General features: G+C 46.7%; 1 long non-coding RNA gene and 1 pseudogene across 2 annotated transcripts; both read left to right on the top strand.

Annotated features, from left to right (window-relative positions):
• Positions 1 to 16177: 16177 nt before the first annotated feature.
• On the top strand, positions 16178 to 39896 carry LOC115104543 (eukaryotic translation elongation factor 1 epsilon-1-like; annotated as a pseudogene).
• A 13163-nt stretch (positions 39897 to 53059) lies between these two features.
• LOC115104542 (uncharacterized) lies at positions 53060 to 56878 on the top strand. Of its 2 annotated transcripts, XR_003859767.2 has the most exons (5): positions 53060 to 53337; positions 54932 to 55010; positions 55097 to 55226; positions 55414 to 55780; positions 56479 to 56878. It is a non-coding gene; the product is annotated as an uncharacterized LOC115104542 (long non-coding RNA). The 2 variants fall into 2 exon arrangements; XR_003859766.2 differs by having other exon boundaries at positions 53064 to 53337; positions 55414 to 56878.
• The last annotated feature ends 15211 nt before the right edge of the window (positions 56879 to 72089 follow it).

Genomic DNA, 72089 nt, shown 5'->3' with positions numbered 1-72089 from the left:
GTCTTCTCAGAATGAATTCCCTTCCTCTCCCTCATTTACTGCTGTTGTTAGTCTCTGCTGTTTCTTGTCCTCCCCATAAGGCCCTCAGCACATTACACTTCAAAGGCGGCCCAGAATAAATCAAGACCACTCAAGATTAACAGTGGCAAATTATTCATGAACCCGAGGTCTCAGGACTGGAATAGCACAGCAGCACGGCTCGGCGCCAGCATCATGTCATCAAGTATCGCAACTAGTGCACACACACCCTAGTCTCTACTGCTGCTGCTAGGTCAACGTCGTTGCCACCACCACAGCAACCACTGCCGTTCCTCTCTCTGATTCAAATATTCATCTGTTTCTACCCCCATCCTGGTGCAGACAGAGTGGAGGGAGGAGAGGAAGAGGAGGGAGGAGGGGATGAGAGGAGGAGAGATGAGAAGAGGGAGGAGGGGATGAGAGGAGGGAGGAGGGAGGAGAGGAAGAGGAGGGATGAGAGGAGGGATGAGAGGAGGGAGGAGAGGAAGAGGAGGGATGAGAGGAGGAGGGATGAAAGGAGGGAGGAGGGAGGAGGGGATGAGAGGAGGAGAGATGAGAAGAGGGAGGAGGGGATGAGAGGAGGGAGGAGGAAGGAGAGGAAGAGGAGGGATGAGAGGAGGGAGGAGGGAGGAGAGGAAAAGGTGGGATGAGAGGAGGAGGGATGAGAGGAGGAGGGATGAGAGGAGGGAGGAGGGAGGAGAGGAAGAGGAGGGAGGAGGGGATGAGAGGAGGGAGAAGGGAGGAGAGGAAGGAGGAGGGGATGAGAGGAGGGAGGAGGGAGGAGAGGGAGGGAGGAGGGAGGAGAGGAAGAGGAGGGATGAGGAAGAGGAGGGATGAGAGGAGGGAGGAGGGAGGAGAGGAAGAGGAGGGATGGGAGGAAGAGGAGGGAGGAGGGGATGAGAGGAGGAGGGAAGAGAGGAGGGAGGAGGGGATGAGAGAGGAGGGAGGAGGGAGGAGAGGAGGGAGGAGAGGAAGAGGAGGGATGAGAGGAGGAGGGATGAGAGGAGGGAGGAGAGGAAGAGGAGGGAGGAGGGGATGAGAGGAGGGAGGAGGGGGAGAGGAAGAGGAGGGGATTAGAGGAGGGAGGAGGGATGAGAGAAGGGAGGAGGGAGGAGAGGAGGGAGGAGGGAGGAGAGGAAGAGGAGGGATGAGAGGAGGGAGGAGGGTATGAGAGGAGGAGGGAGGAGAGGAGGGAGGAGTGAGGAGAGGAGGAGGGATGAGAGGAGGGAGGAGGGGATGAGAGGAGGGAGGAGAGGAAGAGGAGGGATGAGAGGAGGGAGGAGGGGATGAGAGGAGGAGAGATGAGAAGAGGGAGGAGGGGATGAGAGGAGGGAGGAGGAAGGAGAGGAAGAGGAGGGATGAGAGGAGGGAGGAGGGAGGAGAGGAAAAGGTGGGATGAGAGGAGGAGGGATGAGAGGAGGAGGGATGAGAGGAGGGAAGAGGGAGGAGAGGAAGAGGAGGGAGGAGGGGATGAGAGGAGGGAGGAGGGAGGAGAGGAAGTAGGAGGGGATGAGAGGAGGGAGGAGGGAGGAGAGGAGGGAGGAGGGGATGAGAGGAGGGAGGAGGAGGAGAGGAAGAGGAGGGATGAGGAAGAGGAGGGATGAGAGGAGGGAGGAGGGAGGAGAGGAAGAGGAGGGATGGGAGGAAGAGGAGGGAGGAGGGGATGAGAGGAGGAGGGAGGAGAGGAGGGAGGAGGGGATGAGAGGAGGGAGGAGGGAGGAGAGGAGGGAGGAGGGGATGAGAGGAGGGAGGAGAGGAAGAGGAGGGATGAGAGGAGGGAGGAGGGAGGAGAGGAAAAGGTGGGATGAGAGGAGGAGGGATGAGAGGAGGGAGGAGAGGAAGAGGAGGGAGGAGGGGATGAGAGGAGGGAGGAGGGAGGAGAGGAAGGAGGAGGGGATGAGAGGAGGGAGGAGGAGGAGAGGAGGGAGGAGGGGATGAGAGGAGGGAGGAGGGAGGAGAGGAAGAGGAGGGATGAGGAAGAGGAGGGATGAGAGGAGGGAGGAGGGAGGAGAGGAAGAGGAGGGATGGGAGGAAGAGGAGGGAGGAGGGGATGAGAGGAGGGAGGAGGGAGGAGAGGAGGGAGGAGGGGATGAGAGGAGGGAGGAGAGGAAGAGGAGGGATGAGAGGAGGAGGGATGAGAGGAGGGAGGAGAGGAAGAGGAGGGAGGAGGGGATGAGAGGAGGGAGGAGGGGGGAGGAAGAGGAGGGGATGAGAGGAGGGAGGAGGGATGAGAGAGGGAGGAGGGAGGGAGGAGGGAGGAGAGGAGGGAGGAGGGAGGAGAGGAAGAGGAGGGATGAGAGGAGGGAGGAGGGTATGAGAGGAGGAGGGAGGAGAGGAGGGAGGAGTGAGGAGAGGAGGAGGGATGAGAGGAGGGAGGAGGGGATGAGAGGAGGGAGGAGAGGAAGAGGAGGGATGAGAGGAGGGAGGAGGGGATGAGAGGAGGGAGGAGGGGATGAGAGGAGGGAGGAGGGAGGAGAGGAAGAGGAGGGATGAGAGGAGGGAGGAGGGGATGAGAGGAGGAGGGATGAGAGAAGGAGAGGAGGGATGGAGCGATGGAAAGAGGGAGACAGAACCCAATACAATTACACATGCATTTTACAAGTGTTACATCTGGTCACGGAAAGTCAATCCCTTTTATATAATCAATGAAACAAGTATGTTTGGAGGGGAAACGTGATTACCGGGGAGGGCTGGCTGCGGCTGCAGAAACAGGAGCCCCGATAATGCAGTCATGGGAAAGCTCGGAGGGAGTATCCGTTAGTGTTGACCAGCGCAGCCGGCGTTTATTCCTTTTTAATAGGCTTTGGGCTCGGCTCCCATCGGAGAGTTTGCTTGACAATCTGACAAAGTCATCTGAAGATAAATGAGTTATGGGTCGGTAAAGGGAAAAAACGAGGGACTCGACTTCCCATGTATTTGGTTTGACGGAGGACGTGCCCAAGAGCGGCGAGTGCTGATGGCGCCCGGGAGTCCCTGCAGGTAGATTGGTATAGCCATATCTCCACACAGACCCACTCACAATACATCAGATAGTTTCATGATAACTTGGTTAAAAGGAAGACACCAGAGACAGACAGCCTGGCCACCAGCTAGCCGTCACCTCGATCACTGGTCCAAAATGTAGATCACACCCTCTGATAAACAAGACCCACCCACATCACGCTGACCATTAAAAACAACCGTTCCAGTCAGTCACGGGAACAGAGTAGAGCGCCTATCTCCTAGGGTCTGTTTCTAATGTCCATTCTCCTGATGAACTCACTTTTTTGGAGATCCCTGTCAGTTCATGTTATCTCTACCGCGGGTGTTTCGCTTTTTCCGCTGCGGAGCGAATTAGGCTCCTATATGTCAAAATTGCTGCACTTTATGAAGTTAATTAGGCCCTATATGAGGAGACTGAGAGAGGATGAGTGAAGCCGGCCACATTACAAACATTGAGGAGCTTTGACAGGCACAGAGTTTTAGCACATATACTGTGCGCACACACACGTACACACATACACACACACAACTTTATCACTGTATATTGACTCACTAAGGCTAGACACATGGGTCCAATGGTCATGATTAGGGCCCTGTGTTTTGGTTAGTCATGTCAAATGACCTGGATTTGAACCTTTTATTTAAATATTTTTCATCAAAACTCCCCTATCTTTTCTGTTTTATGTCAGATGTTCCAGCACCCATCCTCAGACATTTGCTTTTAGTTTAGATCAAATTCTCATTTCTGGTAAAGGCTTTTTACAACCAGTGTCTAGTCATAATGCAGGAACAGACGTTTTACTATAAACTGTCTATATCCATCACGTCCAATGTACTCCTACAGTATTTGAACGTTTTCATTTCAGACACAAGGAGTCAAGTTTATGTCTGGATAATGATATGCTCAGATTTTTTTATTGTTTTTTTGCAAATTGAAATAGGATCAAAACGGTTCCTGATCAATAGCTAGCTACATGTGTGATCTGTACAAATCCATTTAAAGACTACTGTACAGACCAGGATTGGGCTTAATGGTGGTGGCCTGTCTGAACTGGAACTTACAGTATATGAAACCGTCTTTTATTCCTGGGGTATCGGAATGGCCTGAGGATATATTTTCTACTCGGAGCTCGTGCGTTGTCATGCCAATTCCCAATGATTTGCCTTGTACAACATGTTTCAAGACCTTGAAAAATGGGAAATATGCCACACAGTAAATATATTACAGGGTAGCCTAGTGGTTAGAGCGTTGGACTAGTAACCGAAAGGTTGCAAGTTTGAATCCCCGAGCTGACAAGGTACAAATCTGTCGTTCTGCCCCTGAACATGCAGTTAACCCGCTGTTCCTAGGCCATCATTGAAAATAAGAATTTGTTCTTAACTGCCTTGCCTAGTAAAATAAAGGTAAAAAAAAAAATTTGAGTGTCATAGTATAATTTAAATCACGATTCAATGTTTTTTTTTATAAAAATGTGTTTGATTCTATTGTGTATTAATCATTGTTGCAATTATATTATTATAATATAAAGGTATCGTATTGCTGTAACAATATATATAAAATTGTATAATCATAACCCCTGATTGATTGGATACAACACAAAAGTAGACTGAACAAAAATGGAAACACAACCATTTCTACGATTTTACTGAGTTACAGTTAATATAAGAAAATCAGTCCATTGAAATTAATGAATTAGGCCCTAATCTATGGATTTCACATGACTAGGCAGGGACCAGCCATTGGAGATTGGCCCACCCACTCAGAATGAGTTTTTCCCCACAAAAGTGCTTTATTACAGACAGAAATACTCCTCAGTTTTATCAGCTGTCCAGGTGGCTGGTCTCAGATGATCCCTCAAGGTGAAGAAGCCGGATGTGGAGGTCCTGGTCTGGCGTGGTTACACCTGGTCTGTGGTTGAGGAGGTCCTGGGCTGGTGTGGTTACACCTGGTCTGTGGTTGAGGAGGTCCTGGTCTGGTGTGGTTACACCTGGTCTGTGGTTGAGGAGGTCCTGGGCTGGTGTGGTTACACCTGGTCTGTGGTTGAGGAGGTCCTGGGCTGGCGTGGTTACACCTGGTCTGTGGTTGAGGAGGTCCTGGTCTGGTGTGATTACACCTGGTCTGTGGTTGAGGAGGTCCTGGGCTGGTGTGGTTACACCTGGTCTGTGGTTGAGGAGGTCCTGGGCTGGCGTGGTTACACCTGGTCTGTGGTTGAGGAGGTCCTGGTCTGGTGTGGTTACACCTGGTCTGTGGTTGAGGAGGTCCTGGGCTGGCGTGGTTACACCTGGTCTGTGGTTGAGGAGGTCCTGGTCTGGTGTGGTTACACCTGGTCTGTGGTTGAGGAGGTCCTGGGCTGGCGTGGTTACACCTGGTCTGTGGTTGAGGAGGTCCTGGGCTGGTGTGGTTACACCTGGTCTGTGGTTGAGGAGGTCCTGGGCTGGTGTGGTTACACCTGGTCTGTGGTTGAGGAGGTCCTGGGCTGGCGTGGTTACACCTGGTCTGTGGTTGAGGAGGTCCTGGGCTGGCGTGGTTACACCTGGTCTGTGGTTGTGGAGGTCCTGGTCTGGTGTGGTTACACCTGGTCTGTGGTTGTGGAGGTCCTGGGCTGGCGTGGTTACACCTGGTCTGTGGTTGAGGAGGTCCTGGGCTGGCGTGGTTACACCTGGTCTGTGGTTGAGGAGGTCCTGAGCTGGCGTGGTTACACCTGGTCTGTGGTTGTGGAGGTCCTGGTCTGGTGTGGTTACACCTGGTCTGTGGTTGTGGAGGTCCTGGTCTGGTGTGGTTACACCTGGTCTGTGGTTGAGGAGGTCCTGGGCTGGCGTGGTTACACCTGGTCTGTGGTTGAGGAGGTCCTGGGCTACACCTGGTCTGTGGTTGAGGAGGTCCTGGGCTGTGGTTACACCTGGTCTGAGTTGAGGAGGTCCTGGGCTGGCGTGGTTACACCTGGTCTGTGGTTGAGGAGGTCCTGGGCTGGTCTGTGGTTGAGGAGGTCCTGGGCTGGTGTGGTTACACCTGGTCTGTAGTTGAGGAGGTCCTGGGCTGGCGTGGTTACACCTGGTCTGCAGTTGAGGAGGTCCTGGGCTGGTGTGGTTACACCTGGTCTGTGGTTGAGGAGGTCCTGGGATGGCGTGGTTACACCTGGTCTGTGGTTGAGGAGGTCCTGGGCTGGCGTGGTCACACCTGGTCTGTGGTTGTGGAGGTCCTGGTCTGGCGTGGTTACACCTGGTCTGTGGTTGTGGAGGTCCTGGTCTGTGTGGTTACACCTGGTCTGTGGTTGTGGAGGTCCTGGTCTGGTGTGGTTACACCTGGTCTGTGGTTGTGGAGGTCCTGGGCTGGCGTGGTTACACCTGGTCTGTGGTTGTGGAGGTCCTGGTCTGGTGTGGTTACACCTGGTCTGTGGTTGTGGAGGTCCTGGTCTGGTGTGGTTACACCTGGTCTGTGGTTGAGGAGGTCCTGGGCTGGCGTGGTTACACCTGGTCTGTGGTTGTGGAGGTCCTGGTCTGGTGTGGTTACACCTGGTCTGTGGTTGAGGAGGTCCTGGGCTGGCGTGGTTACACCTGGTCTGCGGTTGTGAGGCCGGTTGGACATACTGCCAAATTCTCTAAAACAAAGTTGGAGGCGGGTTATGGTAGAGAAATTAACATTCCCTCAAAAACATCTGTGGCATCTGTGTTGTGTGACAAAACTGCACATTTTAGAGTAGACTTTTATTGTCCCCAGCACAAAGTACACCTGTGTAATGATCATGCTGTTTAATCAGCTTCTTGATACTTGTCAGGTGGATGGATTATCACAACATTTGTTTTTGCGTAGGGGAAATGTCTGGGATCTGTTATTTCAGCTTATGAAACATGGAACTAACCCTTCACATGTTGCGTTTATATTTTTGTTCCATGTAGTATTGGAAGTGAATGATACACAGTCAGATGTAAATGTCATACAAATGTGCAATACCACCTTGCCCAGAGAACCCTGCTGTGTCTGTGGATTACAGGGAAGAGACAGTATCCACAGATGCTACCTGTTTATTTATACAAGCTACATTTGCATCTCGGGTATGTAATCACAGGAGGTAAATAGTGGACTTGGGCACATTTTGTTCAGCCATTAAAACATTCTAGTGAACTATTGTAGTTTAACAGAGGATTCTAAACACATAGAGTGGGGCAAAAGAGTATTTAGTCAGCCACCAATTGTGCAAGTTCTCCCACTTAAAAAGATGAGAGAGGCCTGTAATTTTCATCATAGGTACACTTCAACTATGACAGACAAAATGAGAAAAAGAAATCCAGAAAATCAATATTGTAGGATTTTTAATGAATTTATTTGCAAATTATGGTGGAAAATAAGTATTTGGTCACCTACAAACAAGCAAGATGTCTGGCTCTCACATATTCTAAACACATATATCCAATGTGAGCTTCAGTACAGTACTGCATCTGAATCCTTACTGAAATGACACAAAATATATATATCTCTGTCCCATAATACTAGAGGTGAGCAGCTGGGCTTATATCTCCACTACAAGGACCGGTTCCAGTCATAACCCACTTGCCACTAGGGGGCCCCTGACCCCCTCAAAAAATAAATATATATTTTTTTTACAGAACATATTCAGGGTCTTACTGTTGCGAGGTAGAATAGTAGAATACACAAGGTGCAATTTAAAAATGTGGTTGTGCATCAGCAGTTTTTCTCTTGTGATGTCACTGACAGTCACTCAATTAGCCATGTCAGCTAACAACTTTTTGATTGGTCGTCATTCTAGCCAGGTATTTAAACTTGGAGTAATCATAGCTGCATACCGACCAAGCACACATGGCCCTGACCTCCATGGGACCCCCATTGATTTTGTTAGTCACTCTCACTCATATTTCATTAACATGGCATAAGTATTGGAAAAATGGGTAGAATTGCAGGAAAAGGTTAGGGCTGGTCCTGTCCACTATACACCCCACATAGCTCCACTCTAACCACTACTGAATAACAGTGGATGCATTATTCCTCTATCGTTCAGTGTGTGAGTCTCAGGTGAGACCTGGTGGATGTTACCATGGCTGCAACCCCATCTGTCCCTGGGCTGAAATTGCCAATAAAGATGGCCTCATATAGATAATGGCGGCTGGATGGGGGGCTGGAGATGTCAGCCAGAGTCAGACCATTGCCTGAGAGTAGGAGAAGGCCGAATAACACTCTCTCTCTCTCTCTCTCTCTCTCTCTCTCTCTCTGTCTCTCTCTCTCTCTCTCTCTCTCTCTCTCTCTGTCTCTCTCTCTATCTCTCTCTCTCTCTCTCTCTCTCTCTCTCTCTCTATTGGAGTGTGCTATACAGATCTCTCAGTAGGGATATACTGGACACAACCATAGGAGAGACAAGCCATGTGCCCTGTGCTTTCCCTTGGGTCCTCCAGGGCGTAGTGGATCAAAGTAATGGCCTAAAGACATGAAGATAGATGGAGAGGATAGAATGATCTGGTCCGCTGGTTCTGGCCTCACCTCCAACTCCTATATGTTACAGAGAGAGGGACACTGTGATCAATAACATGTACAGCATTCGAATAAAATGCAGTTTTTACAGTACCGTATAGATGACTATGTACACTATATATACAGCAGTATGTGGACACCCCTTCAAATGAGTGGATTTGGCTATTTTAGCCACACCTATTGCTGACAGCACACAGCCATGCAATCTCCATAGACAAACATTGGCAGTAGAATGACCAAACTGAAGAACTAAGTGACCTTCAATGTGGCACTGTCATTGAATGCCACCTTTCCAACAAGTCAGTTTGTCAAATTTCTGCCCTGCTAGAGCTGCCCCAGACAACTGTATGTGCTGTTACTGTTAAGTGGAAAAGTCTAGGAGCACTAACGGCTCAGCCGCGAATTGGTAGGCCACTCAAGCTCACAGAACGAGACCGCCAAGTGCTTAAGCACGTAAAAATCGTCTGCCCTCGGTTACAACACTCACCACTGAGTTCCAAACGGACACTGGAAGCAACGTCAGCACTAGAACTGTTCGTCGGGAGCTTAATGAAATGGGTTTCCATGACTGACCAGCCGCACACAAGCCTAAGATTACCATGTGCAATGCCAAGCGTCACGTGGAGTGGTGTAAAGCTCTCCAACATTGGACTCTGGAGTAGTGGAAACATGTTCTCTGGAGTGATGAATCACACTTCACCATCTGGCAGTCCGACGGACTAATCGGGGTTTGGCGGATGCCAGGAGAAAACTACCTGCCCCAATCCATAGTGCCAACTGTAAAGTTGGGTGCATGAGGAATAATGGTCTGGGGTTATTTTTCATGGTTCAAGCTAGGTCCCTTAGTTCTAGTGAAGGGGAATCTTAACGCTACAGCATACAATGACATTCTAGACGATTCTGTGTTTTCAACTTCGTGGCAACAGTTTGGGGAAGGCCCTTTCCTGTTTCAGCATGACAATGCCCCGTGCACAAAATGAGTTCCATACAAAAATGATTTGTCGTGATCGGTGTGGAAGAACTTGACTGGCCTGCACAGAGACCTGACCTCAACCCCATCGAACACTTTTGGGATGAATTGGAACGCAGACTGCGAGCCAGGCCTAATCACCCAACATCAGTGCCCGACCTCACCAATGCTCTTGTGGCTGAATGGAAGCAAGTCCCTGCAGCAATGTTCCAACATCTAGTGGCAAGCCTTCCCAGAAGAGACGAGGCTGTTATAGCAGCAAAGGGGGAACAGCTCCGTCCGTCTTAATGCCCATGATTTTGGAATGACATGTACAATGAGCCGGTGTCCACATACTTTTGGTCATGTAGTGTACAGTATTCCACTAAAACATAGTAATGTGAATGGTACTGTAAAGACAATGTACAGTATTCCACTAAAACATAGTAATGTGAATGGTACTGTAAAGACAATGTACAGTATTCTACTAAAACATAGTAATGTGAATGGTACTGTAAAGACAATGTACAGTATTCTACTAAAACATAGTAATGTGAATGGTACTGTAAAGACAATGTACATTATTCCACTAAAACATAATCAAAAAAAGAAACGTCCTCTCACTGTCAACTGCGTTTATTTTTAACATGTGTAAATATTTGTATGAACATAACAAGATTCAACAACTGAGACATAAAATGAACAAATTCCACAGACATGTGACGAACAGAAATGGAATATTGTGTCCCTAACAAATGGGGGCTCAAAACCAAAAGTAGCAGTCAGTATCTGGTGTGGCCACCAGCTGCATTAAGTACTGCAGTGCATCTCCTCCTCATGGACTGCACCAGATTTGCCAGTTCTTTCTGTGAGATGTTACCCCACTCTTCCACCAAGGCACCTGCAAGTTCCCGGACATTTCTGGGGGGAAAGGTCCTAGTCCTCACCCTCCGATCCAACAGTTCCCAGGCGTGCTTAATGGGATTGAGATCTGGGCTCTTCGCTGGCCACTGCAGAACACTGACATTCCTGTCTTGCAGAAAATCACGCACAGAATGAACAGTATGGCTGGTGGCATTGTCATGCTGGAGGGTAATGTCAGGATGAAGGGTACCACATGGAGGAGGATTTCTTCCCTGTAACGCAGAGCATTGAGATTGCCTGCAATGACAACAAGCTCAGTCCGATGACACACCACCCCAGACCATGATGGACCCTCCACCTCCAAATTGATCCAGCTCCAAAGTACAGGCCTTGGTGCAACACTCATTCCTTCGAGGAGTCCTGTCTGGTCCAGCGACGGTGGGTTTGTTCCCATAGGCGACATTGTTGCCGGTGATGTCTGGTGAGGACCTGCCTTACAACAGGCCTACAAGCCCTCAGTCCAGCCTCTCTCAGCCTATTGCAGACAGTCTGAGCACTGATGAAGGGATTGTGCGTTCCTGGTGTAACTCGGGCAGTTGTTGTTGCCATCCTGTACCTGTCCCGCAGGTGTGGTGTTCGAATGTACCGATCCTGTGCAGGTGTTGTTACACGTGGTCTGCCACTGCAAGGACGATCTGCTGTCCTTCCTGTCTCCCTGTAGCGCTGGGAAACAGTGTTTAAACCCTTTACAATGAAGATCTGTGAAGTTATTTGGATTTTTACAAATTATCTTTGTAAGACAGGGTCCTGAAAAAGGGACGTTTCTTTTTTTGCTGAGTTTAGTAATGTGTATGGTACTGTAAACACAATGTACAGTATTCTACTATAGCATAGTAATGTAGTAGTAACACATAGTAACACAATGAGAATCCAGCCCCACCATGAGGAAGACAGAGATGTTGAGATCAGTCACACTTGTAGAAGATCAATACAAAACTGTCTGTCCAGAAATTCCTAACCAGAAATTCTGAACAATACTTTTTTATCAGATACAACTGGTTTGTGTCTGATAATTGTGTCGGCCATTATGATTAGAATGTTCCGGTGTGTGTTGCTGCACCATCAACAGTCACACAACAGCTATTTTCTCTGATGGACTTGATTAAGCTTTGGCCTCTTAAAACGGCCATGTTCTGTGTTTGATCATGGAGGGCCTCTCAGTTTTTTTTAAAAGAACCACAGTGCTCCCTGCTGGCTGAAATAAATATCCAGCCCGGCATAAACAGCAGAGAGCCTCGCTAAACTGTACACAACACAGGTCAGATGCTGTGTGTGTGTGTGTGTGTGTGTGTGTGTGTGTGTGTGTGTGTGTGTGTGTGTGTGTGTGTGTGTGTGTGTGTGTGTGTGTGTGTGTGTGTGTAACTTACATATCCACATAGGTGTGCATAAGTGTGTGTCTGTGTGTTTTTGAAGTCCATGTGTATTGCACGTTCTCCACAACTCTACATGGGAGTCTCTGTTACCATCCTCAGGGGCATAGCTAGAGCACAACCGCAATAGTTTCCACCAATAATCTGTCTGAATCACGGAGAGAGAACCTGCGTGGCCAATGGGCAACTTCAATAAAGGCCATCTGAGTTTTCAGAAGCTATAATGATCAAAATCCTCCACTGAGGTTTATTTTTCCGAGGGGACATGGCTGAAGGTTAGATAATTCTGAATATTAATTAATACTCCTAACTGACTGTTTTTGGATGCTCTCTGGGATGTTACTATGAGCTGGTACTGTGTCCCCCAGCGTCTGGTTGGCATGGCAGCAAGGAGACGGACAAACTGTCTTTCAACTTGCTCAAACTCCTCCTTGGTTGTACCAATGCTGATCTCCTGTCACAAGTGTTAACGGAAAGACTACAAATGCCATGAAAATATCCTCGTTCCACCATGTCGTCCTCTCACCTACCCCCACCCTCAACACAGATATGTGAATGTGTAATGTGTGTGTGTGTGTGTCTTGGATATGGAAGGGGGGGGTCGCGTTCTTGCTACGCGCAGAAGGCTGGTTTGTCAGTTCCTTGGAGACCCCAAGGCAGGCCTGGAGCACTGGTGTTGTGACTCTCTTCAGTACTTCCACTGCTAGAGCCAGCAGGGCACATGTGTACACTGAAAGATTGTCACTTTTCTTAGAGGTTATTAAAGGTTTGAAATGTGTCACAGTCTGAGTTTATGGCCCTTTCAGGGGGATATAATATTTACTGAGTTGTTCCTGTATCTGCTCTTAAAAACATTGAATATTTTCTGGAGCCTCCTCACAATCTATTGCTTCTATTACATCAAGGCCAACACTGATACACAGAAATGTTATGTACCAGGTTTGTTCATCCACCAATCCTTTGTGAAAGCTGAAAGCTGTCTTGTCTCTGGTGTTGGGGAGATGTGAGACAGAGAGGATGCTGGGGTAGGATTTCAATCGATGTCTATCTCCATCCATCTCAGGCTTTTCTCAAATTGTCACACAGCCGCCCCGTGTCTGGGCCCATGTTCGTTCCAGCCCGGCAATCGGAGGTAGCACCGATACGCAATTTCAACAATCCGTGCTGACAACATGCATGTCTCTGCTCACGAACTATCCCCTCCATCTTGTGCATCTGTAGATTTAAATATCCAGACAATAACCTTACAGGTCATGAGAGGTAGCGGGGGAGACAGCTCTGCATAGGCCCTACATCCAAGCCAGACAAATCAGTGTAATGGGCAAAGAGATATCACGATTGAGGTATGCAGAAGCCTCTGGAAGCCTCACGGCTGTATGGGTGACCCCACAGTGTATTCTCTTACTAATGTGACCCGGGATTATGTATCACAATCGGCATGAGAAATACTCCCATGGGCTATGGATCGTTCCCGGCAACTGGAGATCGTTGTCCTCAACACATCTGTTTACATACAGGATGTGGCAGCTCCAAGGCATTTGGGTGAAGGAGGCGCACTTTAACGCTGCAGGCATTCATTTAGGAAATCCTTACTGGGTTAAAAGTGTACGATATTCTGCAATGCACAAACAAATGAGCAAACACATTTTCTTTTTTTATATCATACCTTGTTCTGTGGCATCTAATCATGTATAAATAATTTGGATCCTGGGACAGCTTTTTGCTCCAAATTAGTTCTAAAAAAGAACCTTTGCAATAGCAGATGAAGTGCACATGTAGTGATGGGGACAGGTTACGGTGAGGATGTGTACAATGTAATAAACGTCAACAAGAACGGTCCATCCAAGGCCCTATTTGCACTAGAACCAATCATAAGAGGCCCTCGAATGATTCTGCTACAACTAGATGAAGAATGAGATTCAATATTACAGCCCTGCCGTTTTACGTGGCACTGCATAGTGGGTTTATTTATATTGGAATATTGTTTTTATTCAACCTTTATTGTTGCTGTAACCTGATAAATTGAATCAGAACACATTCTCATTTACAGACATGACCTGGGGAAGGCTTAAAGGGGTTCATCAGTGTACTATCTGATCAATTCTATTTCATGTTATTGTGATGCGTAACGTGTCCCGTGGGGATATGGTAGAGTTCTACCACCGGCTGTAGCTTATTCTCTTTTCCTGTTCAGAGTAACTGCCCTCCACGTTACCTCAACCTGGATATTCAGATACGTGTGACCACCAGGGACGTGACTGACGGGAAGTAGTAGCATGCGACACCTCAGCGCAACAGTCACTTCCTATAATGTCATACACACACCTGGCCCTCATAGAGTTAATAAGCAGAGTTGGATTGACATCCGACATTTCATTATGGACGAGTCATAAGGAGACCGAACAAATCGAAACAGACATGACACACAACGGCAGAGCAAGGAGACACTGTGAGACAAACATGCCAGGAGACATGGGGGCAAACTTGCTGCAGGACTTAGGGAAACTAGACCTTCGCTGTCATTTTGATTTAATTTTACACAAATCTCATACAACGCATTGAGGAAACAAGCATGTTATTATAAAATGTTGGCCCCTGAATATTTCCCATGTTTTGATAGATTCATCTGTAGGAAGGGTTTGAATTAGGAAGGGTTTGAATGATAGATTCAGCTGTAGGATGGGTTTGAATTAGGAAGGGTTTGAATGATAGATTCAGCTGTAGGAATGGTTTGAATGATAGATTCAGCTGTAGGAAGGGTTTGAATGATAGATTCAGCTGTAGGAAGGGTTTGAATGATAGATTGAGCTGTAGGAAGGGTTTGAATGATAGATTCAGCTGTAGGAAGGGTTTGAATTAGGAAGGGTTTGAATGATAGATTCAGCTGTAGGAAGGGTTTGAATTAGGAAGGGTTTGAATGATAGATTCAGCTGTAGGAAGGGTTTGAATGATAGAATCAGCTGTTGGATGGGTTTGAATTAGGAAGGGTTTGAATGATAGATTCAGCTGTAGGATGGGTTTGAGTGATAGATTCAGCTGTAGGATGGGTTTGAATGATAGATTCAGCTGTAGGATGGGTTTGAATGATAGATTCAGGTTTGAATGATAGATTCAGCTGTAGGAAGGGTTTGAATGGTAGATTCAGCTGTAGGAGGGGTTTGAATGGTAGATTCAGCTGTAGGAAGGGTTTGAATGATGGATTCAGCTGTAGGAAGGGTTTAATGATAGATTCAGCTGTAGGAAGGGTTTGAATTATAGATTCAGCTGTAGGATGGGTTTGAATGGTAGATCCAGCTGTAGGATGGGTTTGAATGACAGATTCAGCTGTAGGATGGGTTTCAATTATAGATTCAGCTGTAGGAAGGGTTTGAATTATATATTCAGCTGTAGGATGGGTTTGAATTATATATTCAGCTGTAGGATGGGTTTGAATTATATATTCAGCTGTAGGATGGGTTTGAATGGTAGATTCAGCTGTAGGAAACTTTTGATTTAGGGGAGTGGCCGAAAGTGCAGAGCACTCCCGTAATAAATCGAGGCACCCCGTTAGCCTATAATATTATCATGACATAATAAGAATATTGTTGACCCATTGGTTGTATTACATCAGAAGTCCCCGCCCCCTGCCCCGTCTGCCTGTGCTTCTGCCTCCGCATGGCTTGCTCTTTTAGGCTTTTAGGCTTGGTGTCTGTAAAGCACTTTGTGACAACTGCTGATGTAAAAAAAGGGTCTTTATAAAATACATTTGATTGATTACAACTTGATTATAAGGTGGAGCCAAGACATGCTGTAAAGTGCCATGTAAAGAAAATATCTATGTCGTGCTGGCTTTGGTTGGCATGAATCAGGCTTAGTGAATTAAAATGAGACGAGTATTTTCTGTAGGATAACATAAACATCCATTACAAAATATACTTTTAATTCATTAAAACTCCTCGGTTAACAGTATACCTTATATTATTAACCAAATACCGTATGATTTGTAAACACAAGCTATCCTTCCAACAATCAAAGCTTCTCTTTAATGTTCCTCAGTGGGTTCTCTTTTTTTTTGCTATTTTATTCTCCTGAAATATTATTTTTTATTTATCAAGAAATATATCATTTTAGATATTTGAATTAAACAATTAAACATTCTCAATTTGATAATGTATGTGTAGCCTACAATAAAAAATGTAAGCATGTTTTAAAATATTCTGTAAAAAAAATATTCAGGGAGAAATTAGACCTATACTATTTTATTGTATAATTGTTTCATCGGGTCATTAAAGTTCTTGATCTGATCTGATCTGATGCAATGTAACCTAAAAAGCTAGCAGGGCCTAAAAGACAATGTAATGAAATGAAATAAAAAACACTTTTCATGTCACCATTGGCTGAATTTGTTGTCCATTTGAGTCTAGTGGGCGGCAATGACTAATCTCGACCAATCGTGTTGCCATCCCCTTCGCAATGATGGCGTTGAGAGAGCTGTCATAGCTGGAAAAATCTTTAGGATTGAAAAATCCTAACAAATACAGTACTCAGGGGGACAAGAAGGTGAATTTGCCATCTAATGGTTTCGTTCACAGTTATCTATATGTGCCAGGTATTATAGACCTTACCACATGAACAGTAGGTTAAAAAGAGTAGCGAGCACATGCTACTCTACTGTCCTTAGAAAAGCTAGATAGCTAACAAGATAATGTCCGTAGCTTTAGCAACTATTTTACCTTCTACTTTTAGCGAATGCAGGTCACTTAGGAACAATGATGTGTAATAAATATGTAATAATCATTGTTTCAGATCAAATGTGTTGTCATTAGCCAGTTAACGTTAAGCTGCTGTCTGGCCAGATAGCTAACGTTACATGCCATGTGGATTGCTTTTTGGGTTGCCAACATATCTTGCTGCTACTACTAAACGTACTATAGCTAATTTCACTGAGTGTTCAGTACTAGTTCTGCCTCAACAGCCTTCATTGCAATGCTAGAAACAAACAGACATACTGTACCACATGGGGTAGTGACAGTGCGTGTGTTGTTGTTTAGAACGCTAGCCAGCTATGCAAATGACTTGAGCTAGTATGCAACTAGTGCTTAAATAGTGTCTCTAACAGGATGTTGACAAGTGTCTAACAGGATGTTGACAAGTGTCTCTAACAGGATGTTTACACGTGTCTTAGTGTGCCCAATAATGTTTGTACCATGTTTTGTGCTGCTACCATGTTTTGTTGTTTTGCTACAATGTTATGTTATTGTATTAGGTCTCTCTTTATGTAGTGTCGTGGTGTCTCGCTTGTCGTGATGTGTGTTTTGTCCTATATTTAAATTTTAATCGCCCCGTCCCCGCATTAGGCCTTTTGGTAGGCCGTCATTGTAAATATGAATTTGTTCTTAAATGACTTGCCTAGTTAAATAAAGGTGTAAAAAAAAATGTGTAATGTGTAATGCACACACATTGTCTTTCTCTCCCACGCAGGTCCCCGTGCTCCACAGTAATAATGGCCCAGCTCTGGTCGGCTTGGTGACCATCGCCACTCACCTGGTCCAAGAGGCCAAACTGCCCGAGTTACTGGGTGGGTCAGCAGAACACAAGGCTTTAGTGCAGCAGTGGCTGGAGTACAGGCTCACCAAAGTGGATGGATGCCACAAAGACGATATCAAGACCATACTGAAGGTAGAGGCCCAAAAACAATAGTGAAGATTCTTCAGTATTAGAAAGTCAAAACATTTTAAATATCTTCCTCTTGCAAGTTAGTCAGTTTTATTGTAGTCTCTTTGTCAAATGAAAATGTGTACCGCTACCCACTGTTTTTCATGAGAAGTCCCTTCTACCCTTGTGGGATAGAGAAGCTTGGTGAGCTGTGTATGGAGAGGGTCTAACAGGGCCTTGGAGAAGCCCCTGAGCAAAACTGTCCAATGTTCTGCCAGCAGGGGCCAGACTGACAGTGTGTGTGGCTCATTAATGCGAGGCGACATGAATCAAGGCTGATGTATGGCCCTTCAGTGACATGGCCGAGACAGGCAAAGCAGTGGACAACAATAAAAGTCTTTAATGGGGGCCGCGGTGGCTGTCGACAGCGTGAAAGAGATACGAAGCCATCGATTGGCCGGACAGGCGCCTTTCGCCACTTTTAAACACAGGAGGTGTGTGTCACACGTTTTAGTTTATCTGATTATGCAGAATGTTACTCTGATACTACGGTGCTGGTATGGTGATACTATGGTGCTGGTATGGTGACACTATGGTGCTGGTATGGTGATACTATGGTGCTGGTATGGTGACACTATGGTGCTGGTATGGTGACACTATGGTGCTGGTATGGTGATACTACAGTGCTGGTATGGTGACACTATGGTGCTGGTATGGTGATACTACGGTACGGTATGGTGACACTATGGTGCTGGTATGGTGATACTATGGTGCTGGTATGGTGACACTATGGTGCTGGTATGGTGATACTATGGTGCTGGTATGGTGACACTATGGTGCCGGTATGGTGATACTATGGTGCTGGTATGGTGACACTATGGTGCTGGTATGGTGATACTATGGTGCCGGTATGGTGACACTATGGTGCTGGTATGGTGATACTATGGTGCTGGTGTGGTGACACTATGGTGCTGGTATGGTGATACTATGGTGCTGGTATGGTGACACTATGGTGCCGGTATGGTGATACTATGGTGCTGGTATGGTGACACTATGGTGCTGGTATGGTGATACTATGGTGCCGGTATGGTGACACTATGGTGCTGGTATGGTGATACTATGGTGCTGGTATGGTGATACTACAGTGCTGGTATGGTGACACTATGGTGCTGGTATGGTGATACTACGGTACGGTATGGTGACACTATGGTGCTGGTATGGTGATACTATGATACTGGTATGGTGACACTATGGTGCTGGTATGGTGATACTATGGTGCTGGTATGGGGATACTATGGTGCTGGTATGGTGATACTATGGTGCCGGTATGGGGATACTATGGTGATACTATGGTGCCGGTATGGGGATACTATGGTGCCGGTATGGAGATACTATGGTGCCGGTATGGCGACACTATGGTGCCGGTATGGTGATACTATGGTGCCGGTAGGGTGATACTATGGTGCTGGTATGGTGATACTATGGTGCCGGTATGGGGATACTATGGTGCCGGTATGGAGATACTATGGTGCTGGTATGGTGATACTACGGTGCTGGTATGGTGACACTATGGTGCTGGTATGGTGATACTACGGTACGGTATGGTGATGCTATGGTGCCGGTATGGTGATACTATGGTACCGGTATGGCGACACTATGGTGCCGGTATGGTGATACTATGGTGCCGGTATGGTGATACTATGGTGCTGGTATGGTGATACTATGGTGCTGGTATGGTGATACTATGGTGCTGGTATGGTGACACTATGGTGCCGGTATGGTGATACTATGGTGCTGGTATGGTGACACTATGGTGCTGGTATGGTGATACTATGGTGCTGGTATGGTGACACTATGGTGCTGGTATGGTGATACCACGGATGCGTTATGGTGATACTATGGTGCGGTATGATGATACTATGGTGCGGTATGGTGATACTATGGTGCCGGTATGGGGATACTATGGTGCCGGTATGGTGATACTATGGTGCGGTATGGGGATACTACGGTATGGTGATACTACGGTGCTGGTATGGTGACACTATGGTGCTGGTATGGTGACACTACGGTATGGTATGGTGATACTATGGTGCCGGTATGGCGACACTATGGTGCCGGTATGGTGATACTATGGTGCGGTATGGTGATACTATGGTGCTGGTATGGTGATACTATGGTGCGGTATGGGGATACTATGGTGCGGTATGGAGATACTATGGTGCTGGTATGGTGATACTATGGTGCGGTATGGGGATACTATGGTGCGGTATGGGGATACTATGGTGCGGTATGGGGATACTATGGTGCCTGTATGGGGATACTATGGTGCCGGTATGTTGATACTATGGTGCGGTATGGTGATACTATGGTGCGGTATGGGGATACTATGGTGCCGGTATGGGGATACTATGGTGCCTGTATGGGGATACTATGGTGCCGGTATGGTGATACTATGGTGCCGGTATGGTGATACTATGGTGCGGTATGGCGACACTATGGTGCGGTATGGTGATACTATGGTGCGGTATGGGGATACTATGGTGCCGGTATGGTGATACTATGGTGCTGGTATGGCGACACTATGGTGCCGGTATGGTGATACTATGGTGCCGGTATGGGGATACTATGGTGCGGTATGGTGATGGTGATACTATGGTGCCGGTATGGTGATACTATGGTGCCGGTATGGGGATACTATGGTGCCGGTATGGTGATACTACGGTGCTGGTATGGTGACACTATGGTGCTGGTATGGTGATACTACGGTATGGTATGGTGATACTATGGTGCCGGTATGGTGATACTACGGTATGGTGACACTATGGTGCCGGTATGGTGATACTATGGTGCTGGTATGGTGACACTATGGTGCCGGTATGGTGATACTATGGTGCCGGTATGGTGATACTATGGTGCTGGTATGGCGACACTATGGTGCCGGTATGGTGATACTATGGTGCCGGTATGGGGATACTATGGTGCCGGTATGGCGACACTATGGTGCCGGTATGGTGATACTATGGTGCCGGTATGGTGATTCTATGGTGCTGGTATGGTGATACTATGGTGCTGGTATGGTGACACTATGGTGCCGGTATGGTGATACTATGGTGCTGGTATGGTGACACTATGGTGCGGGGTATGGTGATACTATGGTGCTGGTATGGTGATACTATGGTGCTGGTATGGCGACACTATGGTGCCGGTATGGTGATACTATGGTGCCGGTATGGGGATACTGTGGTGCCGGTATGGTGATACTATGGTGCTGGTATGGCGACACTATGGTGCCGGTATGGTGATACTATGGTGCCGGTATGGGGATACTATGGTGCCTGTATGGTGCTGGTATGGTGATACTATGGTGCCGGTATGGTGATACTATGGTGCTGGTATGGTGACACTATGGTGCCGGTATGGTGATAGATACTATGGTGCCGGTATGGTGATACTATGGTGCCGGTATGGTGATGCTATGGTGCCGGTATGGTGATACTATGGTGCCGGTATGGGGATACTATGGTGCCGGTATGGTGATACTACGGTGCTGGTATGGTGACACTATGGTGCTGGTATGGTGACACTACGGTATGGTATGGTGATACTATGGTGCCGGTATGGCGACACTATGGTGCCGGTATGGTGATACTATGGTGCCGGTATGGTGATACTATGGTGCTGGTATGGTGATACTATGGTGCCGGTATGGGGATACTATGGTGCCGGTATGGAGATACTATGGTGCTGGTATGGTGATACTATGGTGCCGGTATGGGGATACTATGGTGCGGTATGGGGATACTATGGTGCCGGTATGGGGATACTATGGTGCCTGTATGGGGATACTATGGTGCGGTATGTTGATACTATGGTGCCGGTATGGTGATACTATGGTGCCGGTATGGTGATACTATGGTGCGGTATGGGGATACTATGGTGCCGGTATGGGGATACTATGGTGCCTGTATGGGGATACTATGGTGCCGGTATGGTGATACTATGGTGCGGTATGGTGATACTATGGTGCTGGTATGGCGACACTATGGTGCCGGTATGGGGATACTATGGTGCGGTATGGTGATACTATGGTGCTGGTATGGCGACACTATGGTGCCGGTATGGTGATACTATGGTGCCGGTATGGGGATACTATGGTGCGGTATGGTGCTGGTATGGTGATACTATGGTGCGGTATGGTGATACTATGGTGCTGGTATGGTGACACTATGGTGCGGTATGGTGATAGATACTATGGTGCCGGTATGGTGATACTATGGTGCGGTATGGTGATGCTATGGTGCCGGTATGGTGATACTATGGTACGGTATGGTGATACTATGGTGCTGGTATGGTGATACTATGGTGCTGGTATGGTGATACTATGGTGCCGGTATGGTGACACTATGGTGCCGGTATGGTGATACTATGGTGCTGGTATGGTGACACTATGGTGCTGGTATGGTGATACTATGGTGCCGGTATGGTGACACTATGGTGCTGGTATGGTGATACTACGGTACGTTATGGTGATACTATGGTGCTGGTATGGTGATACTATGGTGCTGGTATGGTGATACTATGGTGCTGGTATGGTGACACTATGGTGCCGGTATGGTGATACTATGGTGCTGGTATGGTGACACTATGGTGCTGGTATGGTGATACTATGGTGCTGGTATGGTGACACTATGGCGCTGGTATGGTGATACTACGGTACGTTATGGTGATACTATGGTGCCGGTATGATGATACTATGGTGCTGGTATGGTGATACTATGGTGCCGGTATGGGGATACTATGGTGCCGGTATGGTGATACTATGGTGCCGGTATGGGGATACTATGGTGCCGGTATGGTGATACTACGGTGCTGGTATGGTGACACTATGGTGCTGGTATGGTGATACTACGGTATGGTATGGTGATACTATGGTGCCGGTATGGTGATACTATGGTGCCGGTATGGTGATACTATGGTGCCGGTATGGGGATACTATGGTGCGGTATGGGGATACTATGGTGCCTGTATGGGGATACTATGGTGCGGTATGGTGATACTATGGTGCGGTATGGTGATACTATGGTGCTGGTATGGCGACACTATGGTGCGGTATGGTGATACTATGGTGCCGGTATGGTGATACTATGGTGTATGGTGATACTATGGTGCGGTATGGGGATACTATGGTGCGGTATGGTGCTGGTATGGTGATACTATGGTGCGGTATGGTGATACTATGGTGCTGGTATGGTGACACTATGGTGCCGGTATGGTGATAGATAATATGGTGCCGGTATGGTGAAACTATGGTGCCGGTATGGTGATGCTATGGCGCCGGTATGGTGATACTATGGTACCGGTATGGCGACACTATGGTGCCGGTATGGTGATACTATGGTGCCGGTATGGTGATACTATGGTGCTGGTATGGTGATACTATGGTGCTGGTATGGTGACACTATGGTGCCGGTATGGTGATACTATGGTGCTGGTATGGTGACACTATGGTGCTGGTATGGTGATACTACGGTACGTTATGGTGACACTGTGGTGCCGGTATGGTGATACTATGGTGCTGGTATGGTGACACTATGGTGCTGGTATGGTGATACTATGGTGCTGGTATGGTGACACTATGGTGCCGGTATGGTGATACTATGGTGCTGGTATGGTGATACTATGGTGCTGGTATGGTGACACTGTGGTGCCGGTATGGTGATACTATGGTGCTGGTATGGTGACACTATGGTGCTGGTATGGTGATACTATGGTGCTGGTATGGTGACACTATGGCGCTGGTATGGTGATACTACGGTACGTTATGGTGATACTATGGTGCCGGTATGATGATACTATGGTGCTGGTATGGTGATACTATGGTGCCGGTATGGGGATACTATGGTGCCGGTATGGGGATACTATGGTGCCGGTGACACTATGGTGCTGGTATGGTGACACTATGGTGCTGGTATGGTGATACTATGGTGCCGGTATGGGGATACTATGGTGCCGGTAAGGGGATACTATGGTGCCGGTATGGGGATACTATGGTGCCGGTATGGTGATACTATGGTGCCGGTATGGTGATACTATGGTGCTGGTATGGCGACACTATGGTGCCGGTATGGTGATACTATGGTGCCGGTATGGTGATACTATGGTGCCGGTATGGGGATACTATGGTGCCGGTATGGGGATACTATGGTGCCTGTATGGGATACTATGGTGCCGGTATGGTGATACTATGGTGCCGGTATGGTGATACTATGGTGCGGTATGGCGACACTATGGTGCGGTATGGTGATACTATGGTGCGGTATGGGGATACTATGGTGCCGGTATGGTGCTGGTATGGTGATACTATGGTGCGGTATGGTGATACTATGGTGCTGGTATGGTGACACTATGGTGCCGGTATGGTGATAGATACTATGGTGCGGTATGGTGATACTATGGTGCCGGTATGGTGATGCTATGATGCCGGTATGGTGATACTATGGTACGGTATGGCGACACTATGGTGCGGTATGGTGATACTATGGTGCGGTATGGTGATACGGTATGGCGACACTATGGTGCGGTATGGTGATACTATGGTGCGGTATGGTGATACTATGGTGCTGGTATGGTGATACTATGGTGCTTGTATGGTGACACTATGGTGCCGGTATGGTGATACTATGGTGCTGGTATGGTGACACTATGGCGCTGGTATGGTGATACTATGGTGCTGGTATGGTGACACTATGGTGCTGGTATGGTGATACTATGGTGCCGGTATGGGGATACTATGGTGCTGGTATGGTGATACTATGGTGCCGGTATGGGGATACTATGGTGATACTATGGTGCCGGTATGGGGATACTATGGTGCCGGTATGGAGATACTATGGTGCCGGTATGGCGACACTATGGTGCCGGTATGGTGATACTATGGTGCCGGTATGGTGATACTATGGTGCTGGTATGGTGATACTATGGTGCCGGTATGGGGATACTATGGTGCCGGTATGGAGATACTATGGTGCTGGTATGGTGATACTACGGTGCTGGTATGGTGACACTATGGTGCTGGTATGGTGATACTACGGTACGGTATGGTGATGCTATGGTGCCGGTATGGTGATACTATGGTACCGGTATGGCGACACTATGGTGCCGGTATGGTGATACTATGGTGCCGGTATGGTGATACTATGGTGCTGGTATGGTGATACTATGGTGCTGGTATGGTGACACTATGGTGCCGGTATGGTGATACTATGGTGCTGGTATGGTGACACTATGGTGCTGGTATGGTGATACTATGGTGCTGGTATGGTGACACTATGGCGCTGGTATGGTGATACTACGGTACGTTATGGTGATACTATGGTGCCGGTATGATGATACTATGGTGCTGGTATGGTGATACTATGGTGCCGGTATGGGGATACTATGGTGCCGGTATGGTGATACTATGGTGCCTGTATGGGGATACTATGGTGCCGGTATGTTGATACTATGGTGCCGGTATGGTGATACTATGGTGCCGGTATGGTGACACTACGGTATGGTATGGTGATACTATGGTGCGGTATGGCGACACTATGGTGCCGGTATGGTGATACTATGGTGCGGTATGGTGATACTATGGTGCTGGTATGGTGATACTATGGTGCCGGTATGGGGATACTATGGTGCGGTATGGAGATACTATGGTGCTGGTATGGTGATACTATGGTGCGGTATGGGGATACTATGGTGCCGGTATGGGGATACTATGGTGCCGGTATGGGGATACTATGGTGCCTGTATGGGGATACTATGGTGCGGTATGTTGATACTATGGTGCGGTATGGTGATACTATGGTGCGGTATGGTGATACTATGGTGCCGGTATGGGGATACTATGGTGCGGTATGGGGATACTATGGTGCCTGTATGGGGATACTATGGTGCGGTATGGTGATACTATGGTGCGGTATGGTGATACTATGGTGCTGGTATGGCGACACTATGGTGCCGGTATGGTGATACTATGGTGCGGTATGGGGATACTATGGTGCGGTATGGTGATACTATGGTGCTGGTATGGCGACACTATGGTGCCGGTATGGTGATACTATGGTGCGGTATGGGGATACTATGGTACTATGGTGCTGGTATGGTGATACTATGGTGCGGTATGGTGATACTATGGTGCTGGTATGGTGACACTATGGTGCTGGTATGGTGATAGATACTATGGTGCCGGTATGGTGATACTATGGTGCCGGTATGGTGATGCTATGGTGCCGGTATGGTGATACTATGGTACCGGTATGGTGATACTATGGTGCTGGTATGGTGATACTATGGTGCTGGTATGGTGATACTATGGTGCCGGTATGGTGACACTATGGTGCCGGTATGGTGATACTATGGTGCTGGTATGGTGACACTATGGTGCTGGTATGGTGATACTATGGTGCGGTATGGTGACACTATGGTGCTGGTATGGTGCTGGTGCGTTATGGTGATACTATGGTGCTGGTATGGTGATACTATGGTGCTGGTATGGTGATACTATGGTGCTGGTATGGTGACACTATGGTGCCGGTATGGTGATACTATGGTGCTGGTATGGTGACACTATGGTGCTGGTATGGTGATACTATGGTGCTGGTATGGTGACACTATGGCGCTGGTATGGTGATACTACGGTACGTTATGGTGATACTATGGTGCCGGTATGATGATACTATGGTGCTGGTATGGTGATACTATGGTGCCGGTATGGGGATACTATGGTGCCGGTATGGTGATACTATGGTGCCGGTATGGGGATACTATGGTGCCGGTATGGTGATACTACGGTGCTGGTATGGTGACACTATGGTGCTGGTATGGTGATACTACGGTATGGTATGGTGATACTATGGTGCCGGTATGGTGATACTATGGTGCCGGTATGGCGACACTATGGTGCCGGTATGGTGATACTATGGTGCCGGTATGGTGATACTATGGTGATACTATGGTGCCGGTATGGGGATACTATGGTGCCGGTATGGAGATACTATGTTGCTGGTATGGTGATACTACGGTGCTGGTATGGTGACATTATGGTGCTGGTATGGTGATACTATGGTGCGGTATGGTGATACTATGGTGCGGTATGGGGATACTATGGTGCGGTATGGTGATACTATGGTGATAGATACTACGGTGCTGGTATGGTGACACTATGGTGCTGGTATGGTGATACTATGGTGCGGTATGGGGATACTATGGTGCGGTGACACTATGGTGCTGGTATGGTGACACTATGGTGCTGGTATGGTGATACTACGGTATGGTATGGTGATACTATGGTGCCGGTATGGCGACACTATGGTGCGGTATGGTGATACTATGGTGCCGGTATGGTGATACTATGGTGCTGGTATGGTGATACTATGGTGCCGGTATGGGGATACTATGGTGCGGTATGGAGATACTATGGTGCTGGTATGGTGATACTATGGTGCGGTATGGGATACTATGGTGCCGGTATGGTGATACTATGGTGATAGATACTACGGTGCTGGTATGGTGACACTATGGTGCTGGTATGGTGATACTATGGTGCCGGTATGGGGATACTATGGTGCCTGTTTGGGGATACTATGGTGCGGTATGTTGATACTATGGTGCGGTATGGTGATACTATGGTGCGGTATGGTGATACTATGGTGCCGGTATGGGGATACTATGGTGCGGTATGGGGATACTATGGTGCCTGTATGGGGATACTATGGTGCGGTATGGTGATAATATGGTGCCGGTATGGTGATACTATGGTGCTGGTATGGCGACACTATGGTGCCGGTATGGTGATACTATGGTGCCGGTATGGTGATAGATACTATGGTGCCGGTATGGTGATACTATGGTGCCGGTATGGGGATACTATGGTGCGGTATGGTGCTGGTATGGTGATACTATGGTGCGGTATGGTGATACTATGGTGCTGGTATGGTGACACTATGGTGCCGGTATGGTGATAGATACTATGGTGCCGGTATGGTGATACTATGGTGCCGGTATGGTGATGCTATGGTGCCGGTATGGTGATACTATGGTACCGGTATGGCGACACTATGGTGCCGGTATGGTGATACTATGGTGCCGGTATGGTGATACTATGGTGCCGGTATGGTGATACTATGGTGATACTATGGTGCTGGTATGGTGACACTATGGTGCCGGTATGGTGATACTATGGTGCTGGTATGGTGATACTATGGTGCCGGTATGGGGATACTATGGTGCCGGTATGGTGATACTATGGTGCCGGTATGGGGATACTATGGTGCCGGTATGGTGCTGGTATGGTGATACTATGGTGCCGGTATGGTGATACTATGGTGCCGGTATGGCGACACTATGGTGCCGGTATGGTGATACTATGGTGCTGGTATGGTGATACTATGGTGCTGGTATGGTGACACTATGGTGCCGGTATGGTGATACTATGGTGCTGGTATGGTGACACTATGGTGCTGGTATGGTGATACTACGGTACGTTATGGTGATACTATGGTGCTGGTATGGTGATACTATGGTGATACTATGGTGCTGGTATGGTGACACTATGGTGCCGGTATGGTGATACTATGGTGCTGGTATGGTGACACTATGGTGCTGGTATGGTGATACTATGGTGCTGGTATGGTGACACTATGGCGCTGGTATGGTGATACTACGGTACGTTATGGTGATACTATGGTGCCGGTATGATGATACTATGGTGCCGGTATGGTGATACTATGGTGCCGGTATGGGGATACTATGGTGCCGGTGACACTATGGTGCTGGTATGGTGACACTATGGTGCTGGTATGGTGATACTATGGTGCCGGTATGGGGATACTATGGTGCCGGTAAGGGGATACTATGGTGCCTGTATGGGGATACTATGGTGCCGGTATGTTGATACTATGGTGCCGGTATGGTGATACTATGGTGCCGGTATGGTGATACTATGGTGCCGGTATGGGGATACTATGGTGCCGGTATGGTGATACTATGGTGCTGGTATGGCGACACTATGGTGCCGGTATGGTGATACTATGGTGCCGGTATGGTGATACTATGGTGCTGGTATGGTGATACTATGGTGCTTGTATGGTGACACTATGGTGCCGGTATGGTGATACTACGGTGCTGGTATGGTGACACTATGGTGCTGGTATGGTGATACTACGGTATGGTATGGTGATACTATGGTGCCGGTATGGTGATACTATGGTGCCGGTATGGCGACACTATGGTGCCGGTATGGTGATACTATGGTGCCGGTATGGTGATACTATGGTGCTGGTATGGTGATACTATGGTGCCGGTATGGGGATACTATGGTGCCGGTATGGAGATACTATGGTGCTGGTATGGTGATACTACGGTGCTGGTATGGTGACATTATGGTGCTGGTATGGTGATACTACGGTACGGTATGGTGATACTATGGTGCCGGTATGGTGATACTATGGTGCCGGTATGGGGATACTATGGTGCCGGTATGGTGATACTATGGTGATAGATACTACGGTGCTGGTATGGTGACACTATGGTGCTGGTATGGTGATACTATGGTGCCGGTATGGGGATACTATGGTGCCGGTGACACTATGGTGCTGGTATGGTGACACTATGGTGCTGGTATGGTGATACTATGGTGCCGGTATGGGGATACTATGGTGCCGGTAAGGGGATACTATGGTGCTGGTATGGTGATACTATGGTGCTGGTATGGTGACACTATGGTGCCGGTATGGTGATACTATGGTGCTGGTATGGTGACACTATGGTGCTGGTATGGTGATACTATGGTGCTGGTATGGTGACACTATGGCGCTGGTATGGTGATACGTTATGGTGATACTATGGTGCCGGTATGATGATACTATGGTGCTGGTATGGTGATACTATGGTGCCGGTATGGGGATACTATGGTGCCGGTATGGTGATACTATGGTGCCTGTATGGGGATACTATGGTGCCGGTATGTTGATACTATGGTGCCGGTATGGTGATACTACGGTATGGTATGGTGATACTATGGTGCCGGTATGGCGACACTATGGTGCCGGTATGGTGATACTATGGTGCCGGTATGGTGATACTATGGTGCTGGTATGGTGATACTATGGTGCCGGTATGGGGATACTATGGTGCCGGTATGGAGATACTATGGTGCTGGTATGGTGATACTATGGTGCCGGTATGGGGATACTATGGTGCCGGTATGGGGATACTATGGTGCCGGTATGGGGATACTATGGTGCCTGTATGGGGATACTATGGTGCCGGTATGTTGATACTATGGTGCCGGTATGGTGATACTATGGTGCCGGTATGGTGATACTATGGTGCCGGTATGGGGATACTATGGTGCCGGTATGGGGATACTATGGTGCCTGTATGGGGATACTATGGTGCCGGTATGGTGATACTATGGTGCCGGTATGGTGATACTATGGTGCTGGTATGGCGACACTATGGTGCCGGTATGGTGATACTATGGTGCCGGTATGGGGATACTATGGTGCCGGTATGGTGATACTATGGTGCTGGTATGGCGACACTATGGTGCCGGTATGGTGATACTATGGTGCCGGTATGGGGATACTATGGTGCCGGTATGGTGCTGGTATGGTGATACTATGGTGCCGGTATGGTGATACTATGGTGCTGGTATGGTGACACTATGGTGCCGGTATGGTGATAGATACTATGGTGCCGGTATGGTGATACTATGGTGCCGGTATGGTGATGCTATGGTGCCGGTATGGTGATACTATGGTACCGGTATGGTGATACTATGGTGCTGGTATGGTGATACTATGGTGCTGGTATGGTGATACTATGGTGCGGTATGGTGACACTATGGTGCCGGTATGGTGATACTATGGTGCTGGTATGGTGACACTATGGTGCTGGTATGGTGATACTATGGTGCCGGTATGGTGACACTATGGTGCTGGTATGGTGATACTACGGTACGTTATGGTGATACTATGGTGCTGGTATGGTGATACTATGGTGCTGGTATGGTGATACTATGGTGCTGGTATGGTGACACTATGGTGCCGGTATGGTGATACTATGGTGCTGGTATGGTGACACTATGGTGCTGGTATGGTGATACTATGGTGCTGGTATGGTGACACTATGGCGCTGGTATGGTGATACTACGTTATGGTGATACTATGGTGCCGGTATGATGATACTATGGTGCTGGTATGGTGATACTATGGTGCCGGTATGGGGATACTATGGTGCCGGTATGGGGATACTATGGTGCCGGTATGGTGATACTACGGTGCTGGTATGGTGACACTATGGTGCTGGTATGGTGATACTACGGTATGGTATGGTGATACTATGGTGCCGGTATGGTGATACTATGGTGCGGTATGACACTATGGTGCCGGTATGGTGATACTATGGTGCCGGTATGGTGATACTATGGTGCTGGTATGGTGATACTATGGTGCCGGTATGGGGATACTATGGTGCCGGTATGGAGATACTATGTTGCTGGTATGGTGATACTACGGTGCTGGTATGGTGACATTATGGTGCTGGTATGGTGATACTACGGTACGGTATGGTGATACTATGGTGCCGGTATGGTGATACTATGGTGCCGGTATGGGGATACTATGGTGCCGGTATGGTGATACTATGGTGATAGATACTACGGTGCTGGTATGGTGACACTATGGTGCTGGTATGGTGATACTATGGTGCCGGTATGGGGATACTATGGTGCCGGTGACACTATGGTGCTGGTATGGTGACACTATGGTGCTGGTATGGTGATACTACGGTATGGTATGGTGATACTATGGTGCCGGTATGGCGACACTATGGTGCCGGTATGGTGATACTATGGTGCCGGTATGGTGATACTATGGTGCTGGTATGGTGATACTATGGTGCCGGTATGGGGATACTATGGTGCCGGTATGGAGATACTATGGTGCTGGTATGGTGATACTATGGTGCCGGTATGGGGATACTATGGTGCCGGTATGGTGATACTATGGTGATAGATACTACGGTGCTGGTATGGTGACACTATGGTGCTGGTATGGTGATACTATGGTGCCGGTATGGGGATACTATGGTGCCTGTTTGGGGATACTATGGTGCCGGTATGTTGATACTATGGTGCCGGTATGGTGATACTATGGTGCCGGTATGGTGATACTATGGTGCCGGTATGGGGATACTATGGTGCCGGTATGGGGATACTATGGTGCCTGTATGGGGATACTATGGTGCCGGTATGGTGATACTATGGTGCCGGTATGGTGATACTATGGTGCTGGTATGGCGACACTATGGTGCCGGTATGGTGATACTATGGTGCCGGTATGGTGATAGATACTATGGTGCCGGTATGGTGATACTATGGTGCCGGTATGGGGATACTATGGTGCCGGTATGGTGCTGGTATGGTGATACTATGGTGCCGGTATGGTGATACTATGGTGCTGGTATGGTGACACTATGGTGCCGGTATGGTGATAGATACTATGGTGCCGGTATGGTGATACTATGGTGCCGGTATGGTGATGCTATGGTGCCGGTATGGTGATACTATGGTACCGGTATGGCGACACTATGGTGCCGGTATGGTGATACTATGGTGCCGGTATGGTGATACTATGGTGCTGGTATGGTGATACTATGGTGCTGGTATGGTGACACTATGGTGCCGGTATGGTGATACTATGGTGCTGGTATGGTGATACTATGGTGCCGGTATGGGGATACTATGGTGCCGGTATGGAGATACTATGTTGCTGGTATGGTGATACTACGGTGCTGGTATGGTGCTGGTATGGTGATACTACGGTACGGTATGGTGATACTATGGTGCCGGTATGGTGATACTATGGTGCCGGTATGGGGATACTATGGTGCCGGTATGGTGATACTATGGTGATAGATACTACGGTGCTGGTATGGTGACACTATGGTGCTGGTATGGTGATACTATGGTGCGGTATGGGGATACTATGGTGCGGTGACACTATGGTGCTGGTATGGTGACACTATGGTGCTGGTATGGTGATACTACGGTATGGTATGGTGATACTATGGTGCGGTATGGCGACACTATGGTGCCGGTATGGTGATACTATGGTGCCGGTATGGTGATACTATGGTGCTGGTATGGTGATACTATGGTGCCGGTATGGGGATACTATGGTGCCGGTATGGAGATACTATGGTGCTGGTATGGTGATACTATGGTGCCGGTATGGGGATACTATGGTGCCGGTATGGTGATACTATGGTGATAGATACTACGGTGCTGGTATGGTGACACTATGGTGCTGGTATGGTGATACTATGGTGCCGGTATGGGGATACTATGGTGCCGGTATGGGGATACTATGGTGCCGGTATGTTGATACTATGGTGCCGGTATGGTGATACTATGGTGCGGTATGGTGATACTATGGTGCGGTATGGGGATACTATGGTGCGGTATGGGGATACTATGGTGCCTGTATGGGGATACTATGGTGCGGTATGGTGATACTATGGTGCGGTATGGTGATACTATGGTGCTGGTATGGCGACACTATGGTGCGGTATGGTGATACTATGGTGCGGTATGGTGATAGATACTATGGTGCCGGTATGGTGATACTATGGTGCCGGTATGGGGATACTATGGGGCCGGTATGGTGCTGGTATGGTGATACTATGGTGCCGGTATGGTGATACTATGGTGCGGTATACTATGGTGCGGTATGGTGATACTATGGTGCTGGTATGGTGATACTATGGTGCTGGTATGGTGACACTATGGTGCTGGTATGGTGATACTATGGTGCTGGTATGGTGACACTATGGTGCTGGTATGGTGATACTACGGTACGTTATGGTGATACTATGGTGCTGGTATGGTGATACTATGGTGATACTATGGTGCTGGTATGGTGACACTATGGTGCCGGTATGGTGATACTATGGTGCTGGTATGGTGACACTATGGTGCTGGTATGGTGATACTATGGTGCTGGTATGGTGACACTATGGCGCTGGTATGGTGATACTACTGCGTTATGGTGATACTATGGTGCCGGTATGATGATACTATGGTGCCGGTATGGTGATACTATGGTGCCGGTATGGGGATACTATGGTGCCGGTGACACTATGGTGCTGGTATGGTGACACTATGGTGCTGGTATGGTGATACTATGGTGCCGGTATGGGGATACTATGGTGCCGGTAAGGGGATACTATGGTGCCTGTATGGGGATACTATGGTGCCGGTATGTTGATACTATGGTGCCGGTATGGTGATACTATGGTGCCGGTATGGTGATACTATGGTGCCGGTATGGGGATACTATGGTGCCGGTATGGTGATACTATGGTGCTGGTATGGCGACACTATGGTGCCGGTATGGTGATACTATGGTGCCGGTATGGTGATACTATGGTGCTGGTATGGTGATACTATGGTGCTTGTATGGTGACACTATGGTGCCGGTATGGTGATACTACGGTGCTGGTATGGTGACACTATGGTGCTGGTATGGTGATACTACGGTATGGTATGGTGATACTATGGTGCCGGTATGGTGATACTATGGTGCCGGTATGGCGACACTATGGTGCCGGTATGGTGATACTATGGTGCCGGTATGGTGATACTATGGTGCTGGTATGGTGATACTATGGTGCCGGTATGGGGATACTATGGTGCCGGTATGGAGATACTATGGTGCTGGTATGGTGATACTACGGTGCTGGTATGGTGACATTATGGTGCTGGTATGGTGATACTACGGTACGGTATGGTGATACTATGGTGCCGGTATGGTGATACTATGGTGATAGATACTACGGTGCTGGTATGGTGACACTATGGTGCTGGTATGGTGATACTATGGTGCCGGTATGGGGATACTATGGTGCCGGTATGGGGATACTATGGTGCCGGTGACACTATGGTGCTGGTATGGTGACACTATGGTGCTGGTATGGTGATACTATGGTGCCGGTATGGGGATACTATGGTGCCGGTAAGGGGATACTATGGTGCCTGTATGGGGATACTATGGTGCCGGTATGTTGATACTATGGTGCCGGTATGGTGATACTATGGTGCCGGTATGGTGATACTACTATGGGGATACTATGGTGCGGTATGGGGATACTATGGTGCCTGTATGGGGATACTATGGTGCCGGTATGGTGATACTATGGTGCCGGTATGGTGATACTATGGTGCTGGTATGGCGACACTATGGTGCCGGTATGGTGATACTATGGTGCCGGTATGGGGATACTATGGTGCCGGTATGGTGATACTATGGTGCTGGTATGGCGACACTATGGTGCCGGTATGGTGATACTATGGTGCCGGTATGGGGATACTATGGTGCCGGTATGGGGATACTATGGTGCCGGTATGGTGCTGGTATGGTGATACTATGGTGCCGGTATGGTGATACTATGGTGCTGGTATGGTGACACTATGGTGCCGGTATGGTGATAGATACTATGGTGCCGGTATGGTGATACTATGGTGCCGGTATGGTGATACTATGGTGCCGGTAGGGGATACTATGGTGATACTATGGTGCCGGTATGGTGATACTATGGTGCTGGTATGGTGATACTATGGTGCCGGTATGGGGATACTATGGTGCCGGTATGGTGATACTATGGTGCCGGTATGGTGATACTATGGTGATACTACGGTCGGTATGGTGATACTATGGTGCCGGTATGGTGATAGATTCTGTGGTGCCGGTATGGGGATACCTATCGTCCTATAAAACGTTATGTAAAGTTGGCCAGACTGACAGTGTGGATCGCTTGCAAAAAAACTAAACAAAGGAATGCTACTTTAGGTGAAAACATGATGCTGTTTGTTTCTACCATCGGGACTCCCTTTCATCACTATGGTAGATATGGTCATGGTGCTATAACCCACAGCCTTTCAGCAGCAGGGAGGTCTAGTGGCCCCAGGGAGGTCTAGTGGCCCCGGGGAGGTCTAGTGGCCCCGGGGAGGGGAGGTCTAGTGGCCCCAGGGAGGTCTAGTGGCCCCAGGGAGGTCTAGTGGCCCCAGTGACTGCAGCGATATCAAAACTCTCGGGCAGAATGTGGTTAGGGTGGAGGAGCAGAGCCCAGGTTCTGATGTCCATGTGGGGGTGGTGGTGGAGATGGGGGTGGGGGGTAGTCTCTTGTCCGCCTGCGCCTCCAGCTGTAGGGAAGGCAGGGATCTGATTGTGACGGAGGAGTCTGTCTTCATGCCTTGCTTGGCAGCACACACTGCACAATAACTCCATTAGCCCTCAAGACGGTGTATGTGCAGTGTAAGTGCTAAAGATGGTCCCATCCCTTGGGACCTGCATAACCACACACAGCCTCCTTGCTCAGCCCATCCACAGCCTGGGTTTGGGGAAGGTTCATTAGATTTGCAGGCGCCCGTGTAAGTCAGGAAAGGAGTGAGCCACTTGTAAGGCATCTGCACTAGCCAGAGTGGCCAGAGTTGTGGGGATGGCGTGCCACGGCAGGCTGATTTTCCCCTTTCGGGTTGTGCATTGTTCACGTACAGATACCGAGCTCTCCACCCTTACGTCCCAGATATATAGGTTCAATAAATCTCAGGCCTGAGTTGGCTCCACCAGCCACATCTTTCGTCTTGTATTTCAACTCTCTTTGACTAGTGAAGAAGTGTATTTGAATATTTAGTCTTTTACTGTGGATATGTCATTATCACGCTGGGAGAGTAATTGTTATTGTTGTTGTTATTGTTATTGTTGTTGTTATTGTTGTTGTTATTGTTGTTGTTGTTATTGTTATTGTTATTGAGACGTGTCGGGAGTTTCTCACTCCGGCTTTTCCTGTTCAAATACATGTTATGTGGTTGATGAACTTTGTTGGTTAACTTTTATTGAATCTAATGTCTAATTAGGTGATTATGATAAAGAAATACTAAGTTAATGTCATGAGTTACATTGTAGTGATTATGTGACCTGCAGTGTTCAAGATGTTTATAGGTGTTTGTCTCTATTGTGGATCTGTGAAATTCTGTTTTAAAAAATCAAGCAATTCTGATGAACTTAATGATGAAATGTTTATTTTATTAATTTTCTCATGCAGGACCTCAACAGCTATCTAGAAGACAAGGTTTACTTGGCAGGAAATCAGTTCACCCTCGCCGACACACTCATGTACTACGGAATCCATTACATCATCGTAAGTCTAGCGTCCAATAACCAAACAGAGCCGACTTCAGAGTTGAAGTTAAAAGGCGTTTTGTCAAACGGAGCTCACAATTAAGAGTCATAACGGTTAAAGGGCACGGGAGAGAGAACTTGACACAAGCCTCCAAAAAAATAAAAAGAGGTGCAAAGTGATGTCTTTAGTTCAGGCCAAGGAAGAAGTTTGTCGGCCCCGGAGGCTGACGGAGAGAGACAGGATCACATGTTGAGAAATGTCACTGGATGTGGCGGAGATGGATCCTTGCCACCAGACACAAGGGAGTCAGTTTAGTTTTTATCATGACGGTTAAACGCAGGACAGAGGTCACTCAGCAGCCTAGGTCCTCATTGTATTTGTTAGATGTACAGTCATGGGAGGGCTCGTAGCTACTGAATCCAACTGGTATGATTCTAGACTCTGTTTCACGGACGGTATAGCTAGCTTAGACCAGGTTTGGGCAGCCTCACAATGAACCTGAAATGGGATGGTCTAATATGTTCACTTTAGTAAGGCGTTATTATTGTGTTCAGCTAAAAAATGACTTGTTTTTTGGGGGGAAAGAGATGTGAGTTAGTAACAAGCAGAGTTGAATTAGTTTGGGTATTAGCTAGCTAGCCAATAACTGGTGGTTCAAAACATTGCTAGCCATTTTCTTTCCTTGCAGCTTTGTAGTGTCACAGTAGAGAAATACTGTTAGGAGGGATGGCGACACGAACACTTTCCAAAAAGTGTATTGGTCCTCTTTGTGGACAGTGTGCAGATCTGCATCTCTGCTAACATTGTTTAATTTGTAACAAACACTAGTTCATATGAAGGACCTTTTTAAAGAGAAACGATGGCAGATTTGTAGTAGTATGGAGCATCAGTGGAAACAAGGAATGTCTCCCCCCTCTCTCTCCCAGGTGGACCTGGCCATCCAGGAGAAGGAGAAGCACATGAATGTGACACGGTGGTTTGACCACGTCCAGCACTACACCGGTGTCCGGCACCACCTATCCCCAGTGGTGGTCCTGAGGAACAGAGTGTACACCAGCGGCCACCACTGAGGTCTTAACACATGCAATGGAGAAATGATCACAAAGAGACGGATGATTTGTTTTTGTGTGAGTTGGTTGTTGGTCGTCAAGGTCAATGTGCAGGGATGGTCTGAAACGGCCTGGGAACATTCTTACTGATGTCTCTTTTTCTCCTAACCTGAGCCTTGAATGTGATAAAGTATTATTAAAAATTACAAATGACTTATTCGTTTGCTATGTCCATTTTAAAGAAATCCCTGCTAATGCGTTTTCATTGTATTAACATTTTCTTCAAACAAAACAAAATATGTCCAGTCCGCCCAACTGTGTGTTCAGCTATGTAATCATCATCCTCCACAGTTGTCCAGTCCACTATCAACTTTCCGCCCTCATGAATTTAGTCTTGTTTCTCAAGCTGCTGCCTCTGCTGTTCCACCAGCAGTGTGGGCAGCAGCCTCTAGCTCAGTCACTCGAATCAGTCCGTGTGTTGACGCTGAGGGGGCAGAGGGCAGACTACCAGCTGCCATAGAGGCTCCAGTGCTCCTCTGTCCAACGTCAGAGCCCTGGGTGACAGCCACGCATTGTCATTTCACCCTCTTACCAGGGGGCGGGAAATCCTTTTGTGACAACATCCGAGCGACAATACACAGTCAAACCACTCACACAAGCAGACTGGATTTAAATCATAGGCATTGATATGGAGTTGGTTCCCCCTTTGCTGCTATAATAGCCTCCACTCTTCTGGGAAGGCTTTCCACTAGATGTTGAACTTTTGCTGCGGGGACTTGCTTCCATTCAGCCACAAGCGAGGTGAGGTCGGGCACTGATGTTGGGCGATTAGGCTTGGCTCACAGTTGTTCCAATTCATCCCAGAGGTGTTCAATGGAGTTGAGGTCAGGGTTCTGTGCAGGCCAGTCAAGTTCTTCCACATCGATCTTGACAAACCAGTTCTTTATGGACATCGCTTTGTGCACGGGGTGCTGAAACACAAAAGGGCCTTACCCAAACTGTTGCCACAAAGCTAGAATGTAATTGTATGCTGTAGCATTAAGATTCCTCTTCACTGGAACTTAGGGGCCCGAACCATGAAAAACAGCCCCAGACCATTATTCCTCCTCCACCAAACTTTACAGTTGGCACTATGCATTGGGGCAGGTAGCATTCTCCTCGCATCCGCCAAACCCAGATTCGTCCATCGGTCTCCCAGATGGTGAAGTGTGATTCATCACTTCAGAGAACGCTTTTCCACTGCTCCAGAGTCCAATGGCGGCCAGCTTTACACCACTCCAGCCGACACTTGGCATTGTGCATGGAAACTCATTTCATGAACCTCCCGAAAAACAGTTCTCGTGCTGACGTTGCTTCCAGAGTCCGTTTGGACTGAGTGTTGTATCCGAGGACAGGTGATTTGTATGTGCTTCTTCACTCGGCGGTCTCGTTTTGTGAGCTTGTGTAGCCTGCCACTTTGTGGTTGAGCCGTTGTTGCTCTGAGACGCTTCCACTTCACAATAACAGCACTTACAGTTCACCGGGGCAGCACAAGCAGGTTATGTTGGAAAGGTGGCATCCTTTGACGGTGCCACGTTGAAAGTCTCTTGAGCTCTTCAGGAAGGCCATTCTAATGTCAAATGTTTGTCTATGGAGATTGCATGACTGTGCTCGATTTTATACACCTGTCAGCAACGGGTGTGGTCGAAATAGCCAAATCCACTCATTTTAAAGGATGTCCACATACTTGTCTGTCTGTGTGTGTCTGTGTGTGTGTGTGTATATATATATATAGTGTTTGTATATATTGGATATAATCACAGCGTTTGCACAACAAAAGAGTCTTTGTCTTTCTTAATTGTTGGTAACTTAATCCGGTGTATTAAACTGCCAACTGGTTTGAGTTGTTTCACTTTCACCCAGCCTGTGTTTTGTCAACCCTGTTTAACCTTCTCCAGGTTTTATATGATCATCTTCCCTATAAGCCTTCCTTATAATATGTATACTGGCTGGGTAGCCTAGTGGTTAGAGCATCGGACTTGTAACCGGAAGGTTGGAGTTCAAACCCCCGACCTGACAAGGTACAAAACTGTCGTTCTGCCCCTGAACAGGCAGTTAACCCACTGTTCCCAGGCCATCATTGAAAATAAGAATGTGTTCTTAACTGACTTGCCTGGTTAAATAAAGGTAAAATAAAAAAATTAATGCTATGGTTTGTGTTATTAAAGGCTACTGAAGGTTGTCCTGTGCCAATAAAAGAAACATTTGGTTCTTTTTAATCAATTCGTTTTTCACATTTTGTTGGTCATTCGACACATTCGTTTTTAAAAAAATTATTTGGTGGTTCATCATCGAACAACAAAGTGCTGTGTGTTCTGGAAAGTGTAAACTTGTGAAAGCAAACCCATCCCGCAGTCATTTGAGCAGGCCTTGTGACTAGATTAGGAAGAACATTGCACTACTACACCATAATAGAACCACTGTCCTGTTGTTTATTTCAGTCCCATTTAGATAGCATCACTGCTGCTGAAGAGAGGCTTAGCACAGCATGTCAACTTTTATCTTTGACCTGTCGCCAAGATTGAGGAGACTGAACTTAAAGACTTCAGTTTTATGAGTGTATTCACTTGAAATGAATCTTTCTGAAGTTGTGTGTGCTGACTAATGCTGTACTGTAGAAATGGCAGTGGCATAAGGTCTTCCAGCTTTGCAGCCAATGATCAAACCAAAGTCCAAACAACCCCAGACATGAAGCCACAGCGGGTATCCCAGACAGCCCAATTAGTAAGACCCTCTCCTGGTCATCTGAAGACTGAGGTGCACCTCTCTACAGGGGTGGACTGCCACAATGAGCTCACATTTAGATATTTCCCTCCTGGCAACGGAGGCAGCCTTAATTTCTCCCACCCCCTGGTCGGTGATAGTTCAGGGGTCAATTGGCGCGGTGGATCAGCAGGGTTCACTGGTGATTTCAGCTCTCACCAGGAGTCCATCTCTCAGTGTGTGGTCCGGACCAGACGTCAGCTATCACTCGCTCGTCTTCACTGCCACAGGAGGTTTCATTGTGGGAAGGGCATGGGTACAGAGTTCAGGGCCAAGTGGGGTAAAGTCTATCTGAAGGACCACACCTCTGTTGGGAGTCAACTTTTAAACTGTAGGTAGGAATGCCACGTTCCACAGGTCAGGAAGTAAATGGTGCCATGCAGAACTTGTAAAAAAAAAAAAAGGAAAGCGCTTTCCCACAGATTCAGGCGGTTTCCAGTAGCTGGTTCCTTAGTACCATCTCCCTAATGTGCGGCAAATGTGTGGAGTATTCACGTCACATAACGCCCCGCGGTGTTAGAGTGCCATGTCTGCACACAAAAAAAACCTTTGTTAAGTCTCGTTAACGAGATGGAGAGAGCGGCGCATCCGACGGGACATGTATCTGGCAAAACAGCGTTCCCTGATTGATTCAATGAAACAATCAGCACTGTGTGGGGGTGGGTTAGCATGTCATAAGCGCTTTTGACAGGCCTTGCCTTATCATCCCCTTACAGATAGTGACAATTCTACCATGCACCCATAAAGATGGCATCTGATTGTCAATTGCTATTACACGAGTGCAGAGGCGAGGATCAGGCTGGGTGGGGGGGGCAAATGTTCTCTATACACACTTTAGTACTCTCATTGATTCAGACTTCCATTGCTTGAAGGCAAGTTGGGAAAGACATTTTGCTCTAGTTTCCTCTCCTCTTTAAAGGTACAGAGCATCTTATGAGATTGTTGAGTGAGCAAGGGTTACATTCCAAGGGTGAATCGATTCAATTCGGTTGAACCAACGTGGAATAGATGTTGAATTGGTCTGTTGACGGTGTATTATCCATTTCTCCAGACAGCTTCTGTATTAGAAACATAGATTCTCAATGCAGCTTCTGTATTAGAAACATAGATTCTCAATGCAGCTTCTGTATTAGAAACATAGATTCTCAATGCAGCTTCTGTATTAGAAACATAGATTCTCAATGCAGCTTCTGTATTAGAAACATAGATTCTCAATGCAGCTTCTGTATTAGAAACAGATTCTCAATGCAGCTTCTGTATTAGAAACAGATTCTCAATGCAGCTTCTGTATTAGAAACAGATTCTCAATGCAGCTTCTGTATTAGAAACAGATTCTCAATGCAGCTTCTGTATTAGAAACATAGATTCTCAATGCAGCTTCTGTATTAGAAACATAGATTCTCAATGCAGCTTCTGTATTAGAAACATAGATTCTCAATGCAGCTTCTGTATTAGAAACATAGATTCTCAATGCAGCTTCTGTATTAGAAACATAGATTCTCAATGCAGCTTCTGTATTAGAAACATAGATTCTCAATGCAGCTTCTGTATTAGAAACAGATTCTCAATGCAGCTTCTGTATTAGAAACAGATTCTCAATGCAGCTTCTGTATTAGAAACAGATTCTCAATGCAGCTTCTGTATTAGAAACATAGATTCTCAATGCAGCTTCTGTATTAGAAACATAGATTCTCAATGCAGCTTCTGTAATAGAAACATAGATTCTCAATGCAGCTTCTGTATTAGAAACATAGATTCTCAATGCAGCTCTGTATTAGAAACATAGATTCTCAATGCAGCTTCTGTATTAGAAACATAGATTCTCAATGCAGCTTCTGTATTAGAAACATAGATTCTCAATGCAGCTTCTGTATTAGAAACATAGATTCTCAATGCAGCTTCTGTATTAGAAACATAGAGTCTTAATGCAGCTTCTATACTAACAGTGAGCTTCAGGGAGGTGAACACTGAATGGTGGGGGGAAGGAGTCTTGTTTGAAGTTTTTGTCCTTCGTTCTTCTCCCTGGGGTGCAGCCATGCCGCGGAACACAGAATGAGCCCAGGTGTGTGGTGAGGAGTTTACGAGATGCACTCACTCACTTCATCAGTCAGAGAGGTGCGGCTGATTCGGCCTAGGTGCTAAAGTGCAATTGTGTATCCCGGGGCAATGGGATCACACCTTAACTCAGCACGGATCACAGACAGCTCCAGAATTAGCCTTTGCTCGCCCTCTCTCTCTCCCAACCTGCCTCAGCTGCACACACACTTCCCGTCTGCCTCTCTCTGATGTTGTGTGTGTGTGTGTGTGTGTGTGTGTGTGTGTGTGCGTGCGTGCGTATGTGCGTGTGTGTTCATTCAGGGCGTTATGGATTTGGCTTGGGGGCAAGGGGTGAGAGGGGCGTAGTGATGTTGGGGGATGGGAGGAGTACATACCCATGCAAGACTCAAGGATTGCGATTCTCCCTGTCTGAATAAGTTCAACCTCTCAGTTTTCTTGTGTGGATTTGTCCTGCGCTTTGTTCTCAAGCTGCAAAAGGATTGGTATTTTTCTTTAAGACCCCTGCTGTTAGGAGTCAGTGAGGTACAGGTGCAATAACATACACATTATTAGGGACACATTTGAAATAGAACCAACATGGGACTGGTTCTCCATACATTTAGCCAGGAATGAACTCCTCCAGGACATGTCATATGCTACACCCTGGCCTTGGGGCATAGTCACTGGTTGACAGAGAGGCCACTCGTTGTCCTCATATTCTAATTCTGAAGAATGTGTCGCATATTAGGTCTGCATTTTGTCTCCTACTCCATGCACCCTTGCCTCTCTTCCCCACAGGTCTATGCCACTTAACTTTAGACTGCCTTGATGGTATCTGATAGGATGTCTTCAGGGGGGGACTCACTGCCCCCTTCGAGAAGTGATACCAAAAGTAATTGCATCTGAAGCCCCATGACAAAGGCTATACTTTTATAAAGGCACTGCTCAGGGAAGAGAGGGCAATAAGCTGAGAGAATGGGGATGCAAGAGGGATGGTTGTAAGTCTCCAGATGAAGAGAGAGAACGAGGAGGTCAGTGCCCTCAGCAATACCCTATAATGACCACCCTGGGAATAAAAACAACATCCTCATTAACATTTCTGCTCAACTCATCTGCATATCCGTCACCCGGCTCTGAATTTGTAATTTTCCGCCTAATTACAATGCCCGTTCTAATTTGGGGTGACTGATTTATTTAAACCTGGAGTTAAATTATCCTCTTCTCCCAGCACTGTTTCCCTCCTTCTCTTGTCACATTTCTTTAATGCAAAACACCCCCCTGGTACAGAAAAACAACACAAGGTTTGATATGATTAACTGTATGTGTTACCTAACTAACCTCTATTCTAAATACATGTATGTATGAAAGAGGAGGTGAGTTTACAGTAATAGTATGTGTTTATCTTCCATTCCAAGTTTGCATTTCCACTTTTTACCCAAAGCCACACGATGCAATGACAGTACTTTTGCATATTTGACCTCTGGACTGACTGTATCATTGAAGCCAAACCAATAGACAGTTCCCAGTGTCCACCTCACTGAGCATGGCAAAATGGCAGAGCCCGGGCACAAGGGGAGCCAGCCGGGGTGGCGTTAATGGATGAACCTTGACAGGACATGATGATGAAGCAGAAGTGCACCTTTTACTCGTGCCTGGCTGTGCCAGTGTGTGTGGTTGTGTGTGTGTGTGTGTGTGTGTGTGTGTGTGTGTGTGTGTGTGTGTGGCTGTGTGTGTGTGGTTGTGTGTGCGTGTGTGTGTGCTTCACCGCTCACTGGCTTGATTCTGGACTGGGGGCATGAAGCTGCAATCTGGTACAGGGGACACCCACTCACTCACCCAACCGCACTGCTCACCCCCCCACACACACACACACACACACGTCTCAGTCTTTCCCCTCAGTGAGCCTGCTCTGCTGAACATCAAACTCATGTCATGGGATGGCTCTTTGATTCTTGCAGTCTTAGTCTTAGCGATTCAAGTCACCGATGTGAAGGGTTAGGCCCAATTTTTCCATCCTCTCTTTAAAAACAAATGTGTCATTGTGATCTTTGGTGGATTTTTAGTTGGTCCCGTAGTTAACAGGCTGCTTCAGGAGGTCAGTTAATGGTTCTAGTTAGTATTAGGGGCTGTTGCATGCTTAGACCAGAAACAGGCTTAATCTGTGTCTGTAGGGCCGCCCCTCAGTGTATGAACTAGTCTCGAGTGCTTTGTGTCAAGCAGCCGTGGATGAAGGAAAGACAAATGATTGCAACTGCCAAATTACAGAGTGAGTGGGGCACATCTATTCAGAGAGCCTATGGTGCATTCCTTACTAAAGACGCTCTTGAAGTCCTAGGATCTAAGGATACTGTCCTTGAGCCTCGACTAGGGATTGGTTCACGTTGCCACACCCGACAACAACCCCAGGGGACATACAGGACGGGGGGACACCAAGAGGTACGACGTCCTGAAGATGTGTCCCTCTTGGAAACATGACATGATGTAATACAGACATCCAGGATCCTGGCAATGAGCTACTGCTACGGATGTGTGTGTTTCTGGGGGGGGGTAGCTCCTCAGTCAATCACACAGCTGATCCCGGGCTCCTTTCAAAACATATATGGTAGAAGCCTGCGTGAAATCGACATTTGTGAGCGAGACAGGACAAAAGCGGGGGTCGAGGGGGCTCAACGAGGCCCCCTTCTTATCTCGTGTTTTCCCCACACGCTTTGAACTGGGCGCCATAAACCCAGAGGGCAGCGGCGGATTGGTAAAGCTATCAAAGATGCTGTTGATGGGCTGGATGGATGATGGTTGCAGTTACACGGCCATGGAGATGATGGTATAAGAATAGGCCCAGTGTGCTCCTCTGGGACTCACTCTACCGCCGCCCACCACCATCCCCGGTCGTCCCAGGGACAGCCTTCTTTACAGCCCTTGCGGACTACCCTTGTGACTTTCACAACTGTCATGCTGCGCTCTGCAGCCATTTATTCTTAAGATATGTAGTGGGTGCTTTTGTGATGGCCAGGCTATGTGATGGCCAGGCTATACACACTAGTGAATGATTCCTGTGCCTAATGGGGTGTGTTATTTGCCATAATGTAATTTCACAGGGAGTTACGGCACTGCATTGTCAATGATATGGATCTTCAGCAAGGCAGGTGTACGAGGCACCTAGTTTTCAATGGATTCGGTATCATCTGGAGAAGAGTATTTTTAAGGACGTTTCAACAATGCTGACATAATACCTGAGCAATGTTAGAGGATAAATCAAAACCAATCTGATGAGAACTTCTATTCATTGAAATCTCTAGTCAGAAAAGCCACGATCAATTTCATGGTGCACAGTTAATGCTGTATATTATGGATTGATATTCTTGGCAGTATTAATGTGGATAATTCCAAAGACTCGTGACTCATAAAAACTCCCTGGGTCTATGTGGGAATCCAAATTCATTCTCCCTAGTTAAACATTGTGGATTTGTCTTCAATTTTTTTTGGGGGGGGTTGGTTCTTTTTATGGTGACACAGTATGATAGTCTTTGCCCTAGAACCCTTCATTACGCTCATAATACGCTCATAATATCTCCCTTTCAGCCCCTTTCATAGAATATGTCAGCTGTGAGGATGGCGGAAGTTTAGTCAAAGACAGTTGGCGATCACCTCAAGGGACACAGAGAGGAGAGAGAGAGAGAGGAGATGAGAGAGGGAGAGACGTTAGCAGAATGCCTCGTGGCTCGTAGCCCCCTGGTCCGCTCAGTGACACCTCTCCCGCAGCCAGCAGGATTAATAACTGGAGCTACTGCTCCCACTCCTCCCTCGGGGAGAAACCTGGCCTGCGTCCATCCTTATACACACACACCCACTCACACGCATTCAAATTGATACCCACACACACGTTGTTTGCACACACACACACAGGCGTAAGGATACACTCCTACCGGGGTACACACGACTGCACAGGCATCAGGCAGGGGGCGCTATCGCTGCTCTTTGCCTCCCACTGTCATTGCTGAAGGGTTTCTGAATGTAAGCTACAAGACAACATGGAGTAGCGGGCAACAAAGACCTGGACAACCACAGAGCTTCTCCTGACCTGAGGGCTCCCGTCCTTCCTTCCTACCTCACAGACCTCAAGATGCAGATGGAGAGAGAGGGAAGAGGCACGAAAGTGAAAGAGAGCAACAACTCTGGGACGGACGGACGACAGCATCTCCCTCAAGGAGGCCGCCGTCCCCCACCATGGCGGACACCAGCACTAAACTCCTGTCAGGTCCCATCTCATGCCCCCCCCTCCCCCGTCTCTCCCGGGCAGGACGTGCCTCTCCGAAGGGGGTCACGTCACACACAGGGACTGCAGTCACTTGTCCCCCTCTGAGGGGTCTACTGTACGAACATGTCTCCCTGTCCAAAGACGACCCGTTGCGGACATTGGGCTGGCAATGTGTATGTCTTTGATAGAGATGTTTTGCTGGCAATGTGTATGTCTTTGATAGAGATGTTTTGCTGGCTAATGTGTACTGTATTTTTTTTACATTACTGTTATTCTAATATTATTTACTCTTACAGTTGAGATCTTTGAAAATACAAATAAAATGATGTTGCAATTAATAGTCTGTACTTGAATTTGTAACATCTCGCTTCTGTAGCACTAACATCTCATGTGGATTTTCCCCCATTCAAATGCAACTACTGTGTACAGTAGAAGCAAACAGTTATAATTCATCTATTTTAACTCCTTTCAAGACCTACATTTGATTAAAATAAAATGTCACCATAAATCCTTTGTCTCATATTATTTCTGAATAATAAATACAATTTTGTTTAGATGTAAATTAAATCATGTTTAACAATAAAATAATGTTGAACATTTTCTGACTTTCCCTTAGAATGAGGACAAGGGAGGGGAAAGGCTTGTTGGAAATGTATTTTTCCACAAACACAGTACGTCTCTCCTAAGAGACTGCTTAATACTGGCAGTAATCGTAAACTTGCCCCTGGCATTGTATATGTCAATCTGTGTGTGTGTGTGTGTGTGTGTGTGTGTGTGTGTGTGTGTGTGTGTGTGTGTGTGTGTGTGAGACTGCATGACAACTCATGTATGAAGAACTTTATGTAGATTCAACTTTGAAAATAAAATTGGAGGAAGACTTCCTGCAATGAGATCAAGGTCAGGTCATTTGACCTCACCCATCCAGCCACTCGGGTCATGTGACAGTGTTGATGCCCATTCTGTGTTCGCCCTACATACTTATGTTGTTCCCTACCTGCTTCTGTTGTTCCCTACATACTTCTGTTGTTCCCTACATACTTCTGTTGTTCTCTACATACTTATGTTGTTCTCTACATACTTCTGTTGTTCTCCACATACTTCTGTTGTTCTCTACATACTTACATACTTATGTTGTTCTCTACATACTTCTGTTGTTCCCTACATACTTACATACTTCTGTTGTTCTTTACATACTTCTGTTGTTCTCCACATACTTCTGTTGTTCTCTACATACTTACATACTTCTGTTGTTCTCTACATACTTACATACTTATGTTGTTCTCTACATACTTCTGTTGTTCCCTACATACTTACATACTTCTGTTGTTCTCTACATACTTACATACTTGTGTTGTTCTTTACATACTTCTGTTGTTCTCTACATACTTACATACTTCTGTTGTTCTCTACATACTTCTGTTTTTGTTTCTTCTCAGGACAGGAAGCAACGATTAATTAATAACATTTTATATTAACCCCTCCTCACTAGGAGGGACCAAATCTTTTCAGCATTTCCAATCCTGTGAGCTAATTTGACAGCTCATGGGATGATGCAGATTCCACTTCAGAGAGACAGGTACCCTAGGGCTAGCCAGCTGGATTGTGGATGCTTACAGATTTGGCTCTCCCTTCCTGCTGGGTGTCATCTGTCTCCTTGGTCTCGCGGTTGATAATTTTGTGTCCTCCTGACATCATGTGCCTGAGCAGTCTGTGCCTAGCAGGGCTTGTCTGTCCAGGTTGGCCATCAAACCCAGCCAGCATGCATCTAATCTGACGAGGCACCTCTCCAAATACAACCGCCCCCCGGGCGCCCCCTCTGTCCAACGTCGAAAATCACGGCCCCACAAAAAACTTCCCATCCTTCAAGACCGCGCGCAGCCCTCGCTCCTCCGACGACATGGTAAAGAGGGAGAAGAGGGGGTGCGGGGTTTCAGAGGGAAGAGGGGGGACTTATTTCGCTCACACAAAGAAAATGTCCCCACTTTCTCTCCCGTGGCTGTCACTTTGATTGCCATCGTGGTGCGGGAGGGTCTGCCTCAACAGGTTTGGGCCTCTCCATGCCTGTTGCCGGCAGTTGACTTGGACACCGCGCCATTCGGATGAGGCAATCCTTTGGTTGGATTATCGTTACAGCGGACGTCCCTATGGGAGAAGTGATAGCACAACGGCCCGTTAATCTCGGGGACAGCACCAAACCGGGGCCCGCTGAGAACGCTAATCGTAAACGACACAATCATTCCACTCCAAGGAAAGGCAGTTTACATATCGCAAGATGCGGCTGACAAGGTTGCTTGGCGGAGAAAAAATATTTTTTCCCAAAAAGCACATGATGACTACATATGTTGATTTTCAGGCTGAGCTACGTGTCTGCTGCTGCTTCTTGCTGCTTCCTTCCACCGCTCGGCCCCTTGCTTCCTCGGCCATGGGAGGATGTGACAACAGGGCAGCGTCATACTCCACCGTGCCTCGTGAGGTGCCACTATTACCGGGGCTCCAGTTATTTCCTGGGGTCTCTCTCTCTCTCTCTCTCTCTCTCTCTCTCTCTCTCTCTCTCTCTCTCTCTCCCTGGCAGAGTTGTGGTGGGCAGCTCTGGAACAGCCTCCAGGATAGAGTGGCACCAGGACGACTGACCTGTTCAGTGCCCAGGGAGCTGCAGTGAGCTGGCTGACTGGCTGAGGAAGAGAGGGGAAGAGGGGGGCAGGTGGGTGTACGGAAGGGGGGCCGCCTAGGGGCCTAGGCAGTGAGTAATCCTCCCCATCCACCCCCTCTGCCCCCCACCTGTTTAGAGCCACAGTCAGTGGCGCTCAGCATGCTGTGAACGCCAAGCACCATCGTCCCTCTGGCCTTCTCCAAGGGCCCAGAGATCATGACCAGAGCCAGAGAGAGAAAGAGAGGAGGAGTGAGCGGGAGAGAGCAATGTAATGCAACATAATTAAACCCATTGGGTAATGTGAGCAGCACCGTCGTTAGGGGCTGTGTGGAGGGGGAGAAAAAAAGAGCTGTGTTTTCTAAGCCATCACCATGCTAACAGGCCCGATGGGTATGTTTTGTAAACCACTCGTACAGACCTCCCACAGAACACTCACCGTTTGTCTAAGGACTCAATGCTCCAGGACCTCAGCCAAGTTACTGCAGTCTGAGCAAGTGAAGAGCAAGCCTGTGGTTTCACATGCTGTGTGTGGAGGTCTATGAGAACAAAGCTATATGCTATGGAGGGAAATACTTACGCAATAAGGCAGGAGGGTGTGTGGTATATGGCCAATATACCACGGTTTATGGATGTTCTTATGCATGACACAAAGTGGAGTGCCTGGATACAGCCCTTCGACCGTGGTATATTGGCCATATACCGCAAACCCCCGAGGTGCCTTATTGCTATTATAAACTGTTTACCAACGTAATCAGCCCATCAGTATTCAGAGCTCAAACCCGGTTTATAAAGAGAAATAAATGACATGTACATCTGACTGTAACCTGCCACCTGTAGTTAATTTAATTAATGTACAGTTAAATATGACTACACATTTGAAATTGTGTAGGAATTTCTTATAAAACATTTCATGTTAAGCACATTGTTAAAGTATTGAACATTTTTTACACCTTTTATTCAGAAATATTGTAGATGTTATTTATTCTGTAAATATTTCGGGAAACTTTTTTATATTTAACTTTCTTTAAAAAAAATAATAATAATTCAACACTGTGTTATTTGGCTTTGAAAAGCTATTCTATTTCAGAACGGGTGTGCAACGAAGAGACCGTATTCACTTAATAGACCTGTGAGACATATGAGTCTAAACACATGACATGGCTCATGCAAGGGACTATCGCATGTGAACCTAACTGGAACCTGGGAACACAACCCTGGCAGATAGTAATGGGCAAAGACGGTGTCATCGTTGTTATGGCGATGATGGCTTCGTTCTCCGACTACTTTAACGTCTACCTCTTTGCTGCAATGGATATACGGGAGAATCGCGCAATGACGGGCCATTCAGTTCGGGTAGTTTTTTGTGGCTTCAGTTCAGTTTGCGGTCCTCATTCTCAATATGTAGGCCACATTTCTTTAGGTGTAATTAATTCACTTTCAACTATAAGAAAAAAACGACATCCTATTCATCCTTTTACATAAAGTCAATGAAAGTAGAATTAATTTAAAAAATATATTTCATTACAAGTGTACCAGTGAAAAATAAGGTATATATAATTCAACAACTGTAAATTAATAATGTGGGTATATGCTTTATTGAGCAAATTGGCATTGGCAGTTTTTATACATATATATATATATCATGGCTGTTGATGTGTAATTACATTTTTACCATCACAATAATCATGTTATACTCTTGAACTCTCAAATTCTGTGAGTGTACTACAATGTATCTATAATACATTACATTGCAGCCTATTATGCATAGGTATTTTTAGTCTTTAACAAAATATTTGATCCATCATAAATATTATTTGCCTGCACAGCTGCACCTGAAGGGAATATTGATTATGTCATTGTCATACTGTGTAGTGTGTACGTGTTGTCTTGTCATTATTTCATGTTCATCTGACCTTGTTTCTAGGCAATCAATTTAAAAGCACCCCAACTTATTTTCACTAACGTCAAAGTTGACTAAACACACTCTTTTTCCAATGGGGCCCCGGAGCACCGATGGCAGTTAATCAATTGCCACAAGAACTGCTCATGACTGCAATATCTAGTAGCCTCAGATCAAAATCAATGGTGCGGATAGGCTAACAACTATTTAGCTAGGCCTGGAATTAGAGCATGTCTGAAGACTCTCTTTCATGTGGAAGTGACAATTGTGAGTAAATGACGGCCACTTCTTTCAGAACAAATGTTGGAAGTCTGAACATAACAACCCCATTCTTAACGTGGTCTTGCCAGGAGTCCTCGTCTCTAAATATGCTCCACACTGAGTGGAGGTGATATATTTACATTTAGACTTAGATACTAAATTCATTTACTAAGCAGTGTCTCATTAACCAGACTGGCAATTATAAAAACTGGCACTTGTTTCCACCTAGTGGCAAATTATGTGAACAGACTTTTTCTTCAGTAAAACAAGTCTTCCTCTCCTCGCTAGAATTAGCATAACATCAAGTGATACTCTCAAACTTCTTCTCTGTATATTATATGTGCATGACTTTTGAAGAATGAGCCCACTAAATCATCTAGGCTACTGGTACGTCTGTACACGTACTGTACTTTGTACTTGTCTTCGGCTCATTCATCCCCCTTCCTCTCCCCTGTAACTATTCCCCAGGTCGTTGCTGTAAATGAGAATGTGTTCTGTCAACTTACCTGGTAAAATAATGGTTAAATAAAAATAAAACCTGGTAGTCTTGGTGGGATACAGTGGCCCATAATATTATAGTACTTCATTTACTGATTGAATGTACTATTGCACAAAATCAAGGAGATGGGGCGTGTAGTGTATAATCTCACTTTCAAAGTCATATTCAAATATCTACTATTTCCTGCTATGGCCGACATTGTACACACAGCATAATGTTTCAATTCTAAATCCATGGCAGATACACACAATAAGGTATCACATGATGAAATCCCTCAAAATGGATGGCCAATCCTTCTAATTACCACTGTCGTCGGCCTGAATGGGGTGCGGGAATTCTATAGATGTAAATGGACTATCACTCTGTTATGAGACACTTCAATTTATTGTATTATAGGCTATGCAGAGGTGACCCATCAGCCTCATCCTCATTGTTAGACTTTATGTGGCTGTGGGGAACTCACTGATAAAGCCACACCATAGAACAAGACTGACATCTGCAGTCCTAACTCATGCAAGACCTCCTGTCCTCCATCATTATCATTGCATTGAGATTTACACCCTGAAATAAATGGCATTTCGTCAATAACAATAACCTGTTTAAATGCCTTGTCATACACACAGACACACACAGAGAGAGAGAGGAATTTGCACATCATTATAACACTGTGCATAGCCATAATATGCCATTTGAAACTTCTGTGAGTGTAATGTCTACTGTTAATTTGATTGTTTATTTAACTTTTGTTTATTATCTATTTCACTTGCTTTGGCAATGCTACCATATGTTTCCCATGCCAATAAAGCACTTTGAATTGAATTGAAAGAGATTAAATACTAAACCATTGAAGATGGAAATGTGCTGCTAAATGTGTAGGCTACACCCATAGTATACATTCACAAAAGTGATGATTGTTGCTATGGAACTGTACCTACTGGTACCTTAGAATTTGCATTGGTAGGCCTCTAAGTGTGCGCCCCGTTTTGGGAGATTTGGTTTGATCCAAGTCCTCGTACCCGGAAGTAATGTGAATATTTACATCAGCTGACATCAAATCAACTGACTACAATTACAGTTTAGGTTTTTGTTAGAATAACCAAAAATATATTCACATTTACGTTTGATAACTTGCATGTAAATATCTACTAAGCATTTATATCTTCTAAAGCTAGGCTATAGCGAAAAGAGGTTGCTAAAGCCAGCTAGCTTACTCAATTCTAAACAAAGTAACGTTATTTCAAGTGTTGTCGGGATGTGTGTGTTTTAACGCGTGACTATGGACAAGCTAGCCATAGGTGAGTTCATTATAATGTTGCAGTTACCATAAATCGCATTTAACTTAGCTGGCTAACCTACATAACTCGAAAGAGTAATATGTTGCAGAATGTACGCATACTGCCATTCTCTTAGTCTGGGTGCCAGTCTTTTTAGCTAGCTAACATTTCACTCCATGTATGTACAACATTTTAGTCATTTTAGCAGACGCTCTTATCCAGAGCAACTTACAGTAGTGAGTGCATACATGTGTTTGCAACCCAGGCGTCCCAGATCTGTTGGGCAGCCTCTACCCTGGTCCCAGATCTGTTGGGCAGCCTCTACCCTGGTCCCAGATCTGTTAGGAAGCCTCTACCCTGGTCCCAGATCTGTTAGGAAGCCTCTAACCTGGTCCCAGATCTGTTAGGAAGCGTCTAACCTGGTCCCAGATATGTTAGGCAGCCTCTAACCTGGTCCCAGATCTGTTAGGAAGCCTCTAACCTAGTCCCAGATCTGTACGAACCTGGTCCCAGGTCTGTTAGGCAGCCTCTAACATTGTCCCAGATGTGTTAGACGGCCTCTAACCTGGTCCCAGATCTGTTAGGCAGCCTCTAACATGGTCCCAGATCTGTTAGGAAGCCTCTAACCTGGTCCCAGATCTGTTAGGAAGCCTCTAACCTAGTCCCAGATCTGTACGAACCTGGTCCCAGATCTGTTAGGAAGCCTCTAACCTGGTCCCAGATCTGTTAGGAAGCCTCTAACCTGGTCCCAGATCTGTTAGGAAGCCTCTAACCTGGTCCCAGATCTGTTAGGAAGCCTCTAACCTGGTCCCAGATCTGTTAGGAAGCCTCTAACCTTGTCCCAGATCTGCTAGGAAGCCTCTAACCTGGTACGAGATCTGTTAGGAAGCCTCTAACCTAGTCCCAGATCTGTACGAACCTGGTCCCAGATCTGTTAGGAATCCTCTAACCTGGTCCCAGATCTTTTAGGAAGCCTCTAACCTGGTCCCAGATCTGTTAGGAAGCCTCTAACCTGGTCCCAGATCTGTTAGGAAGCCTCTAACCTGGTCCCAGATCTGTTAGGAAGCCTCTAACCTGGTCCCAGATCTGTTAGGAAGCCTCTAACCTGGTCCCAGATCTGTTAGGAAGCCTCTAACCTGGTCCCAGATCTGTTAGGAAGCCTCTAACCTGGTCCCAGATCTGTTAGGCAGCCTCTAACCTGATCCCAGATCTGTTAGTCAGCCTCACCGTGTCCTTGTGTGTTTTCCATTTTTTTCTCAATTCAGGAGTTAAATTGAATTTTAATTCTAATTTGACTGTCAATGACACATATGTGGAACATTTAAATTATTTTGTCTAAGGTGGAGACACAATTCCTTGAGTTTAAATGGAATTGACCACAGTGTTGACTGCTAGCCCTACTCCTCCTACAATAGAAAATAAAGTTGTTTCTTTACACAGAGGAGGCTGGTAGGAGAAGCTATAGGAGGTTTCCATATGTTTGAAACCATTCCATGTATTCCATGTCAGCCATTGCAATGAGCCCGTCCTCCTATAACTCCCCCCACCAGCCTCCACTGATCTGACATGATCAATTACTCAACATGACATGTTGATGGTTTGTGTCTCCCATTAGATGTTGGTGATATTCAGTCCAGGCTAATAGACCATAGGCCTGTCGTACAAGGGGAGATCTGCTATTTTATGAATTTGAGGTAAGTTTTCAGCTTGCACCATAACATGTGATTTGACCAATTTATTAATTGTAATTTGATCTTTTTTTTTTCTTCTTTTTTTTCAGGAAAAACTTGGATTCAGAGAGAGCCGTTTCCTGGACAACCTGAACAAAATGGTGGTGGAGACCAATGAGCAGTCGTTGCCCAAATGTTCAGAGCACATGCATAAGCACCTCTGTGAGGCCCTCACACGATGTACGCCCCTTCCAGACCTAGCCAGTGTATTTTTCAATTGCTAACCATTGCAGTTGTAATATGGACTGATTGAATGCTATCGTAATGTTTTCCAAATGACTTGACTTCGTTGTATTATTTCAATGTGCCTTACTGATAAAGCTGGAACGTAGTTGAATGTAACATTGTTGCTTGTGTTTTTCTACAGTGGAGGATGGGAATCACACGTCACAGAGGATCCAGGAGAGGGAGCTATAGGCAGACCAAGTAAAGACACAGGCTCTCTTCAAAGCCCATGAATTACCAATAGTGATTTAACCATTCACAGGCATGGATTGTGACAATTTAGGCTTACGAGTGTATGAACAATGAATCGTAGAACAACCAAAGAAGTCGCTTAATGTTTCCCAAAACACTAAGCACGGAGAACTTTCACTAAGTCTGTCGTTGGAGCAGGTGTCATTACTGATAGGATCGAAAGAAAGGCAGCGCTGCTCAAGGATCAGCTTGGTCCATTCAAATCTTCCACAATACTGACGAAGGATCACCTATAGGCTATGGCTGCAAATATTAAGGTGGCTTATTAACCTAATGCTTATGCCCAGCCTACACATCATTGCTTACATGTTGTTACACATCATTAAATATATTTAGGCAAAAATTACCAACAGTAGCCTACAATTAGCCAAATAGAACTCAATTGATTGAACAAGAAATAGATGTCAATAATATTGAAATGTGTAGGCTTATGTAGTTTCATTTGAAGCATATTTTTATCCTTTGCTTGTCTGTAACATACAAAGACTTTGGTAACTTTGCAGTCAACTTTGTTCTGAATTTATAGGTGTTTACAGAGAGACAGATAAACATATTGAGTCTGTGTTTAGCAGAGACCTATGTATAAAGTTATGTGGAAGGGGAAAAAAAGCACCTAACGATGCACTTAGCTCTCCACTAAGAGTGGTCTGAGGCAGTTAGTAAATAAAGATTGTTTTCAAGTGCAACTTTAGTTCTAATGGTTTTGGGAAACAACTCGGGGATTTACCGATGCTCCTACAAAGGTTCTAACAATGAACTTTTTTTAAGATGCTTTTGGGAAACCGGGCCCAGGGGCGGATCATTTGGCACTAAACAGGAGATAGCTGTTTGAAACTGAGTACCACCCAAATCTCCCCAACAAGAGTGTTTTCATTTCCAATTTCATTTTTGTCTAGTTCAGATTTTTTTGTTGTCTTCGAGCCTGACCCAGATCCTTGCATGTTGTGCACCTTAGAGCACCCAGTTGCAGGTGACCATAGACAGACAGAAGGAGGACTGGGAGGAGGAGGAGGTGGACGAAGAGCATACCAAGGACATCGGACACCTCAGCATCATGTAATGCGACATGAAGAAGGATCTGGCCAAATTCTCTCACTTTCGATCCTCGGTGTGTGTCTTGTCTGCTTGAAATTAAGTTGTTGAATTTGATTGATGCGGTACTTAGTCGTTGGCACTAACAGAGGACTTCTGAGGACAAAAGTCAACAGTTTCCAGATCACAAATGACAAAGTGTGATTAACAACGTGGCCTTTTCACAGCCCTTCAAAATCACAATTTTCTGGCATAAGCACATGGAATATGTATGTCAAGTTCTGGAAAAATGTCATTTTTAAACCATAAATTACATGATTGTTCCTTGGCTGCTAAACTTCTTTTTTTAATGGAATTATGCTAGGAGGTGTTGATAGATGTGTGTTTTCTATGGTAGGGCAGATTTTCAAACCGTCAAATAATTTTGGCAACAGGGATCTTGGTCCAGGAGGGGATTGAATGTCTCCGCTGTAACCAAGAAACTTGATCTTGACATCTGGCCACTTAGCTAGCCAGATTATTATTATTATTATATATATATATATATATATTTTAAACATTTATTTAACTAGGCAAGTCAGTTGAGAACACACTCTTATTTACAATGACGGCCTAAGTTAGCAAACCAAATGCATAGCTGGAGCCCTGAGTTGGATATAATTTGACACATCTTAGATTTCTTATAGTTATATTTATAGATCTAAACAGTGGCGTAGCATTCCCCCCCACACACACAAAAAATAAGTTTGAACAGTATTGAAAGTCATAACGTTGGTATTTTGAAATACCCCGGTATATGGTATCAACGGTATATCGCCCAAACCTAATGTTTGCCTCCAACTGAATAAGAAAATAAACAGGATTTTGCCACTGATTTAGATATTTGAAGCTTCAGGCGAGTGAATGTCAGAAGTGCTATTCAAAGCTGGGTTGTCAACGGCACAGGTCAACATCTCAAACTTTCCTCACTGAGCAGTTTCCCTAACTAGGCGTGCCTCACCAACTCTTCAGATTAAGGTACAGTGAACCTTTGACATCAAGTACAACTAGCAACCTCTCAAAATAAGTACATCAGAAATGGTTTTAGTGAAGCAAACTCAAGCTGTCAGAAATGGACATTATTTAGTGGTGTTTTCCTGGACCTCTTATGTACCTTGTTAAATGGAGAGGTAGCGCTGTATCAAATGTTTTGTTTAAAGACAGTATTTGCACTGGGCAATGGCATGCTGTTTAGACTGATAGATGGATGGGCACGCTGACACATTCCTGACCTGCTGGGAACAGGATTCATCTTGGCAGAAAGTGACAGAACAAATATTTTAAATGGCTCTCATGAACATAGAATGTGGGCACGGACGCCTTAAATAAGACTTCATTGTTGCGTGGGGGGGGATGCAGACCTCATCAATCAGTATAAGTAAAATAAAGCGTTACTAAACTGCATGACTCAAGTGTGGGTTTTTTTTCTCTCTCGACTCGAATGTATACAACGTAGTTCAGCAATGCCTTTGACATGTCTGACAGCCGGGATCGAACCGAGGCCCAGAATCCAATTTCAGTGGAGGTTGAGGCGCAGTCTTTTTCATTTTTGTTCCTGGTGACCCCTTTCCCTTCTTCCCGCGATGGCGGCTGCTGTCCTCTTACCCTGGGTCACCCTCTGTGAGTGACTTGACATCAGAGCAGGGCCGGTGTGTCATCAACAGAGATCAGAGAGGGCCCGACCGTGCCAGCAGATGTTGTAGAGGTATAGTGATGTAGCCAGGGGAGCCCTGACAGCCCAGCCAGCTAGAGCCAGACAGGGCATCACCACTTAACGAGGAGTGACAATCCGGAAACGCAGCTCAGCTCTGCCAATCTTTTCTCTGGCCCGGTTTATTTTGTCGGTTTAGTGAGAAAAACTGCCTGGGTATATTCCCGAAAGGTCAACAATAAAGTCAGCGTTAGCTATTCATGAGAAAGTACTGTAAGCCTTTTGCCCCTATTAAGTCCTCTGGTGTGGTGAGAATCTGGTGCACCCCTAACGTAAGTCTGGAGGATGTCACACTGTACTGTACATAGCAGATCTCCACTCAAGGGAAGCCTGGCCTGCGGCGGTTCTTACTCAAAGTACCTCTGGAGCGTGTGGGCATCCCGTCTTTTGACAGATACACTCACCACTCCAGGAAGTAGAGTGTGGAGCAGGTTGGACACCGAATGACCCCGGCGTTATCGTCCCTCCGGCCCCCCCGCCGCGTGCCTCAGGAACCAGGGCTTGTTATTCATCTCCGATGTTTTCCAAGTCATTGTGTTCTTCCTGTTATGGAAAGAGAGTGTTGATCCCAGTCGACGAGCTGGCGGCCAACGAGCTGGGGGAGTGACTATGGAAACACAGATTAGAAAATGTCTGATCACAGCCTGCCTCCCATTTCTCTGAAACAAAAGAGGGGCCACATCCATGGTGTGTGTTTCCGGATGGGTTTCAGGATGGGTTTGGAGGTAGCACAAGAGTGGAGTGGAAAGAGATTCCCTAACCTCTGATATCACAGCCTGTGCTTTCTTATTGAGTATACCTAATATAACCCAGGTGCATTGAGATGGTCTCTTCTTTCATCGCCTCCACTCCGTTTGAAGTGGAGAACAAATAATGGAGCGCTGTAGCTGTTCCAGTCTGCAGCCCGCTCCACTTGTCCCAACTCCCAGCGTTCTCACACATTTCAGAACCAATAAACCTTCACTGAACTGCTGCTTCTGAAAGCTTGACAGGGGCCCTTGGCAGTACCCCCCCAGTGCACTCTTCAACTTCGTCAATGAGATTTCACTCTTCCTTGCGAGGGGGCTGAAAAGGAAAACAATTTTAAAAGTCAGCGATGGAACAATGTGAGGTGGTGGACATTCATCTCCTGAGATGTAGCTTCTGTACGTGAAGGACATTCATTACAACAGCTCCTTAGATGTAGCTTCTGTACATGGAGGACATTCATTACAACAGCTCCTGAGATGTAGCTTCTGTACGTGAAGGACATTCATTACAACAGCTCCTTAGATGTAGCTTCTGTATGTGGAGGACATTCATTACAACAGTTCCTGAGATGTAGCTTCTGTACGTGAAGGACATTCATTACAACAGCTCCTGAGATGTAGCTTCTGTACGTGAAGGACATTCATTACAACAGCTCCTTAGATGTAGCTTCTGTATGTGGAGGGCATTCATTACAACAGCTCCTTAGATATAGCTTTTGTACGTGGAGGACATTCATTACAACAGCTCCTTAGATGTAGCTTCTGTACGTGAAGGGCATTCATTACAACAGCTCCTTAGATATAGCTTCTGTATGTGGAGGGCATTCATTACAACAGCTCCTTAGATATAGCTTCTGTATGTGGAGGGCATTCATTACAACAGCTCCTTAGATATAGCTTCTGTATGTGGAGGGCATTCATTACAACAGCTCCTTAGATATAGCTTCTGTATGTGGAGGGCATTCATTACAACAGCTCCTTAGATATAGCTTCTGTATGTGGAGGGCATTCATTACAACAGCTCCTTAGATATAGCTTCTGTATGTGGAGGGCATTCATTACAACAGCTCCTTAGATATAGCTTCTGTATGTGGAGGGCATTCATTACAACAGCTCCTTAGATATAGCTTCTGTATGTGGAGGGCATTCATAACAACAGCTCCTTAGATATAGCTTTTGTATGTCCGCTCTCCTCCATTGTATCATATAATAGGCCTCTCACTCAATTACTGTGGGGTCCAAATGAAAACGGCAATGAACAATTGGGTGTGCTTCCAAGTTAATAACCTAGTATTACAACACCACAGGGAGCCGGTGGATGGGTCCTGTGGGGATGCTGATGCACATGGTAATATGAATTCTTTGGCAGTGGCAAACGATCACCCTGAGAATTACTAAATGGTGAGAATAAGCTCTGAGGGCTTACATTTTGGTCATTTAGCAGACTCTCTTATCCAGTGTGACTTACAGTTAGTGCATTCATCTTAAAATATGTGGTTGTCCCTCCTAGATTTCACAGTTATAGTAAGTACATTTTCCCTCAATAAAGTAGTTATCAGCACAGTCAGAGCTAGAAGACAGGGGGGGGGGCTGCCCTCCCATAGGGGTGGGAAGGTCAAGAGACCAGAGGTGGCAGAATGAAGTGCTTGGGTTGGGGTGTAGGGTTTGAACATAACCTGAAGATGGAGAGGGGCACTTCCTCTTGCTTCTCTGTAGACAAGTACCGTGGCCTTGAAGTGGATGTGAGCTTGGACTGGAAGCCAGTGGAGTGTGCCGAGGAGTAGGGTGACATGGGAGAACTTGGGAAGGTTGAACACCAGGCGGGCTGCAGTATTCTGGATAAATTGCAGGGGTTTGATGGCACAAGCGGGGAGCCCAGCCAACAGCGAGTGGCAGTAGTCCAGAAGAGAGATGATAAATTCCTGGATTAGGACCTGAGCTGCTTCCTGTGTAAAATAGGGTCGTACTCTACAGATATAGTAGAACTTTGACAACTCCAACACCATGGAGTTGTCAACCGTGATGGAGACGTCTTGGAGCGGGCAGGCATTCCTAAGGGAGGAAGAGCAGCTCCTTCTTGTCGAGGTTAAGCTTGAGGTGGTGGACTAACATATCAGCTGAGACTGACAGAGTAGCGTGTCAGACATGCAGAGTAGCGTGTCAGAAGGGGGGAATGTAAAAAAAAGTAGTTGAGTGTCATCCGTATTAAGAAATGTATCTTTTTCTGAGGGGAAGTATGGTTATCCTCAGACACTGCTAGTTTAAAAAATGAGAACGAGGTGGCATATGAAAGCAATTAGACAGGGACTCAAATGGAATTCTCTCACTCACACTTCACCTGGAAAATACCCAATAGGGCACCCGTTTCGCCATGTAGTGTTTTTGGTCGGCTCGGGCACAGCCTGGCGCTACTAGTCCTGCCAAGTCCGATGAACCCAGATAAGGGCCAGCAAAAACAAACACTTTCCTCCGGTCAGTCAATAACAGACAGAACAATGGTCAGGGAGGTTGCAGGGAATGGCTTGTCATCACTGGCCGGCCTCTACTGGGAACATGCCGCTTGTTGTTTGTCTACAAGTTGTGGAATGTCTGGATCCATTGCCAACTACATCCAGACGTTTTCTTCTTTTCATATAACATGTACTATTTATAAATAATGACTATTTGAAAGGTTTTTGTCGCCCCCAACGTCTAACCAATGTAGGTTCTAGATATTTTAGTCTGGCAGGCTATCGGGTCATTCCCATGGCAGGCTATCGGGTCATTCCCATGGCAGGCTATCGGGTCATTCCCATGGCAGGCTATCGGGTCATTCCCATGGCAGGCTACCGGCTCATTCCCATGGCAGGCTATCGGGTCATTCCCATGGCAGGCTACCGGCTCATTCCCATGGCAGGCTATCGGGTCATTCCCATGGCAGGCTATCGGGTCATTCCCATGGCAGGCTATCGGGTCATTCCCATGGCAGGCTATCGGGTCATTCCCATGGCAGGCTATCGGGTCATTCCCATGGCAGGCTATCAGGTCATTCCCATGGCCGGAAATCTCCCAGATATTCCTCTTCTACGCCCTTCTCTGTGTCGTTGGGAATGACGACGGAAAGGGGAAGAACCACTATGATTCCTCTGTGTCTCCCTGTAAGTTAGTTGATAACAGGATAGAGTCAGTGTCTTCAGGGGACAGTGGAGATCTATGGTTGTTATCAGACAGGTGTTTTTAAACTACTGCTTATTGTTCGATAACAGGGAATGGATGAGCTTTTAATGACATTACATTTACATTTACATTTAAGTCATTTAGCAGACGCTCTTATCCAGAGCGACTTACAAATTGGTGCTTTCACCTTATGACATCCAGTGGAACAGCCACTTTACAATAGTGCATCTAGGTCTTTTAAGGGGGGAGGGAGGGGAGAAGGATTACTTTATCCTATCCTAGGTATTCCTTAAAGAGGTGGGGTTTCAGGTGTCTCCGGAAGGTGGTGATTGACTCCGCTGTCCTGGCGTCGTGAGGGAGTTTGTTCCACCATTGGGGGGCCAGAGCAGCGAACAGTTTTGACTGGGCTGAGCGGGAACTGTACTTCCTCAGTGGTAGGGAGGCGAGCAGGCCAGAGGTGGATGAACGCAGTGCCCTTGTTTGGGTGTAGGGCCTGATCAGAGCCTGGAGGTACTGAGGTGCCGTTCCCCTCACAGCTCCGTAGGCAAGCACCAATGACCACAATAACAGTGACCTCTACAAGCTACCCGTTATCAGTCACAATACAGAAGAATGTGAAGTATTAACCCTAATTCTGAGACTTTCAAGAATGTCTCTCAGTCAAGTATGCATCAAACATTGTTAGACCATGATACCCGTAGTCAAACGCAAGTGTGGCCTGAAACCGGAGGACCATTTTTAACAAAGGACAGAAAAGGCCACAGTATCTACCACCTGCTTAATGGAAAATTCCACCTCAAAATAATCGTTTGGTATTTGTTTCATTAGTCCATTGTTGACACAGTCCCAACATGTTTTGCTTGTCAGCAATCAAGTTTAAGATATGTACCTTTCAAAATACAGAAATCATCCCTGTACAAAATCTCTGTCACCCATTTTGTCCTGAATTTAAAACAAATATTTAGTGTGTTGGGGGAAACTTTTTTTGTGTCAGCAATTGGTTCATTGTTCTTATCGCTCGGCAGTTATCCCACATCACCTTATCTGAGTGAACAAAAACCTAGTACACCAATACATTAATGAGGGCATGTAGGGATAAACCTGATTACTTTACCTGACGTACCTCTAAACGTAGTACTCAGTGTTGTACAGTAGGATGAATTTACATCCTCCCTTGAAAATGTTTCCCGTTTTGATGTCGTGAAATAAAGGAAATGATTTAATGAAATCTATCGTTAAACGATCATGGGGAAATCATTTCCCAACCATTTCATCAGTTGTTTATCGCTCGTTGTCGGCATATTGATGATTTAAGGAAATAATTCACCGAACAGAGATGTAATAGCTGGACGTAATATAAAAGATGATTCAGGAGCCTTCTCCTGGTGAGTGAAGTAGCAGGGACGGTAAAGCTAGGCAAACACCATGGTGATCTTCCCTCTGTCAGTTTCTTTTAGTTCCTCTCTGAGGTCAAATTGGATCACACGGCTCATCGATAAGAGTGCTGTACTGCTCTCATCTCCTCAACATGAACCTCTCCAAACGTAGGAGGATGCTCACGTATTCTCAGGCACACACTATGCATTATACTGGGAACGGGTTCCCAGGCACACACTATGCATTATACTGGGAACGGTTCCCAGGCACACACTATGCATTATACTGGGAACGGGTTCCCAGGCACACACTATGCATTATACTGGGAACGGGTTCCCAGGCACACACTATGCATTATACTGGGAACGGTTCCCAGGCACACACTATGCATTATACTGGGAACGGGTTCCCAGGCACACACTATGCATTATACTGGGAACGGGTTCCCAGGCACACACTATGCATTATACTAGGAACGGGTTCCCAGGCACACACTATGCATTATACTGGGAACGGGTTCCCAGGCACACACTATGCATTATACTGGGAACGGGTTCCCAGGCACACACTATGCATTATACTGGGAACGGGTTCCCAGACACACACTATGCATTATACTGGGAACGGGTTCCCAGGCACACATTATGCATTATACTGGGAACGGGTTCCCAGGCACACACTATGCATTATACTGGGAACGGGTTCCCAGGCACACATTATGCATTATACTGGGAACGGGTTCCCAGGCACACACTATGCATTATACTGGGAACGGTTCCCAGGCACACACTATGCATTATACTGGGAACGGGTTCCCAGGCACACACTATGCATTATACTGGGAACGGTTCCCAGGCACACACTATGCATTATACTGGGAACGGGTTCCCAGGCACACACTATGCATTATACTGGGAACGGGTTCCCAGGCACACACTATGCATTATACTAGGAACGGGTTCCCAGGCACACACTATGCATTATACTGGGAACGGGTTCCCAGGCACACACTATGCATTATACTGGGAACGGGTTCCCAGGCACACATTATGCATTATACTGGGAACGGGTTCCCAGGCACACACTATGCATTATACTGGGAACGGGTTCCCAGGCACACACTATGCATTATACTAGGAACGGGTTCCCAGGCACACATTATGCATTATACTGGGAACGGGTTCCCAGGCACACACTATGCATTATACTGGGAACGGGTTCCCAGGCACACATTATGCATTATACTGGGAACGGGTTCCCAGGCACACACTATGCATTATACTGGGAACGGTTCCCAGGCACACACTATGCATTATACTGGGAACGGGTTCCCAGGCACACACTATGCATTATACTGGGAACGGTTCCCAGGCACACACTATGCATTATACTGGGAACGGGTTCCCAGGCACACACTATGCATTATACTGGGAACGGGTTCCCAGGCACACACTATGCATTATACTAGGAACGGGTTCCCAGGCACACACTATGCATTATACTGGGAACGGGTTCCCAGGCACACACTATGCATTATACTGGGAACGGGTTCCCAGGCACACTATGCATTATACTGGGAACGGGTTCCCAGGCACACACTATGCATGATACTGGGAACGGGTTCCCAGGCACACACTATACATTATACTGGGAACGGGTTCCCAGGCACACACTATGCATTATACTGAGAACGGGTTCCCAGGCACACACTATGCATTATACTGGGAACGGGTTCCCAGACACACACTATGAATTATACTGGGAATGGGTTCCCATGGGTTCCCTATGCATTATACTGGGAACGGGTTCCCAGGCACACACTATGCATTATACTGGGAACGGGTTCCCAGACACACACTATGCATTATACTGGGAACGGGTTCCCAGGCACACATTATGCATTATACTGGGAACGGGTTCCCAGGCACACACTATGCATTATACTGGGAACGGGTTCCCAGGCACACATTATGCATTATACTGGGAACGGGTTCCCAGGCACGCACTATGCATTATACTGGGAACGGTTCCCAGGCACACACTATGCATTATACTGGGAACGGGTTCCCAGGCACACACTATGCATTATACTGGGAACGGTTCCCAGGCACACTATGCATTATACTGGGAACGGGTTCCCAGGCACACATTATGCATTATACTGGGAACGGGTTCCCAGGCACACACTATGCATTATACTGGGAACGGGTTCCCAGGCACACATTATGCATTATACTGGGAACGGGTTCCCAGGCACGCACTATGCATTATACTGGGAACGGTTCCCAGGCACACACTATGCATTATACTGGGAACGGGTTCCCAGGCACACACTATGCATTATACTGGGAACGGTTCCCAGGCACACACTATGCATTATACTGGGAACGGGTTCCCAGGCACACACTATGCATTATACTGGGAACGGGTTCCCAGGCACACACTATGCATTATACTAGGAACGGGTTCCCAGGCACACACTATGCATTATACTGGGAACGGGTTCCCAGGCACACACTATGCATTATACTGGGAACGGGTTCCCAGGCACACACTATGCATTATACTGGGAACGGGTTCCCAGGCACACACTATACATTATACTGGGAACGGGTTCCCAGGCACACACTATGCATTATACTGAGAACGGGTTCCCAGGCACACACTATGCATTATACTGGGAACGGGTTCCCAGACACACACTATGAATTATACTGGGAATGGGTTCCCATGGGTTCCCTATGCATTATACTGGGAACGGGTTCCCAGGCACACACTATGCATTATACTGGGAACGGGTTCCCAGACACACACTATGAATTATACTGGGAACGGGTTCCCAGGCACACACTATGCATTATACTGGGAACGGTTCCCAGACACACACTATGCATTATACTGGGAACGGGTTCCCAGTCGGCCTTTCCTTTTTAATCTTCTAAATGTCTTTTATGTATGTATTTTATGCCTTTCATTTTAGCTGTGAATTATATGAATTTTAGCTGTGAATTATATGAATTTTAGCTGTGAATTATATTATAATATTCTGGTCAAGATCAGGCCATTGTGCATGGGATCCCGGCTAGAGTGGGGTTTTTTCTACCGTTATTTTGGAACCACTCTGTCCAGATGCTCCATCATTGTGAGTAGCCCTCTCCTCTAAACAGAAGGTTCCGGAATGAGATCTCTAAAGCACATCTCATATCCAACCAGAAACAAGCCCTGAAACCCAATAAATCAATCAATTGCGTTTTATAAGAGGGTGTGTTACCCACTCAGGAAATGGAGTATTCCCGCTGTTGCTTAGCCACCTTGTATCATGTTGAGTAGGAGACTGACAGCACAATGAGTGTGTGTATGTGTACGCTGTGTATGTGTATTTACGCAAGCTTACAAATGCACATGCGTGCGTGCAATTGTGCATTTGTGTCTGTGTGTGGCACAGCTCCAAACGATAGAACCCTGTGTCTGAGTCAGTCTCCCATCCTCGCTGCTCCTGGGAGGCCCAGGCCCGGCATGGGCCTCCCAGGAGCTGCTCCTGAGGATGGGAGACCGGGCCCGGTCTCCCATCCTCGCTGCTCCTGGGAGGCCCAGGCAGGGCCCGGTCTCCCATCCTCGCTGCTCCGGGGAGGCCCAGGCCGGGCCCGGTCTCCCATCCTCGCTGCTCCTGGGAGGCCCAGGCAGGGCCCGGTCTCCCATCTTCACTGCTCCGGGGAGGCCCAGGCAGGGCCCGGTCTCCCATCCTCGCTGCTCCGGGGAGGCCCAGGCCGGGCCCAGTGTCTTGGCAGAGGAATGCCTAGGAGTGGGCTTATCCAATAAAGGCAACTCTCTTTCAGGGCCCTGTGACAGCCTTAAGTTTTCATCCTCTCCCTCTCTGAATCTAAGTGGGCCGCTTCATCTCGGGCTGGCTCTCAGCCCCTAATGACTTTACCTTGAGGAACAGAGGCCTGGAGATAAAAGCAGCATTACTCATGTCCTGGCCGCCCATGTTAAGTGCGCAACGCACTGCTATCGTGTCATTCGGTTAAGAACCTGGCCCTGCAGCCATGGGACTCAACAGAACACTTTGGTCTCTGTCTCTGACAGGCTGGGATCATCATGTACGAACATTGTCTGAACTGATACGTAACGTCTGTTGTTGTTTGGAGTGGAGTCATCTTCAGTCACTTCAGGAATAGTCCCCAGTGGTCATGACACAATTAAAGCAGGGGTAAAAGAACCTTCAGGGCATGTAGAAGGAGTTTTTGTATTTGTCATCCATTATACCAAGGTGTTAGCCTACTACTTTGTACTTTGTATGTCATAACATTTAAAAACATAACAACAAAAAAGCATTATATCACCATATGTCATTTTAACCTGTCAAATTTCAACCCTGGCAGCACTTTGTTTTCCATAAGTCCTGTCTATAAATCTAAACTTACACTCAATACGATATACCCTGTTGTATTGTTGAGGGCTAGCAACCCTGTCAGCAGCAGTTGTGTGGGGCTGGAGCCTGCAGCAGGGCTGAGTCCTCTAGCAGGAGCAAAGGGAGGGAGGGAGGGAGGGAGGGAGGGAGGGAGGGAGGGAGGACCCTGGACCACAGATCAAAGTAGCCACAGTGTGTAGAAGCCCTGAGCAGAACACCTGCTCCTGCCTCGCCGGCCGGCCAAGTCAAACACATTATTCCACCAGCCGCGCTGTTTAATGGCTTCTGTGGGGACCCCGTGAGTGGAGGGCCATCCAGGGCTGCCTGAACTCATGCTACACAGGTACAGGCCATACACACACACTGTACGCACATTCTAATAACGAAAACACAGAGACAAACTCACACAACAGACTCACACATAAATCCACATACACACACCTGGGCTTAGCCTAAGAGGAAAGCCTTTGCTGCCCCCGCGCTCCCATTCTGTTACACAGCGCTCTGGTGAGGGGAGTGTGGTTATGCTTGGACTGAGATCAATAATGAGCAGAGAACAAATCATCCTAAGGAAAACAGTAAACATCTGTTTAGAGACTTGGCCACTTCTAGTTGGCAACGTCAGGCTGGTCTTCCATGAGCGAGTGAAGGAAAATAAAAACAAACCTTGACGTAGGGCTCTTGTAATATGTCTAAACAGAATGATTTGGTCGTTTCTCAGACTGGCAGGTGAACGTCAGTGGTCATCGTGATTTTTAGAGCCCTTGAAAATAGTGCTTGTTGAAAGATTACCTGTGACCATGTCTGTACAAGTCCTTGTGTCAGCTATGTGATTTGTACACTGACGATGATGTTTTGATTACCAGACCACATGCATTCAAATAAAAGTAATCTCTTTTAAATAAGATGGGGGACCAGCATGCTCCATGTATTTTACTATTATTTCGGCCTCTGTCTAGAAGTGGACCTTAAGAGACACATTGTGCCCTGTTACTATGGGGTATCTGTTTAAGAGACACATTGTGCCCTGTTACTATGGGGTATCTGGTTAAAGCTCAGTCCCGACTTTTCTGTCTCAATGGCCACAAGAACGTTGAATGTTAATCTCACCAAACAGAATATGCCCCCCCTCCTCCCTCCCCTAACAGGCCCATAGAAGAAGCCTTCGCTGTCTACCTTGTTAGTGGGGATCTGACTGGGTTGCCATGATGGCCGAATCCCTCCTGCCGCACCTATGGACAGCAGTGTGGTGATAGACTTTGCAGCTTGGCCCCTCTGCTCTCTCAATCTCAGCATCCAGCCACAGGGGAGCCTGAGATCTGGCAACCACCAACCTTTCTACAGGTCTGTGTCTCCCCTGGTCCCGATGCTCTTGATGGCTTTTCCAGCAGGAAGACGGAGCTTAACGTTTGGAGGGGACCGCTGGCCGGAGCCCCGGCAGAGGGTCCTAATCTCCAGTGCTCAGATTGCGCCACGTACGACTTGTTCAACAAGGAGCCGTGTTCATATTTCTTACAGACGTGGTGACACTTGACAATTTCAGAAAGTGAAAGCAGAAAGAATCTGCCAGGATAACCTTTTCTGTTCCTTTCCCTGCTCAGCCAACAGAGGTATCCAGACCCTGTTACCACGGTTATAGCTGAAGAATATTGTAACGAATCACTACGCCAGGTCGTTAAGTCTTGAGCATGTTTTCACCACAAAAACTAGCATTGAATTGAACACATGGACTCAATAGCAACAGTGCCTGTCCTGAGTTGTCTGCATGTAGATTATTCTGTGATCTGCTCCCCGAACCGCAGGTTCCTATCAAGTCAAAGACAAAATAGGGAGTGCTTGTATTTGTCCTGTTTCACACATGTATAGAAGTGTGATTTTTGCGTATCCTACTCCCCCCTAGTCACCCTCGGAGAGTGGGGTGACGGCCAGGTCCCCAAAAATCACCTGCACAACAAGGACCTCACCTTTCCTGTACACAACCTGCGGACTGCCATGTTCACACCAGGAGTCACTGATGCAGTAGCCCGACCCTACTCCCAGGTTATAGTTCCAACATCTACCTCAGGAGACCTGGGTTTTTGTTAAGCAGAGGTAGAACACGAAAACAATGTGATACAATAGCCATCGCCATGGCGCTCGACATCAGCCACGTGTGTCCATCCCAGATGAAAGGCACGGCGGCATGGGAGGCCTTTCCCCACGGAACGGTGTAGAAGCTAGCCTGCGAATGACAATTGATTGCTTCCTGTGTCCCTGAACGCCGTGTGATCATTTATTTTCTTCATATTCCCAGAAAACCTATGAACTGTTGTAAGACTTCCTAAGTGATATGCTTTATGTTCAAGTAATCATCAAGAAGCTGTGCTGCGAGTTTAAATATTTAAAACAACTGTGGCACTGCTGGCGCATAAGTGTTGTACCTGAACTAATCAATTCGTTCAGTGTAGGCCTGCTGTTGATGTTATTGTAACATAACCAGGAAACAACTGTACCCTCTGAAGATAATCCTGACCTTATTTCAGTGTTTTGTAAAGTTTAGCCCAGGAAAGTAAATAATATGCTCAAAAATGCTCACATGTTCCCAAAACCCAGTTACTGATTTAATATGGCCTGCTGTTCTCATTGAAACTCTCCAATGCAATCCCCAGCTGTGAAGTAAGAGATCTATTGTGGTCAGGTTAACCAGGTTGTTTTGATCAAGATATCGTTTCTAAGCAACGGTTTAACAACTGTGGATGGTGGAAACATGGTGCATCACAACATAGCAGCTTCTTCTCAACTCAATTACATTTTATAACTAGAAAAAGTGTTTCATACTCCGTAAAGACAGACAGCTGAGTAGGTCTTTGACTTATATTCTTCAACTTTGTTAGACAGAAATATGACTGTGCCATTAATTTGGTCCTCACTCTATTTCTCTATTTCAGTCTCCTAATCAGTCTCTCTTTCAGTCTCTTTCAGTCTCCCAGTCAGTCTCTTTTTCAGTCTCCCAATCAGTCTCCCAATCAGTCTCTTTCAGTCTCCCAATCAGTCTCTTCCAGTCTTTCACCAAACCACCTGTCGACTACTGCACTCTCGAGCACTAACTGAAGGAAATTTGGAAAATAAACAGACCATTCATTTGCCTTTCCTTTGACAGCCTCTACTGTATAGCTGGCCTGGCAAGCTGCCTACTGTCAACAATGGGTAACTGGCGCTGGAACTATGTGCCCTTCGGTAGAAGAGTCATACGTAAATGTGTCAGCTGCAATTTAGTCACATTTACCACCAGTATGACATGTTGAGAGGAAGCTGTTGGGATATATTGTGAAATGTGGTTTCCTGGGTAGCGACAGAGCACCAATGGGAGATTCGACTCTCGACGTTATTTATCATGTGTGGAAGTTAAAGAAAATAATATTGTATATTATTTTTCACCTGCTGTTAGCTATAAAGGCATAGGTTTAATTGGCAAGGAGGGGTTGGAATGTGATAGGGTGGCAAGAGCGTCAGCTCTGGGTCGTTGGGGTGTATATCATACAGCTCTCTTCTGATCAAACATCTCTATTACAAACTGGGTGGTTCTAGTCCTGAATGCTGATTGGCTGATAGCCGTGGTATATCAGACGGTATACCACATTTTTGACAATACATTTATTTTTACTGCTCTAATTACGTTGGTAACCAGTTTATAACAGCAATAAGGCACCTCAGAGATTTGTGGATATGGCAAATATACAACAGATAAGGGCTGTATCCAGGCACTCCGCATTGCATTGTGCCTAAGAACAGCCCTTAGCCGTGGTATATTGGCCACATACCACACCCCCTCTGGCCTAATTGCTTAAATTAACACTTCTGTGTGTAACATTTCAAAGCATACTGAAACCACCTGCCAAGAAGTGATATGTGAGCACAACGGACAAGATGAGATGTAGAATTCAAACAAAGATGTCACGACTTGAGACTTGTTGGGGGTGATGGTGGTGGTGGTGGTGGTAGTGGTTATGGTGGTGGTGATGGTGATGGTGGTGGTGATGGTTATGGTGGTGGTGATGGTGGGGGTGGTGGTGATGGTGATGGTGGTGGTGATGGTAGTGGTTATGGTTATG

This window comes from Oncorhynchus nerka, linkage group LG22 (assembly GCF_034236695.1).
Source record: "Oncorhynchus nerka isolate Pitt River linkage group LG22, Oner_Uvic_2.0, whole genome shotgun sequence".
NCBI lineage: Eukaryota > Metazoa > Chordata > Actinopteri > Salmoniformes > Salmonidae > Oncorhynchus > Oncorhynchus nerka.
This window is presented reverse-complemented; position numbering and strand designations above follow the sequence as displayed.